The 72,089-nt window shown below is 36.1% G+C and overlaps 2 protein-coding genes and 2 pseudogenes across 6 annotated transcripts in view; 1 reads left to right on the top strand and 3 right to left on the bottom strand.

The window, feature by feature from the left end:
• Positions 1 to 4,033: 4,033 nt before the first annotated feature.
• LOC118606534 lies at positions 4,034 to 4,153 on the bottom strand (annotated as a pseudogene).
• Positions 4,154 to 4,585: 432 nt separating this feature from the next.
• STX7 (syntaxin 7) lies at positions 4,586 to 44,358 on the bottom strand. Of its 5 annotated transcripts, none has more exons than XM_016133644.2 (10): positions 44,254 to 44,358; positions 39,382 to 39,532; positions 19,384 to 19,453; positions 17,733 to 17,826; positions 16,896 to 17,033; positions 15,796 to 15,848; positions 15,159 to 15,255; positions 13,944 to 14,016; positions 10,051 to 10,133; positions 4,586 to 7,377 (listed from the first exon to the last, which is right to left on the bottom strand). In XM_016133644.2, the coding sequence occupies exons 2-10, from the start codon at positions 39,464 to 39,466 to the stop codon at positions 7,285 to 7,287; spliced, it is 786 nt and encodes a 261-aa protein (XP_015989130.1). In that variant the 5' UTR covers positions 39,467 to 39,532; positions 44,254 to 44,358; the 3' UTR covers positions 4,586 to 7,284. The 5 variants fall into 5 exon arrangements, 3 of the variants coding, with proteins under 3 accessions (XP_015989130.1, XP_036077729.1, XP_015989131.1); XM_036221836.1 differs by lacking the exon at positions 4,586 to 7,377 and adding an exon at positions 7,931 to 8,283; XM_016133645.2 differs by lacking the exon at positions 4,586 to 7,377 and adding an exon at positions 8,296 to 8,866.
• Positions 22,535 to 22,655, bottom strand: LOC118605255 (annotated as a pseudogene).
• Positions 44,359 to 66,317: 21,959 nt separating the features above from the next.
• LOC107504447 (trace amine-associated receptor 9) overlaps positions 66,318 to 72,089 on the top strand; it is an 8,323-nt gene continuing 2,551 nt past the window's right edge. The window contains exon 1 of the mRNA XM_016133646.2: positions 66,318 to 66,634. Within this exon, the coding sequence (XP_015989132.2) occupies positions 66,360 to 66,634 (275 nt within the window). The 5' untranslated portion in view covers positions 66,318 to 66,359. The remainder of the gene's footprint in view (positions 66,635 to 72,089) is intronic.

Consider the following 72,089-nt stretch of genomic DNA (forward strand, 5'->3'; position numbering starts at 1 on the left):
CAAATTGGTATATAGGCATGTCTTATTTGATTGTGTTTCACTTTACTGCTCTTCCCAGATACTGTTTTTCAAACTGAAGGTTTGTGACAATCCTGCATCAAGCAAGTCTATTTGGCACCATTTTCAATGTCATTTGCTTGCTTTGTGTCTTTGTGTCACATTTTGGTAATTCTCACAATATTTCTAACCTTTTTATTATTGCTATGTTTGTTATGGTGATCTGTGATCAGTGATCTTTGATGCTACTATTGTAATTGGTTTTGGGCACCATGAACCATGTCCATATAAGATGGTGAGCTTAATTGATAAACGTGTGTGTTCTGACTGCTCCACCAACCGTTCCACTATTTCTCTCCCTCTCTTCAGGCCTCCCTATTCCTTGAGACACAAGAATATTAAAATTAGGTTAATTAAAAACCCTACAATGGCCTCCAAGTGTTCAGGGAAAAGGAGGAGTCATGCATTTCTCACTTTATATCAAAAGCCAGAAATGGTGAAGCTTACTAGGAAGTCATGTGGAAAGCCGGGACAGGCAGAAAGGTAGGTCTTTTGTGCCAGTTAGCCAAGTTGTGAATGCAAATGAAAGGTTCTTGAAGGAAATTAAAAGTTATTACAGTGAACACACAAATGAGAAGAAAATGAAGCAGGCTACTGCTAATATGGAGAAAGTTTCAGTGGTCTAGATAGAAGATCAAACTAGCTACAACATTTCCTTAAATCAAAGCTTAATCCAGAGCAAATCCCTAATTTTGTTCAGTTCTTTGAAGGCTGAGAGGTGAGGAAGCTGCAGAAGAAAAGTTTGAAGCAAGCAGAGGTTAGCTCATGAGGGTTAAGCCATCTCCACAACATAAAAATGCAAGATGTAACAGCAAGCGCTGTTGTAGAAGCAGGAGGGGTCTTTGTGCTGTAATGTTCTGTAAAGAAATGTTCTACATCTTGACTATCAATGTCAATATTGTTGGCTGTGACATTGTACTATATTTTTACAAGACGTTATTACTGGTTGACCTGGGAGAAAGGTACATGAGATCTCTGTATTGTTTCTTACAACTCAATACGAATCTACGCTTATCTCAAAAGTTTCGTGAAAACATGTATTTTACACTTCATAGAGAATGGACTTTTTAAAAATGTCCGTGCCATTCCAAAGGAAAGTGGTCAATTGCTTCCGTTTCGGGCTTGAGGAAAGCTTAATACAACACAGAAGACTTCTAAGTTACTATGAAAAATGTTTGATCGTAGATCAGGAAAAGATAAAGAGACAATAGAGTAGCCTTAATTTAAAACAAATATTCTGTTCAATCCAAGATAGAACGAACTTAAATGATATATGATAGTTTTCTTGCTAAATTTTGGTATATAGCTCATCACAAAATAAGTAATAATTAAATGTTATAATCATAGTACCCTTTGGGAGATTAAAACATTAAATTTGGCACTGAAAAGAGGTCAGATGTGGTCAGGTATATTGAAAATGCCTTTAAATGAACTTAAAATGATCACAGCTCTTAGGTTTCAAAAATAAATATTCTCCACTAAAATATAATTTGGCTTTTTGTTTTTGGAATCATTACTGACGAAGGATCAGCTTTGACCTGAAAGCTTTTCAGGATCAGGTCTTCAGCTAGTCAAGTTACTAAAAGCTTGTATCTTACTCTTGAGTTCAATCTCTAGTTTTTAGAGATGTAAACTGGCCTTTCTTCATCGAGTGACTTCAGGATTTTAGACAGTTGATATAAAACTTTCAAAATTCAGTAGAAACGGAAACTAGTAAGTCTTTGTTGAGACTAAATAACAGCATTTCTCAGTTTTCCACCAATATTAACAGGTTTTAGAGTTAGCAACTACCGTGAAACAGTACTTATAGTAAACACTTAAAAATTTGTACTTTGGGTTTGCCAAAGTGAGAATTAAGGCTCTTTCAAGTTTATTTAAAAACTCAATTCAGTTCTAGCAGACTCTGTCTAAAACAAGTAGGGTTGTTATGCATGCGACAACTGCACAGGAAATCTGGTTTTGCCTTCCCCCACTTACATTTTAAGCAGAAATGCCATCACTACACAAAACCTACAGGAATCCCACTCTGAGTAATTAAGTGACCAACCTCTTAAAAACCTGCCAAAAGCAACAGTGTCCATAAAAATCTATTTAGTGTGGCAGTTATTTAGTTCTATTTCTGCATTTAAAATTAGGATTATTTGGAGAAAAATAAGATATTATACCACTTTCATGTTAACCGATTACCAAAACAAAGGATTAAAATGGACATATTGACACAGTATTCGAATTATGAGAAAATGAGCCATTAAGAGGGCGTTCTTTACTCCCTTCTCATAAAAAAAAAAAGGAAGACAAAAAGAAAAAAAAGTAAAAAGAAAAAAAGAAAATTTCCAGTGGGTTGAAATATAGATTACAAAACTACCCTTAGCTCTTTCCCTTCTTTCCAATGCTCTGCCCTCTATTGGGGGAGCAATAATTTTGCAAAAGTCCTGTAAATGTCATTCCTGACTTCAGGACACCCTAGCTCCGAATCCAGATGCTGTCATCAAAAGAAGGGTTACTTTTTGGAGACATTACATACAGACTGCCTTTCAAATTAGTAGCCACTCATTAGAAAACTACTGATTTTCTAGTTGTCTTTAAGGGAGCAAAGAAAATGAAATTCGGTTACTTGATAAGGAGGGTAATAGGATAAACAGGAAGCCACGCCTTAAGAGTGAATGGTCCCCAAATCTAACTGTCTAGAGTGAGGAATCCCTCCTCACACATTCCTCTTTCCTGCCTCTTTCTTCTCTTACCCATCATTTTCTTTCTTATACCCAACTGCTTTTTACATGCTGAATACCAAAATCTAAGCTCCTGAGGGCCATATTCGTTTGGTTCACTCTTATACCCCGTGTCCCAGAATATAGTAGCCTGGCACAAAAATAAGTGCCAAATTAAGTCAACAAATATCTACTGAGCTAGGGAGGGAGGAAACTGGTAGGTACTGGGGCCCCAGATCATTTGTTTATATAGATTTTGTTCTGGTTGGAAAAATTGACTTGTTTACCATTTAGAAGCAGTGTTTCTATTTTTTTTTTTTTTTCAAAGAACCCCTAATGGAAGAGAAGAAAAATCTGTGAAACATTTTGCTTCGCGTAGTTTGTGCTCTCTGTGCTTTTCAGTGTTTCGTTAATGTGCTGGGCCGTCTGTTGTCACCTCAACACCAGTCTCAACACCACCGTCTCCTTCTGTAGTGGCTTCTGCATTGTAAGGGAGCTAGAAACATTTCCCAGACTTCCCTTTGCTTCCTGGTTCTCAGAGTGGACCAATGAGTATTCCCATAAAATTGGGAAAGTGAAGAAAAGGCAGCCACCCATCCTCAGAGGCTGCTGCAGGTAGAAGTCTGGGCAGGCAGCAGACACTAGCTTCACAGCAGCTTTAAGATCTCTCGCAGGTCACGTGCTTTGGGGCTATCAACACCCAAGGTGGCTAGTGGCAGCTCGAGACCCACCGGCATCAGCACAAGCTGAAGCAGCAGGAGCTTCCAGATGTTTCAAGATGCATAGCCACTCCCAGGCCAGCTCCTGAGATCCATCTTGCTCGTGCTACAGATGCACCTTCCTTCACCTTTCTAATGCTAGTGGAAGCTTCTAAGTTCCTATATTGTAACCCTTTACATTCACATCAAGTGGCTATTCTGACGGAGCACTGAGAAGTGTTCAAGTAGTTTCAATTACCATTAAGGAAAAACAAGTTTTCCTGGTGTCTTCTTAACTCAGTGAATGAGATGGTGCTTCACTCTCTACTAACTTTGAAAAACACAGCTGAAACGAAGAGATGACCCTGAATATTTCATCCTGGCAGTTCTATACTATTTCCTGTGGTACAGTATTTTAGGACACAGTCTTAAATATGTGGAAAAAATGGTTTTACCTTCTTTATGAACTGATTGGATTTTTTTTTTTTTTTCAGGTGAGGCAAGCCTTGGTTGACCTCACAGATTGCAAGGACCTTGTCAGCTTACAGTCCCTTATTTTTTCACTTTTTATGCCTACAACACCTGGTCTTCCTAGGTGGTCTCCCATCCAAGTACTAACCAGGCCCGACCCTGCTTTAGCTACCGAGATCAGACGGGATCGGGCTTCTTCAGAGTGACATGGCCATAGACTAGACAACTGTTAAAGATGTCATGCATTCTGTCAAAAATGTGGTACCAAGTACATGTTCCGGCTCCTGCCGGTGTCAATTTTACTAAGTGTATTTCCTTGCTCAGAGGTCAGGCCGCTCAACTCTTATGGTGGACTGAAGAGGTAAGGGACCCACGGATGTTTTGTTTTTTTTTTTTTAACTGAACATTTTTTTAAAGGAAAGATGCTTGATAACGTTCTTTACCACTAATGAGGAATTTTCATCATATTTAAAAGAACTAAAAATGTCACTGAACTCAGAACTTACCTGAACAACTCTCTTCATCATTTTGAAATTTTATTTTTATTGCAGCAATCTGGTCATGTGTAAAAGTCAGTTTTATCTTTCAAAAAATAAATGCTGAAAAAGTTATTTCTGTGAATCGCCCTTTACTATTAAGATGGACAATAACTTTATTTTCTTTATACAGGTTTTATTTTTTAATATAACATTTTTTCTACATAAAGAAACAAAAAAATTATACCAACTAGAAAAACAATTCTGATTTCCTTGCTAAACTACAGACTTTTTGTGGAACAAGAAGCTTTCAAAAGTCACTTTTTTTCCCTAAAGTTGTCTAAAAAGATTTGTGTTCAAAACACTTGTGTACAAAATTTTACCATCTTTAGCAAAAGCTGTGAAGACCTTGGAGGACCCAGTGGCGACCTATTCAAGGTGTAGGGTTCCCAGGTGATGCAGACGCTGCCGCCAGGCACCGGGTGTGCTCAGCAGGCCTGGCTCCAGGTGCTGCATCCATGGTTTGCTGTCCTAGATCGAGCTCCAACGTGCCCATATCTGTGTATTTTTTTTGGAGTTGGTCCTGTGCCTACTAAAAAGCGAGCTGCATTATGTTGAAATGACATCAGTTATTCTTTTATCATCAATCACTGTGTAAAACCGAAACTTTTCCATAGTCTTGAATGACCCATATGATGGCCAAATACTTCATGCCACAGTCATTCAATTTAAGCAAAGAAGCTGGTTAATCTCAACCTTCATCATTCAAGCATGTCTTTGGAGTACACTAAAATGAACAATATGTGTCATTTGATAAGGAACCTTCTTCAGTCTGAAACTTAGTCTGCCTCGGATTCAGATATGCTGACAGTCATGAAAACAACTCTGATTTTATTTTCCATACTATAAGCTTCACCACTTTTCAAAGGGATTCTAAAGCTAACCTAAAGGAAAACTACGAATTTTAAAAATTTGGCTATTATACTGTTTTTCATTTAATTTTTTTCTAATTAAGCCTACTCTGGGTTCCAAATATTTTGTGTAAATTTCTCCCTTAAAATTAATGATTCTTAAAAGAAGGCAAGCCACTAAAGTTCTTATTTTTAGTCATTGATCTATGTCCCTGTTAAAATATATTATAAATGATTACACTTTAAATAATGGTGCTAAAATCATACCAAAAAAATTAAACACTTTTGCTGTTATTGGGAACTTATCGTAAAATAAATATAGAAGTAAATGCATTTTGTATATAACATTTTAACAAGTACAACTGTGGCAAAAAAATTGAAGTGATTTGTGGAAGCTGTTAGGACCTTCACAGCCATAAGATACTGGTATATCACATGAAACAACACACTTTCCTGCACTCACAAAGAAAAAATATGTTCCAGAAGGAATGATGGGCTTGCACCGACTACAGAACAGGTAGCGATTGTATGAATTCTCCCTGCACCACCCATTTTGTTCACTAAAGCAAGTTGATTCTGGTAAATCCAAAGTCTCAAAATCACTCATGAAGAAGTTTTTTACAGAACCTGTTATGGAAAAAAGTGAGTTTCACTGTGATCCAAAGCAGCTCCCATCTCTCAGTGGCAAACGCCGGTCCCACGGAAGCAGAGCCCTCATGAAACAGAACTATACGGACGCTTTTTAAACTATTTTTATTTTGGTTGCAAATGTACAGTTTACTTAGTTACTTAATATTTTATTTGTTCCCATTTGAAGTCTTACAGCTTGCCATGTAAAACACTGCCTTCATTATCAAACTGCTATATAAGAACATTATAAAATACAAACTATAAACTAAGATAATGATGCTCTTTACAGTATTTAGATTAGTGCATTAAAACAACACTGATTTAAAAAGGCGAGTGAGTTAACTGGCAAACATCCCATTCCTTTTCTAAAATGGTACAAAATGATATGCAAGTCAAATGCTAAATTTTAAGTGCTGGGTGCTGAAAAACAGTAATTGTGGAAAAGTTACTTCCCCAAAATCATTTTGACCCAATGATACAAATATAACTGTTATCCTATAGGACGTAAGGGAAGGTAATTAACTTTCGATTATAATAGCTATGGAAATACACAGTGCAATAACGGGTTGGGATCTTTAGAATTCTAACACATGAGTACTGATTTGTCACATTCTTCCTTCAAATCACATTAAACATTTATAGTGACTACACATTCCCCAGTAAATGTCAGACTTAAACAGAGCCTAAGTAAAAACAATCTATTCTTAGTATTTTACTAGGCAATCTACAGCAAATGCTTAATATATACACATCAGGTAATTATTCACTGATTTCATTCAGAGTAATCTTAAGACCAACAATAAAAGTTAAGTAGATAATTTGTGCTGCTCTGAACCAGAAAAAAAAAGCCAACACAAAAAAAATACATTAGATTTTTTAAGTTAATAGTTCCTCTGCTGGCCCAAATCAATAAACTTTAGTATTTTAATAGCAGTAATACAAATCTGAGTTCATGTGACAGAGAGACAGATGCCATAGAATATATACACCTTTAAATTTGCCAGTTCCAAAAACTAAGTCAACAGGATAAATTATAAATGAAAGACATATATGTGGGCAAAACCCAAACAGTTATTAGACCAAAAAGTATGAAATTTATGCCAGCAGGGATATTTAGAAAAGCTTTTAATATTAGAAAATATCAGATTTAATTCAAAGGAAGCTCCCCACCAAAAAAAAATAAAATAAAATAATAATAATAATAACAACAAAGTATGGGAGCCATCCTTTATGCAAAGGGTTCAAAATAAAATTTTTTAAAAAAGAAAATGATTACAAGAACCTTCTTACATAATTTAGATAATGTAGTGCAACAGTTTTCTCCTTCAAAATCTTAGCCTTTCACTGCCCATATAATTAAACCAATAATTATAGCTCCGATGACAAGGATAGAAATGATGATGCACAGGGTTTTTCTGGATTTGCGCTGCAGATGCAAAAACAAAAAAACATGTTCACAGATGTAGTGGAGCATCTCCATAGCAACTGGAAATAATTTCATTCATTTCTAGAGTCAAATTAATAACAATTTATTGCCCTCAAATTTTGGCTGTATTTCTTTCCTTCTCAAAAATCTCTTCACTACATATGGCACTATTCATTCAAAAAATATTCTTCTTGAGTTAATGGACCCATTCAAGGGATAATTATTAAACTTTTCTTGGTAATTTTTCTGAGGTGTGGTTGGGCTTAAAAAAGAAGATATGGAAAAATAAAAGTTACTGATATAAGCAATAGACTTGAGGTTACCTACGGATGAAAGTCAAGAACAGCTTAAAAGCTTATATGTTCTTAAAAATTTTATCGAAAAGTTGTTCTTCAAATTGCCAGTTATAAAAATAGTCATGGGAATGTAAAGTATAGCACAGAGAATGTAGTCAATGATATTCTAATAACTATGTATGGAGTCCGATGGGTACTAGACTTATTGGGGTGATCACTTCATAACATATATAAATGTCTAATCACTATGCTGTACATCTGAAACTAATATAATATTGAATGTTAACTGTAACTGAAAAATAAATTTTAAAAAATGTTGTTTTTCAAAATAAGTTCTCAAAAAATATCAGCAAGTGTAAATGTGAGGCAATTTTCTCTAAGGTAAATTTATTAGTTTCCAAAATCCTTCTCATTGTTTAACATTAAAAGAAACTGAATTCGAAATCTCAACATATAAATAAAAAGACAAGAGGCAAAAAAATTATAAAACAGTCTTTTAAAATATAAAGGTTAAGGGTTTTGCTCCATTCTTCGCTCATGGCCCAGTTGTCGATTTCTACATCTCTTTAACGGCTTGTGTATCTCACAGCAATGTGCAGGAATCTTTTTTCTTATAGAGTAGAAAAATTTGTAAATTTACTTTGTGTCAACCAGAAGTATCAAAAATATTACAGAAAGATGTTTGACTCTGAAATTACCCTGAAAACCACGAACACTTTCATTATTACACATATTCATCTAATTTCTGAACTAAATACTCCACACGGATTAAATGTGATTTCTTAAAATTTCAATATCATCATGCCTAAACATATCTGCCCCAGACTCCACCTGGTTACCACAGACACATGTGTAACTTGCCTCTATGAACAGTCATGGGTGTTCCACTACAGTGTATCAGTTACCTAGGGCATCCTCCCTGGTGTGGGGTCCTTGGGGTGCTGCAGTGGTAAGAGCACTTATCACCTTCCTTTATGTTCCTCGTTCACCCAACCCACTTAGAAGCACCACAGTTTGTAAAGACTTCCAAGAGGACTACTGGAAAGCTGCTCTCTTCCCAGCACCTGTGCTGCCCGGCCCCTTTCTCATTCCTCCAGGGCCTATGTGGTCAGGTGTCAGGGAGGTCCAATCTGGTCTGGGAAGTGCAGTATGGGAAAATGTGTTCTTTTTCCCTGGGGGGCTGCAGGCTTTCCCTTTCACAAGGAAGAGGAAAAGTAAAACTTTTATACATCTACATCCTCCCAACATCCAAAAGCAAAACGAAATAATACGTAAGCCCCGTTACTAACAGATCCTGCTAAACACTGTATTTGAGCAGTTACAACTGCTGGAGTATACAGATTACTGCGTTTTCAACTATTTATTAGTAACATCTACAGTCTATGACACAGTGACATTAATTCTGCAGCATCACTATCTAAATCACATGCATGAAGACAATAAACACAAGCTACTCCATCAGTGAATACTACTGGCTGTAACTCAGCATTTTCTATATAGTTCATTGTTCTCTATGTATCACTGAATATGCAGTGATTTGTTCAGTAAAAAAAATGACATTGAAACTAAAGGGAACTTTTAAGGTTAGTGAGAAACATGAAAAGCAATTGAAAATATTTAAGATGGTGTAAATCTCAGATATTTTATAAGAAAGTAACAAGGTCTGAGAAAAAAATTATGAACAAAAACAAAAATGGAATTTTAAAAGGGAAGTCAAATGCTAGGGCCGTATTTAGGGGTTTCCAAAGATCCTGGCCTTATCCTTGCTGAACACCAAAGGTCTACATATTGAACAATGTATTACTAGTTCATGGTCCTAATAGTCATATAGTGTTTTACACATACTTTGTATTTAACTCATACACATAAACAACCTATATTAACCTGATCCACTTAAGACATTAGTTCATTCCTGGTGAAAGTCCTGCTGAATGCTGACAGAATACCTAATGGTCAGGGACACTCCAAGTGAATATAATTTCCCCAGGACCTGAGAGCTCTAAGACAAAAATCTTTACCTCTTCACCTATAATGTCATTGACCAAAAAAAGGACGAAAAGGTAGAAGGGAACAGAGGGAAACAGAGAAGGCTATCAAAGGGGGTTTCTAGGTTGGAATGTCACAGTGACACTATAGGCTGTCAGAAAAGTCCAGGCTTCTCCACTGCTCCCCTCAGGGCTCTAAATATTAAACTTCCTATCCCCGTGGGCCACATTCTGGTTCAACTCCAAGAATGATCAGACTAAATCCAGTTTTAAACTGACTGGTTTATGTCTGACCTGTCTTCCATGAGATTTTAACATCTCCAGCCACTTTAAACCTGATTACATACACACACAAAGTCTGAGTTATGACAAAATTCATTAGTTAATATTACCTGATATTCTGCTGCCCTTGACAGTTGCTGGTTTGCTTGCTGAACATTCACCTCTGCATTTTCAACATTGGCTTCTATGCTATCTTTAAGGTAAAACACACATATACAACTGTTAAACATGTATTGATATTACAGTGACAGAGCTGCACAAATCACTAGATTTTGTTCAAGGTAAGAGTAAACATATTACGATATTCAGAAATTAATATCAATATCTGAACTTTTATTTATGCTAAATAGAGACCCAAAAACATCCTTTGCTCTGGGGCTCTCATCAACCTAGTTCTGTGCTGAAACCCGGCCCTCCCTGAGGGCCCATACGGCCTTCCCGAGTGGTGACTGTTCTCCGTCTCACTCTCCTATGGCCCGGAACAAGTGTGGCTTTGCAGCATGAGACCACTGCAGGTTTGAGACACAGTTTCAACTCAGTTTTAAGAGTCTCACTTGGACCCCTTCTCACTGTCTGTTTTGACAGTCTCGACTCTCAGTTTTAACATCCGTGCCACATCCACTCCTCCTTGTTGCAGACATCTATAGATCTCAAGGTCTTTCCTTCTCTTTCCTTGAACGTTTTAGCCCCTGACTCACCAATGTTCTCTTCTATTCCTTTCCTATTAGACATATTGGCCATTTCAGTATCCAATTGCTGACCTTTTAAAACCCTGGCCCCTCAGTTCGTTGAGCATACACTTTTCAAAGACTGCCTGCTACCCTTGTCATTATAACTGTGGCTTCTTTACAATCTCAATTTCAAGCCTCTCTGATCACCATCTGCTCTCTTTATGGTTCTCTAACACCCAGGCTTCACAGATCCTAGAACTTTTTCACTGTCTCTTACACACTTCATGTCCTCACTTCCCTCCTTATCTAGCTTGGATCCCACGGGCACTCATTTATCATCGCTTTCCTGCATTCATCTTCAGCTTCCTTGCCCCTATACTTTAGTTATGATTACACAACAAAACCCAACCTGCCCCATGCAGCTGAATATTGATGCAAAAAAGAATAACCTATGCTGACTTATTTCACTTTAAATTTGTGACTGCCAAGCAAGCCTACCTCATTTCCCTAACTCCTAGAGGTCTATGTCATAATTTTTGCCATATTTTTCCTTTCTCCTTTCTCCTCAAACTTCTCATGCCTCCTCATGCACTGTCATTCTCAGCCAGTGATCTTGATTCTAGATCACTAAGACAAAAGGAACAATCCAGAAGACATTTCCACATTCTCCCTTGACCCTACCCACCCACTACATGCAACAATATATCTGTCTGACTTCTCTTGTGGTTAGGAAGGGACTGTCCATGCTCTCAGCAAGAGCCGACCTCTCCATTTGTGCACTTTATCACATTCCTTGTCACCTAACTCAAAGACCTCAGCCAGTAAGTTGCCTCGCCCTCACTTATCAACCGTATTTCTTTCCCTTAATAATCATCCCCATGAAACCTATAGCTGCCATCTAAAAACAAACCAACCAAAAGCCCTCTCCTTTATTCTACATCCACTGACAGCTATGACTATTCTCTGCTCCATTTTCCAGCTTGAGTCCTTTCAGTTGTCTATACTTGTCATCTCCGGAAGCTCTCCTCCCACTTTTTCTTGAGGCTGCTTTATCATGCTTTTGCCAACGGTTCTCATTCGAGGTTATCTATGCCCCACACACCGTTCTACTCAGCAGTCAAGTCTAAATCCTCACTTTTTTTAACCCGACAGCAGCATCTGAAACAGCTGACCAGCCATCACTCTTGAAGTACTTTCTCTACCTCATTCTAAAACAATATATTAACTTGATTTCCTCTAAATCATTGGCTATTCCTTCTCAGTCACTTTGTTGGTTCTTCCTCAGCTCTCTGGGTTCTAAGTCAGGGGACAATGACTTGTTCTATAAAGGGGCAGAGAGCAAATATTTTAAGTTCTGAAATTCATATGATTTCTATCATAAATACTCAATTCTGCCTCTGTTGTACAAAAGCTGCCATAGATAACACATAAACATATGGATGTAGTTTGCCAACCATGCTAGAAATATTTATAGGACCAAGTGTTAAGTTCTCAGGCCCCTTCTCTTCTCTATCTAGATATATTTCTTAGGTGACTGCACCTAATCTCATGACTTTAGATACCATTTATGTGCAGATGACTACTTTCCTGAACTCCATGTTCAATGCCTATCAAAGCTTCGGTTGGGTTTCAAATGGCACCTCAAACTTAACATATCCAAAAATGATTGATTTATATCTATCCGAACCTGCTCCAGGTACAGATTTCCTCATCTCAGAAAATGGCCACACCATTACTTCTGTGGGCCAGGCCAAAACCTTAGAATTATCCTTGAATTAACTTTCTCATACCCATACCTAGCTAGTCAATAAATATCTTTGGCTCTACATTTTAAAAATATCCAGAATTCCATCACTTCTCACCACTTCGCTGCTTCCATCTGATCCAAGGCAATATAATTGCTTACCTGGATTCCTGTAATAGCCTTTTAAGTGGTCTCTTTGCTTTTGGTCTTGCCCCTTTACAGTCTGTTCTCAACCTAGCAGCCAAAGTGAGTATTAAAACCTAAGTCAGATTATAACACTCCTTTGCTCAAATCCTTCTGTGGCTTCCCATCTATAAATAATGAGGGGAAAAAAAAAAAAAAAAAAAAGGCCCTTACGGTGGCTCAGGATCCCATGAGGGCATCTCCCCTGTGACTTCTGACATCGTCCCCATTCTTCCTCTTCTTCATTTCAACTCAGCAAAGATTTCAGGCATGCTTCTGTCCAAAGCCCTTTATGCTTGCTGCTCCCTCTGCCTGGAGCACTTTCTCTTACTTGCTCCCTTACCGACATGAAGTCTTCACCAAAATGTCACCTATTGGCAAGGCCTCGCCTGACTACGCTATGTATAAGCAACATCCTCCACTGCCACCAGCCCCATCCCCCTACCTTAAACTTATTTCCCTCTAGCGCTTATCGCCATTTACTTACTTTTCTTTCTTTCTTTTTAACTGTCCCTCTCCTTCAGTTAGATTATAAGATCTGTGAAGGTAGGGCCTTTTACTTGTTTAATTTCAGCTGAATCCTCAATGCCTAGATTTCTGCCTGGATACGGCAGGTACTCAATAAATATTTGTTGGATGCAGAAATGGTTTTCAAAATCTTACCTTGTCATCTACTGGGGTGACAGAAAAGGCTAAGAACTGACAAATGACAGTTATATTAAACTATATGTCCAAGTAGTTTCAACTGAACCAAATTCAGAAATCACATTAAACGTAACTTTAGACACAGCCACAGACATCTTCATATTTCAAAATGATAAAAATAATCAGGATCCTGATCAATCCTAATAATTATATGAATTACTACTACATTTAAAACTTAAAGGGAATCTTAGTCACTGCTTTAAAGAATTAAAAAAATAAAATTCTTAGCATCTAAGTACTACGACTAATCTACCAATAAGCTATTAAAATGAATGAGCAAATGGCAGCCCATTCCCTCTAATCCAATAGGTAAGATAGCATGTACAATTATAAATAGTACACATTTCCCAAAAAGTCCTTGTGATGACAATTAAATTGGGGTAAGATGAAAACCAGAGGTCCTGGAAATAAGCTAGAATGATGTTACATGGTGCCTTCCACGAGCTCAGCAGCAGTAAGCCTGAAGAAATTTGAGGCTTCTGAAATAAATGAAACTGATCATTTCAACCACTAAGAGCCAAAAATGAGATCTGTTTTAGATAAAGTCAAAGGTTGATGTTTTGTTGTAGACTGTGCTTTTGATTCCAGAAAGGCCAAAAAGAAGAGGAAGCAGTGATTTTTCCTTGAGAAGTTACCAAAGATAAATTGCATATAGTTTGCTCACACCTCAAAAAATCTAATCAGTAGGGCTTGGGCTTACCTATCACATCTCCTTGCTCATGAATCATCATTCCCAAATTTTTAAATATTTCATTAATATCCATAATATCAGCCTAAGAGAAAAAGACATAATATTATAATCAGAAATTCAGTCCCAATCCACAACAGGGGGGAAAAAAACCCCAAACCACCACACATTAATAGACTTAATACATATATTTTGGAATATCACAAAATTATTTTACCATAAGCAATCCCAAGTAAGTAGACCTTGAATAACAGTAACCAGTTCTCTAAAATAAGTCTGAGGCATTAAAAATATCAAGCAAGGCAGTATGAAAATGAAAGATCTAAATTAGGAAAGGGCTATGGTTACTGAGTTTATTTTATACAATCTGATCGGTTTTATTAGCACAAGCCGTATTCCCTCATAAGGGTATAAAATACTCTTGTTATAATTATTTCTAGTAAAAATGTATTCATCAATTTTATAATTTATAATAATAGAACATTAGGTGTAAATTTAAAGTCTTATATTAATACACTTGAATATGCAATGAAATAGTGATGGATAAAGAAGTTATAAATTTACTTTTCTTCAGTATATTATAACTATTATTTTGCCTGATTAAAGAGTAAAGTTAAACTATTTTATTCAGGAGGCATAGGGCAATTCACATATTCATCCTATGCCTTGGTTTCCTCATCTGTAAAATGGCAATGATAATGACAGAGTTAATCACGTCATAGAGTTTTTATGAGAACTAAAGGAGACAATTGGTAAAGTTTATTATATTACATAGTGTCTGGCACATGGAAGCCCTCAATGAATTGAGGTTATCGTTAGCTATCAGTAGCCCACCTTTTAGGGAATACGTTGGTGCCATAAGAACTAAGGCTTTCTAGCTCTCTGATGTCATAAATACACTAAAGAGAAATAAAATACTTCTAAAGCCCTTGTAGAAATTCTTATTCATGCAGGTGTGATGTGTATCATGCGCCACGGCAGCCGTGCAGACTCGCCGAACATTTTATCTTTAGATTGTTGTTTCTCTCAGTGCTAGGGTGACCTGAGATGACTTACTGGAATTTTTAAAAATTGAGTGGAGAAAAGTATGTTCTCTCATCAAATTCTAAGGAGACTGTTTTTTAAAAAAGAAATTAATTTATATGAGAAACGCCACCAAATTAAGCATCTTGAGGACAAACTCACTCAGAACAGAGCAGCAGCCCAACTCTATAATGTAAAGCTTACTTCGAGTTGCCTAATAGAAGACTCTCTCTCATGAATAAGGTGAAGGTCATCCTCTGTAATTTCGTCATCCTGCACCTGCACTTGAGGTTGAGTTTGGCTAATAAAAATAACAGAATATGGAAAAAAGACTATTAAAATAGGACTTCCTATTTAAAAAATACTTACGAAGTAGAATATTTTTCCTTCAAAGTCAGAGAATTGCTTATAACTACATTCTAAGAATATAACAGAAATATCAGTCAACTTTATTTATGTGTCATTTTACATACTATTTTTTAGCATTATTATTTAATTGAAGCTGTATCAGGTAGCTGCTATTTCTTGTTCGTGGACTTAAACTTCACACAAAGGAATAATCTATATCAAATAACAAGTCAATAATATTTGTTTGGACAAAGTTATTTATAATATACTAATTAAAATATGGAATGTTTTATATATTTATATATTTATATTTTATACTAAGTACTGAATTTGAAAATTTTTCAAATTCATTATTGCTTTTCTATTTATAAGTAATTTAGGATAACAAATGATATAATATATGGAGAGCTTTAATTCTGTTCCAGAGACCATAATGTATAAAATGTATTTTAAAAAGTATCTTTTGATCTGTATAATATTTTATAGTTCTTACCTTTCCCAGGATACAAGATTCCTTTCTTTTGAGCTCTCCTCAGGAAAACCACTCTGAATAATTTAGTAATAGAATAGATTGAGTAGGGGCAAAGGAATAACACATAACACTCACAGTATTCCTTATAATAATCAAGACTGATTTATTTATGCATGTGAATATATGTGTAGACAAAAATATTTTTGTTCTAATATTTTAAGTCAGCTACTTCAAATAATAGTAAAACTATATCTAAGATGACAAGGAAGGTATTCATTAAGCATTCCTAAGAGTCAAATAATAATTTTTTTAGTTAACATGTACATAATCTTGGAACTTATACATTAAAGAACAAGAAAACTTGTGATAGTTTCTAAAGGAATCTGAAATTAGATTAAGTCAAAATTCCACTCTAAATTATCCTTTTCTTTACTTTCTACAGGTTATATTTCTCGAGGTGAATGTTCTTCAATATTTGTATAATATATTCACTCTTTTTAATTTCCACTATTTTTATACAACTCAGGAGTAAAGTGTCCTCTATACTAGCATGAATATAAAGTAACAGCTTTAAGTTCAAGTAAATGTGGGACTATTAGTTCGAACTTGACCTCTAATCACTTCTGACAAACTATTTCTGTATTTTTATAAAATTTATATTTAAAATCTTTTGTCGCATGATATGGACAAAATAACCACAGTAATACAGAATTATATAACTAACATTCTTCTTAAAAACTGAGCAGAAATACCTGAAAATATTCTAATACTAATTCCCAAGATATTCACAGATCTCTATAATTTAAAAAACATGCCAGTGTGGTCTTTTAAGGTAGGGGTCCCCAACCCCCGGGCTGAGGACTGGTACAGGTCAGTGGCCTGTTAGAAACCAGGCCACACAGCAGGAGGTGAACAGCAGGCAAATGAGGAATTCTTAATGTGTATTTGCAACCGCTCCCCAGTGCTAGAGCATACACTGCCTCAGCTCCACTGCAAATCATCAGGCATGAAATTCTCATAGGAGCGCTGGTCCCTGGTGCCAAAAAGGTTGGGGACCGCTGTTTTAAGGGATCCTTAGAGAACATTGTGTTCATTTCTACAATGCCCTTTAAAATACTTACAGATACTCTGGAACCGGCTCTCACTCGAGCAACAAACTCTTTCTCTTTCTCAGCGGCTTGCCTCTGGACCTTTTGAAAGTTTGTCAGTGACGCTGTGAACTCAGCTACTAGGCGATCCTTCTGTATTTTCCTTTGACGCTAGAGAAAAGGGGGATAAAAACCTACTAGAATCAAGCTGTGAAGTTCAATAGAATTTGCAAAAGTTGTTTCACCACTAGCTAGCTCTTTATTTAATTCTGAAATTTTCATTCACACTCCAATTGCAGGGCCTTACTAATTAACTCTCAATAACGTTTTGACAGTATGTTCAAATACTACGTAAATTTACCTTAAGGGAAAAGGTCCATAATGCTGAATTTCTGATCTCATATTTTCACCCTAAAATCTGGGCCATGATTTTGAACTTATTTTAAAGTAGTTTTTTTTTTTTTTTTTTTTTTTTTTTAGGAAAATAAAACCTTATACTCTTGCTTAATTAATAATGTCTACTAAGTCAGCAAGAAAATAAATATGTGCCCGTAGGAAACCTCACATCTTAGAATGAGTGTGCATGCCTCATGAAGTCCGTCCTGGATGGCCAGAAAACAACTACTCAGGAAGCATGCGCTGAGCACTTACTTAATTATGGGTAGGGCAACTGCATGGAAATAATTTTTGCTTTATTGAATCACACAGGATACTACCTGAACAATTAAATATAGTTTTGTGTTCTGTGAGCTAATCTCAAACAGAATTTTCCCCATACTTTCCTTTCTAGCATAACAGTTCAAAGATACTACAATGTACTTGATTTCTTTCACATTCAATACATCAACAATGTGTTTTAAAGCTTAATACCTGTTCACTGGGCACGGTAGGCAGAGATCCAAAATCTTTAATGTACTTATCTGTTTCTTTAGCGAGCTGGTTAGTATACTGCTGCTTCTGTTGCCTAAAGTGAGAAAACAGGCATTATAGCCAAAGAACTATTCTATTTCTTTAAGCTCCAACTCTGTCATTTGAATCAACCTTGATGAATAGTTTTATAAAAATCACTTTTTTATAAACTGACTCCAAATTTTCTCTATGAAAATAAAATTTTCAGGTTCTATTCTTTGATAAATATTGAGCAAATAATAAATGGAAAGTTCCTTACTCATACAGGGGGTAACCAAGCTTCAAGTAATAATTATCAGTAGCCATTATAAAAGAGGTGAATTATATCAGAATCTACATCTATCTTGTTAGCTAGCTTATAAAGTCAAAAGATTTCTAACTAAACTTAACACTAAAAAAAGCTTGTATTAATGAGATGCTTTATAAGTTACAACACTGGTACCTCTCATATTAAATACATATTAGTCCCGTTAAATACATATTAATATGAGATATCATATAAAAGTATGCTTAAATTTAGACACCTGTTATTTTACTAATAAGAATTATAACCTATTTGTACCTATTTACCAAGTACTCTATTTTTAACATGCCTTCTTAAATTTTTAGAAAATGTTATGTAATTAAAATTCTTAAGACGTTAATGACGTCTACGGTAGCTATTAAGCATTATGTATTTCTATTTCACTTTATTTCAATAAATAATGTTTTATTTATTTAGATTTCGGGCATTTTAACCACTCTGGTATCTATATACTACAGAAAAATGTAATACGGATAAATGTACATTCTTTTTTTTCCTTAAGAATGTGAATTATTATTTCTTCCTCTTTTTTCCTTCCACAGGTAGTGCTGTCTGCCTTATGGCTCATTACATACATGTTACTTGTTACATGTTAACAGTGCTGAACTAAGATTTAAAATTCAGGTTCAGAATGATGCTAGGCAAATTATCAAACCTCCAACAGACATATTTTCCTTATGAGCAAAATGAAAATAGTTCTTTTGATCTATTTATCTCACTCCAATTTTATAAGGTTCATTTGAGAAAATGTGTAAACACATTCTATAAAATCTGTAACACCATGAAGAACTAATGCTGCTCTTCTAACAGGGTATTAATTTACAGAAACACATATTATATAACTATTATAACTTTTTTTTTTCTAAACAGAGACTAATGCTTTCTGAAATTCAAGTATGCAGGTTTAAGTTTTGGGGGTGATAGTTTATATTGAATATGTAATGGATCTAAACCAATAAAATATCTGGTCACTGTAGCACTGTAGAGTTGTAGCTATGGGAAGCAAATCACACACACAGAGAAGCGTAGAGTAAAACACCATAAAAAAAAAAAACCTATTTAAAAAGTATAAGAAAGGTAACTAAAGAAATTCTGCTTTGATAGAGTAAGCCAGATCTTCAACAACAACAACAAAAACATGTCTACTACACAGGGAAAATCTTACACAGAAGCTTGGTACAAATAAGGCAGTAGGACCTTATTAATTCGCCACTGTTTTCTCCAGTAAGCATACACTACACGCCATCAAAGAAATGTAACAGTTGTTTTTTCCCATTATTTTTATTTTCTTTTCAATGAAATACTTACAGCTGTTGCCTCAATTCAGGTGAATCTTGAGGTGTTCCAAGTTGATTCAGAGTCCTCTGTATTTCCACAGCTATTATTATGGAAAATAAATATATAATTGTTACGAATGTTATAATGACAGAAATTAATTTTAAGAAATTAATGTACGCAAATAGGTAGATAGAAAAAGATAGAAAAACAAAGATAAATAAAAAAACAGTTGAGAAAAAAGTAATAAATGGTTTATTTGAATCTAATTAGTAACAATGAATTAATTTTCAAGAGAAAATCGTGTGAGGACACTAACATATGAAACTGTCCATAATATTGTAATAACTGTGTATGGTGTCAGATGGGTACTAGATTAATCAGGGTGATCACTTTGTAAGTTATACAAATGTCTAGTCACTCTGTTGTACACCGGAAACCAATACAATATTATATGCCAACTGTAATGGGGAAAAAATCCCATGAAACTGCACTTAACAATGCAAAAGTATTATCTTCTTTGCTATCAGAAGATTTAGCATAATGGCACATGGACTTTCACTTAACTCTACTGGCATAAAAATTGTGAGAAAAATAATTGTAAAAATTACATAATTTATCAGAATATGAAGTAAATGAACTACAGTTAATAAATGAGGGAGGAATAACAGAATTGGAAAAAATTATTTTTCAATTATTTCTGTAATAAGTGATTCAAACTAGGATTATCAAAGGATGCTAAAATCACGGGATATTCATACGACCTCAATTTATCACTACATAGATAACATTAATTTTAAGAGTTAACTTTATCGTAGATAAATCTGTTGCTTAAAACAATCAAATTTTGCACTGCCAATGGTACAAACTGGCACTATTAGTATCCTGACATGATGCAATAAAGTCAGTCACAATATGACCTCTGTATTTTCCTTGCTAAAATATTTAACCTGAATCTAATCATGAGAAAAAATCAGACCAGTTTATATTTTGGGATAATCTACGAAATAACTGGCTTGGACTATTCAAAATGCCAATGTCACAAATGAAAAAAAAACTGAAAGTAGGTGAACTTCCTAAATTAAGAACTGAAAAAAAACCTCAAAATAATAAAACACACGAATGTATGGTACTTGACTGGGTTCTGAATCAGAAAAAAAAAAAAAATGCTACAAAAAAAATTGTGGGGACTATTAGAAGAATCTGAACTTGAAATTTGAGATGCAACTAAAATTAAAAATTGTCAACAATTGGTGAACCCAGGTGAAAGGTACATAAAGAGTTCACTGTACTATACTTTTACTTTTTAGTGGGTTTAAAATACTCAAAATTAAAAGCCAGGGGTTTAAAATTAATGCTAAACTCATAATCCAGAAGTCTATGATCACTGTAATAAGAAAAAGCTCTTCGCATATGGGAGGATCTATAGTTTTATGCAAACATGTACACAAATAAAATCTCAAGTAGAAATAAGTTGAAAATCCATCTCAAAGTAAAGAATTTTCACATTTCCAAGAACTAGAGAAAAATAATCTGATACACCCATTCTTTTCATTTAAAATAAGTGGCTTATTTATATAGCTAAATGCTTTTAGGCACTATTTATTTATGGAATCAAGAGAATAATTGTATTTCAAAACAGGGGATAACTTTTGATCGCTGGTGATGATGTAATGAACACTGCTTTCAAGTTAAAGCTGAACAATATAAATCCTGAAGAACTCATATAGCATAGAGAAACTGCTAAACATTCAGCTAGCTTCAAAGGAATTTCTTTTGCTTTAATTTTGGCAGATTTTTCTTTTGTAGGGTAAAGAATTCTTGTTTGGTGTTTTTAACTTACCAGGGCTTGCAATTAGTTATACATTTCCTTCTGAACCTCAACAGATTTTCTTGGACTACCTTACAGGGGTTTAATGCTTTTATTTTATAAAAAAGTGTGTTGATAAGACAAACTGTAGTATAGGCCTCTTAGGCATTTATCTCATCTCTAGAGCAGGGGTCCCCAAACTCTAGGAACTGGTCTGCTCAGCAGGAGCTGAGCGGTGAACGGCGAACGAGCCAAGCTTCATCTGTCTTTGCAGCTGCTCTCAAGTACTAGCATCACCGCTTCAGCTCCACTTCAGATCATTAGGCATTAGATTTTCATGGAAGCACTGGTCCTTGATGCCAAAAAGGTTGGGGACTGCTGCTTTAGAGGGTTCCTGTTTTTTAAAAATGTCATATTAAGTGATAAAAAAATAAACTGTTCCATAAATTACACCAGGAAAACTCCCTATTTGGGAGTTGGAGAACCTTATTTTACCTCATAGCAAAATAAATCTGTAATACAGATTGAATTTAAATACTAAAAAATTGAATTTAAATACTAAAAAATTGAAACCATTAAACTGTTACACAAAACTATAAAAGTGTATGTATTACATGATCTTATCCAGGATCTTGGAGTGAAGTATAAATTATCTAAGTATGACACCAAACTAAAAAGCATGGAAGAAAATATGACAAGTTGACAAAACAAAATATTTTTAAATTTTTGTTATATGAAAAATCATGTTACAAATATATATATAAATAACATACATATGTGTGTATACATGGGATAAAATATCTGTAGCAAATGATGAGCAAAAGGGTAAATATCTCTAATACAGAAAAAATCCTACAAACTGGTAATAGAAAAATAGCCTGTGCAAAAATAGACAAAAGATATCGACTTGAAATTTACAATAAATAAATATATCAGAAATTCAACTTTATTGAGAATCAACTTGTGCATATCACATTGGTAAAAATCAAGGAAAATAAGTAGGTAAAACTATAATTACAATCAAAAGCCTTAAAATAAAAGGTAGAGACATGCCTAAAAGGAAAAAGGAGCACTATCAATTATGTATGAAGAACTAGAAATAATTGAGAGAAGGTGAGATGAACCAGTACAAAAATGAGCCAAGAACAGAAATATTAGTAATATTCACTAGAAAAATAAAAAGCAAAAAAGGATCAAAAACTATATCAATCCTGGAAAGAATAAATAACTTGAATGTATGAATGCTATATAAAATTGTTCTGCCATTATTTATTTTAATTTTTTTAGGCGAGGCAATCCTTGGTTGACCTCACAGATTACAAGGACCTTGACAGTTTACAATCTCTCTCTCTCTCTTTTTTTTTTAATTTTTTACGCCTACAGCACCTGATCTTCCTAGGTGGTCTCCCATCCAAGATACTAACCAGGCCAGAACCCTGCTTAGCTTCCAAGATCAAACGGGATCAGGCTTGTTCAGGGTGGCATGGCCGCAGACCTGTTGGCCATTAAAAAGAATTAAGCCGAACTACTTTTGATAGGCCAGGTGGGCGCCTAAATCTACCAAGTCTATTTCCCTAGTTTTGTTTGTTTGTTTTTTAACAGATGTACTTGCAGCCTCTGTTTTCATCCTTTCTGCCTGAGTAAGGATTACGAGAGAAGGAAAAGATCACCAGAAGCCCCTGAGGGCTCTGCACTTGAACAGGGCAGTAAACCTAGAGTAACTCTATTTCCTGTCACATAACTCAGAAATGCCACCAAAGACCTGACAAGCTCAGAGTGGTGATGCCTCTCCTATTCCCATTTAATTGGCCTCTCTGGGGCTGGAGGACACAGAAGACAAAACAGTCATGATGACTACCAGAAGCTTATTCAGATGGTGACTCCAAGTGCAATGCTCTTCAAAATGTGCTGTTTACTAGAACAGATCATCACAATCTCTGGCACCTTGTATAAACCTACTGATGTGATAAATACATTTTGCTCTACTCTAAAAAATACAAAACATGAGGAGTTCGCTTTCAATTGGATACAACGGCAGTGAGCTGTAATAGTCTCATCTCGGTTATATACACTATCTCTGTGGTACAAGCTGGTTTTCAAAGACACTGATCATCTCTTGCAGGACACTACACTAGTCCAACACATTGTTTACATATGCTTTTAGGATCTGAAAAGAAGCAGTATGTACTTTTAGGTGCCTTTGAAGGAGGTCAGTACACAAGCAGGTAGAAGATAAATTCCACGAAAATATTAGGCCCTCAGTGGAAAAATTTGGTCCGTTAATCTGTATGGATTATGGATATACTATACTCTGTAAAGTAAGTGATAAATTGTTTTTCTTTGCAGTCTCAATACAAGTAGGGAACAGTGCTTGGTGAGACTTATGCTGCCCCAACCCATTTTAGTGAATGTCCCGAACGGCTGCCAGGTCTGGTTTCGCCTCCCTGAAAGAAAAGGCTATCCAGCCAGTTCAAGTGGTGGTACAAGCAGCTCTACAACTTGGCTTTAGTGACTCAGTTGATTCAATGGTAACTCAAATGCCTGGTTAATATCAGGATCCTATAAAAAACTAGTCTCAAGCCTCAATAGGAAAAAAAACATAGGAGTCCCTTAGAATCATGAAGCAAAATTAAGTTCTCTTTGGCAAACCAATGTTATCCTTTTTAGGAATAGTTTTGGTCTTGCTACAGCACCCTGGATCAAAAGTAAACAACGGTACACTAGGTAACCAAGTGATCTGAGCTGCCCACTGTGCATTAGGTGTTATGTTACTTTGTTAGTATATCTTTTCTCCATTTGTTCTATGTCTGCCAGTCAGCCTGCCCCCCACTCAGACTCCTACAGCAGTTGTTCAATGGGATAATAAACTAGCAATGAAGGAATAAAAATCACGTTGCCTTACCAATGCAGACTTCCCCTTTCTTAGAGTAACATGACTACTGGCTTGCATACACCAATGTGCAGCAACAGCCATCACAAATAAATATGTGACAAGGCACCAACCTTGGGGTTATCAGCCAGCCAACCAGGAGCAAGAAGATGATACTTCTACCTTGGTGGAAGCAGAATTTTATACTCACTAAAATAGTCACCCTAGATTTTATTATGCTTTCTCCACTTTCCTCACCTCAATTCTACCAGCTTCCTAATCTATGTATTAGTCACAATCATGGTATTGCACACAAGAGTTAATATCAGGATACTTTTGAACAAGATATTCACTTTACATAGAGAAAAAAATTAAACAGATCTTCCGAAGCCAATGGGATTCATTGCTCTGCCAGTAATGCATTATCTAGAACCTGAAGGACTTCTAGGATGTTTAACGGCCTACTGAAACTCAGTGATGGTGTCTCCTGGGAGACAATATTTTGGAAAGCTGAAGTGCTGTCCTACAAGATATTTATGCTCTCAAAGAACAACCAACCACTGCAGGCTGCTGTTTCACCCAGAGCTAGAAAGAAAACTTGGATTTGGGAACTAAGAGGTTAAAGTGAAGGGTACATATTACCCATTTGCAAATTTTCTTCCAAACCCAGAGGTGATTTAGAGACACTATTCATATGAGGAATGTCTCCCCTAGTAGAAGCTGAGTTTGCCATCTGCCCATCTGAGGCCTGGACATTGAATGAGGTATTATCAAGGGGAAGTAAGGTTATGCCCATACCAACGTGAGAGGGAGAAGGGTAAATAAATTTTGGATTAGCTGGAGGGAACTAGCTAATACTGGCATCTTTAATCATAAGAGTTGGTATCATATAGCATGTCAGTAGGAGCAATGAGGACCCAGGTTTGAAAGTCTGGGTACTTCAAACAGCCGAGGCTTTGAGCGAAGGAATAAAGAACACGGAATGGCTACTCAAGGAGAAAAGTATTCATACAGGCTGCACCCTTGTTTTCCAGCTGTAGAGCATTAACTATAGACAAAAAAGAGGTTCCTAGGGAGATGACAAACAGGATGGTGATATGGAAAAACTGATTATCGTTCCTAGTTTTTCCAAAATCAGGTTTAATTTCATTATCTAGCCTAGAGCTGTAAATTTATGGGATAGTCAAATTCAATTTTAATTGGCATATGCTCAACTTAAAAAAAAACCTCATGAAACATGAAAATTAAGAAACAAAATTTTTATATAACCATAAACAGTTTCCTAAAAAAAAAAAAAAATTACCTACTACATGATTAAACCAAAATGTGCCACTACAAGAATATAATGAACAAATAATTTTACATTATTAACTATTTAAAATTATTTACATTATTAACTATTTAAAATTATTTACACCATTACTTCTAGAGAGACGGCTTTACAAAATACATTACATTTTTCCTAACATAAAGGGAACACTATTTCCTACAAATCCAAACAAGCTGCACTGTTAATTCCTCAAAATCAACAGATTCCTTTCTGGCTCTTAATAGCTTTACTACTTAATCACTCTGTTCCATGTGGGTCTGCTGCCATCTAGTGGGTTACTTAAAAAATGCTTCATAGCAAAGTAGTTTTTGTCATTAAAGTGTAGGCAATAAAAATAAAATTAAAAAACGACAACAAAAGCTGTAGGCAACAGCTGGTATCAAAGGCTATGGAATGTGACAACCTGTCACACTTCAATCACCAGGAAACGGCGAGGATGCTGTCTGACCAGTGAGAGTGGCGGGCTGCAGGGGCTCTCTGGGCCAGCCCTAACAGGCACACAGAGCGCAAATAACTGTCTCCTACAACTAAGAGCAAAATACAGCTATCTGCTCTTTTAGCACAAAATATCTCTGTTGTTCAACCCCAAATAACTCAGAGTTGTAATAACCAATCGTAGAAAAAATAATGGTTGGCAAAACCCTTGGACACATGATTTTGGGCTTCTGACTCGACCTCATCTGCATCACACTGAGGAAGAAGTAAAGTTTAATATTGACTAGCAAGCAGCTATGGAGCCAGACGGCCTGATTTTGAAACCTGACTTCACTTCTTCCTGGTTGCTGACCTTGGACAATTTACCTAATCTCTCTAAACTATAATTGCTGCAACAGTCAAATGGAGAAAATATCACCTCCTTCTCAGCTCCTTCTCAGTTATCATGAATCTCAACATCTCAACTGAGATGAAGACAAGCACGTGGTACTGGGTATAATAAAAGCTCAATAAATGAGAGCTAAGCGTATGAACTAACTGGCTTATGTTTTTCTCTTCAAAGTCAGAAATGAAAAATATTCTAATTAACATAACTAACTGATGTGAACCATGCTTTAGGAGGGTACTAAAACTTAATTTCTGATATAGTTATGAGAACTGTAGAGATAATGATAAATATCCATCAATGTGAGTTATATCCCATATTTAGGAGGGAAGAATCAGCTACTTGACAGTGATAAGTATCTAGCAGTTAGTTACATAAAAATGGTATCATTGAAACTGAACTAGAAAACACAAGTAAGTATTAAAAGAAACAAACTGTTTTAGATTCAACTCTTTCCTCATCTATCAAATCCTCTGTTTTAAACAGGAATTTGTAGTATTAAAATTGATATACATGAAAACTGGTAACCTGACTATAATTAGAGAATCATTAAGTTCATTACAAAGTACAAAGTGCATAAGATAATGTTGCACGAGAAAAATGCCTATATCAGCTAATTGAAAATTTGTATCAACACGAAAAGATTCTAAGAAAAAAATCACATGAACTTGGTCTATTTCAACATCAAGAAAAAACACAAAAAGTGTATTATAATTCTAAAAAGCATGTCACAAGTGGAGAAATTCCCTAGAGAATGTGAAAGAAAAATAAAATAATTACAGGCTTTTTTTCCCCAAACAGGCTCTCTATCTCATGCTCTGTCTTGTGACCGGAACAGGGAACTTACTTTCTTTGTGAGTAAAAGAACTGACGCAAATTGTGGAGAAGAGAAGGGGTCAGGAGGAAGATGAAGGATCTTCTAAAGGATGAGTCTGGAGTGGAGTAGTGCCTCCAGCGGCCAAGCCCACTGGTGTGTGGTGCTCTCCTTTTCAACACTGGAACCCCTGAAGGCATATCCTGCTAGCACAAAGCCATCTCGAATTTAGAACACTTAATTTTTAAATTTCTTATTGGTTTTCTAACAAGATACTTCAAAGGTAGAAAGGTATACAGGTTAACCGAGTGAATATTTAGGGCATCTTAAAGCTACTGTAGATCAATAAAGGGTTAAATCTGAAGGCATGGTTCTTTAAAATAAAGTACAAAAACAAGTCATTTGATAATCATATGTAAACGACACTTCAGATTTCTAAGATGGGTAGATCAGGGCACGCTCTCTCTTAGCAGATATTCAGCCCTAACATTTTATCACATGGACCTGATCGGTTTACCTGATGAGACTCTAGAATCAGAACTAAATCCCAGGGGAGGACGTGGCCCCTAGAGATTTGTGTAAGCAGCAAACACAAGCAAGGACTTGGTGAAGCAGGCTCAAAACCTGTCTCTGAAAGAAAACTCTTATCCAAGACTCCCTCTTTGCTTCTTAAGTTATATGTTTAAAAGAGATTCTTAGAAACAAAGTTGTATTGTCATTAGCGCCTCTATCCTGTGGTTCTTGAGGGAAATACAAACCAACCTGTGTGAATTATAGAATGTGGAACAGACCTATGCTCTAAGCAAAATTAGGTTTTCAAAAATGTGGGAACAGTACAAAATGACAGAACCACATTTTGTTTCCTCTTCATGGTTGTCTTGTATGTGCCACCTGAAGACCTGTGAGTTTTAAACAGTTTTAACAACTGGATGGCTTATTGTAAAGCATTTTATCATGTTTTCTGAAAACAGTTGTTCTCGGTTTGCTTATGTAGAGTCCTGCTTTACTGTTAGTTTTTATTTATGGCAGAGTGTACAGAATTTGTTTTGTAGGTTTAAAATACAGAATGGTTCTTTAAAAAATAAAAGACTTTCAAAAAGGGGGAGGAGGGAAATAAGGTGAAGTCCCACTCCTTCCAATTCTCCAACCTCCTGGACCCCTTCTTGTCCCACCTCTTGATAAGCTTCTTTCCTGTCAATCACCAGATGGCCCAATAATTCTCCTTTGGCTCCAAAAGCAGCCAGCCGGGTGTTGGCCATGTACCAAAGTTCACCTCCAGTTTACATAGCAGCAATTCCCAAACTATTAGTCTCAGTCCTAATTTCTGATCAGTTCTATTTGCCGAGATATTGCTACTCAGATGTTGCTAGAACACTGAAAATGGATTTCTGCTTCCTAAAGGAACATGGCAGAAATTTATTTCTGAATCTTCCCTCTTCTTTGCTCCTCAGTCACACAGAACACAAAAGAGGGACTCACCAAAATTATTTTCAATAAAATTAAGACAACAAAAAAAAATTCTCCAAAAGCGTACATACAGTCGAAAGCAACAATAATGAGCAGATCCTGAGTGGGAAGCCATATGCGTGCGGTAGGGAATAAGAGAAGTTTGCAGAGGGGAATGGGGAGGGTGGAGGAGGGGCAGAGAGCCAAGATGTCACCAGCAAATATCCAGAAGCAGGCCACTCTGCTAGGGGAGGTAGAAAGGGGAGGCTTGGACCACACTCAGGGGGCCATGGAGTGATGGGGGGACTGGAGAGGAAAGTCCCCCTCCGCCAGGCAGGTTCAGAGAGGCTGAGAGGGAAAGAAATAGTGCCTCAGGACAGGACAGAGAGCATGTCCTTGGGCAGAGAAACCAGGAACTTCCCTCTCCGCCCAGGGCACTCTCCTTCCAGGAGAATCAAACTCATTACACTGAATTACAAAAGAACAGATATAGCAACCACACAAAAGAATATAAAAAAAAAAAAATTATGGGAAAGAGAACAAAGAGAACACAGCAGAAGAAGATAAGGTGAAAATTATAACACAAAACAGCACCACACTCTTTTTTTTTTTTTAATGCTCAATGAGGCCAATTGTAATTTTAAAGGAAGATCACAAAAAAGCCCATAGATGAGATGGCCAGATAACAGGCAAGTGGCAAAGTAGAAACTAGAGGAACTCAGGAAAGAAAGAGAAAGGCACATTTGGGAATGAGATTTTTGAATAAAACAGGTTTTTGAATAATACTAGCAATGCTGTACAACTAAAATCATGGGCGCTGGCTGGGCCATTCTGCCCAGCTCTCCCCCCTCACCCCGGCAGCACAGCAATTTTGGGGGGATTCACAAATAAGCAGGCCTTGGCTGGATTTTTAGCTAGCAGCTTCCACATTCTGCAGCAGGAAAATAACTGCCCACAGGCTAGTGGGGGGGCCCTGATGATGCCTGTGTGCACTCCCCTGGACTTCAAATGGCATAAAGACCAAACTATCCCAGAGAAGTAGGTGGCCACATTCGGCATCCATAATGTGCTACCACAACAATGGTTTCTTCAAATAATGATCATGGTAATGACCCTATCACAAAGACTGGAAAAAAAAAAACAAATGTACTAAGACGTAAAGAACACTATTTCATATGACCTTTAGATTTTTCCAAGTCAATTAAATAGGCAAATTAATTAATAATTGGTTTAATGAAAAGAAAGTCTGTAGTAAATATAAAAAGCAATTACTCTTCCATGAAAAATATTGCTCAGTAATTGGTGAAAAACAACAACAACAACAAAAAGATCAAAGAGATGAAGATAAGCATTGTTGAAACCTCTTCTGCCTGAGGAGCCTTCAACTACGCTAAGCGGGGATCCTTGTTAGTACTCTCAACATGCAGCACGTGCCAGCGAGCCACGGCATGGTCTCACCCTTCTCATGCCTCCCTTTTTCTCTTTCCACTGTTCACAGATCCAGTGACTGTCTTTTCAAGAACTGAAGTCACAAAAAGTAACTGTGTCTTTCCTTTACACCTTCTTTACACACCTTGTTTCTTCTTCATTAAGGTAATTTTACATTGCAGTCAGGACATGAGAGCTTCCCATCTTATTCAACTGTCTTCCTTTCTCCCAGCGTCACGTCTTGGAATAACACTGGCTTTTTCTGAAAATTTCTGTTCTAGCCTTCGTCAACCAATAAATACTTAATAGCCTCTGTTACAAAGCTCTTGAGAAATATAAATATGCATAAAAACATGATTCTCTGCTGTAGATTGCAGACCAGATAAGAAAAAATGTTGGCACTTTGAAAAAAATTCACAAGCCAGCATCTTATCACCAAACAAGTACTAGGAAACTGCTGCCATAAAGTCAAAGGAAAGAAAAATAAACAATTATCCAATAGCTACTAAGTGCTAGGCACACTTACTCCACTTTTTGAAAATAGATAAATGTAGTTTGAATACACTGAGTAAACTATTTGAGGTCATTCATTCCAATTTTATTGAAGGCCAAGTCAAGCCAGGCACTGTTCTTACAGTACAGATGTAGGCACAGCCATACTAATCCCTTTCTCTCAGGGAGCAGACATGTTAGTAGGGAATGCAAAAAAAAAAAAAAATCAATAAATAATTATCATAGGATAACATACTGATAAAAGGCATTATGAAAATAAAACAGGTTCATGGGAAAAAAAATTGAAGAAAACAAAATGACAGGTCTGGGAAGACATCTCCAAGGAAGTGACCCTTGGGCTGAGAACTGAATACCAAGAATCATGTGCAGAACTGAGAAGACGTCTGAAGCAGAAGAGAGCAAGTGCCAAGGCACTGAGGTGAGACGGAGGACAGTTCAAGAAGCAGAAAGAAGATCACTGTGGCTGGAAAGTTGCAGCTGCCAGGGGCAGAGTGGTAGGAGATGACAAGCGGGGGCAGGAATCAGATCCTGGAGGATGTTGTGGGGCACGGTAGGGATTTCCATTCGATTGTAAGTGCCACACGTAGTCACTGTAGTTTTAAGCCGTGGCATGACACGATCTTATTTACAGTTTTAAAAGTTCGCCTTTGCTACTGTGTGGCTACTATTCACCAGCAGGAATGGGAGCAGGGAGAACAATTTGGAGGCTGCAGTCATGCGGAGAAGAAATAGCAGCAGATTGGACCTGAGTGGGAACAGCAAAGATGGAGAAGAAATAGGCAACTTTGGCAAGTAGAACCAATAGGATATGTACTTAGACTGAAAATGGAAAAGTGAAGACAGAGCACTGGGGTTTGGGGTTGGACCCCAGAATAAGAAAGCTCATGTTCAGGGCGAAGCATGTAGATGACGCATATAGGAGCAATGAGTTAAGTTCCCTGAAGCACCCTGGAGCCATAGCTTAAAGTTTTAATTCATAAAACAAAAAGGGCTCACTCACATTTGGTCATTAACAACACTCATGTATGGTTGTGTAGGAGAAGTCACCGGAGAGAAGAAAAAGTTGTCTCTCTGTTAAAATTCCCTTGGTTAAGACATTAATTTCCATACCTATCTCTGTTTAATGTCAACACTTCAGGCATGTAGGAAATCATAACGGAATCAAAACTACTGAAGTTTTTCTCCTCAAGGGGGAAAAAGCAAATATTTTCAGATATGTGACTTTAGAAGTAAGCCTGTCTAACAATCAACAATCAAACAGCATTTTAGGAGGGAGGAAGCGGGGCAAGTAGAGACTGAGAGAGGGGAACAAGGAGGCGGGGAGGGGAAGGAGAAGGGGGAGAGAGGGAGGGAGGGAGGAGAGGGGGGAAGGAGGGAGGAGGGGGGGGAGAGACAGACAGAGAGAGAGAGAGACAGAGAGAGACAGAGACAGAGAATGAATGAATACAAACTAAATAAGCTTTCAACTTCTTTCCTCTATAAATTGCCTTCTCATCTGCCACGGCTCACCAACAGACCACCTCAGAAACAAAATATATCCCCAACCCCTCGGTAAATATGCACAGTTCTAGTAAAGTCATTAACTGCTCAGAACTAGAACTCTTTTTTTCAAGAAAAGCTTGCCCTAGCACCAAAAAAGAGAAGTTGGTATTAGCTTCCCTTTCGTGCACTCATGTGTTGAGGTGCAAAAACAAGTGTCCCCTTCACCAGACTCTAATTAAAAGAATTGCATTCATTCTCATAGGTAACAAAATGGCTCACATTTTTATATAGACTTTGTATTTCATCTCACAGTCCTAAGAACCTTATGGGGACATGACCCAAGTGCTGATCCTTCTTAAAAGACAAGGAGAGAAAACAGAATGGGAACCTAGTTGCAACTCAAGAGAAACCAATATTTTTTTCCAACTTTAAACAAGACTGTGTTGGATTAACATTGAAAAAATGGAACAATGAAGATTCAATATAAACATATTTCAATGACCTTCCCTTAACCTTTATAACATTGGCTAAATTTCACACATTTCATGTCTCCCAGGAAAGTTCTGCCTTCCCAAATCTGGAAAACACACACACCACACACACACACACACACACACACACACACACACACACACACACACACACAGAGTACGTGTGATAAATCACGTATTTTAGCAGAAAACCTCTGAACTTATAAATTCAGATCAGTATACTTTATGTTACCAGTGCATCTATTCTCTTCTTTTTCCAAAGGCTGTTAACCACTCTGTATCTTCCTCTTTCAGATTATTCTTAAAAAAAAAAAAAAAAAGAAAGAAAGAAAGAAAAAAGAAAAAAAAAGGAAAAAAATGAAACAAAAAAACTCAAATTCTAGACTGCTCATTAGCACTGGTGGGAAGACACTATATGTCCATATGGGAAAATTTTACCTCAAGGGTTATGTTTCATGGTCAGCTGTTATCATTTCTATTTATTAATTTCCTTCTATTCATAACTTAATCTGACACCAGATTCCCTTGTGACTGCAACTCTCTCACCTCTTACTACTTAGAAATAATATCTAAGTCTTACTGTAACTCTAGCTAATCTTGTGAATGACTGTTTCTATTATGGGACTTTAAAATCATGCAATATGGGTTCAGATATGGCAACTGGTCTCTTAATAACAAAAAGAATAATTTTACGTATGTTAGAAAAGCTTTCAGGATTCTTTAAAACTCTGGTAAAATTATAGCCTCTGTTAAAGTTGCAAGACCATAATCCAGCCCACAGAAAGTATATACAAGGAACTCATGTCCTAGAAAGTTAAATAGCTTACTCAAGGTCACATTGCTCTTTGGATCTGATTTCAGGAAATACACATGCAGACACAAAGTGTGTGTCTGACTAGAAACTTTTCCTGCGGTCTCACTGATTTTCCTAACTCAGAGATAAGTCTAACCAGAAAATCACAATACAGATCGCAATGAGATACAACTATGAGTAAAATGTAAACGACTGTAAATGCCGAATGTTGGCAAGCATTTGGAGCAATACGAACTCTGATACACTGGCTGGTGGAAGTATAACCTGGTATAACTAATGCAGATAACTGTACAGCTGAATCTTTTATAGTTGAACACGCATATCTTATGACCCAATTCCCAGGTACACACGAGACCAAAGCATGTACAAGAATGTCCAGCGTTGTTTGTAATAGCAAAAAACAAAACACTAAAACAGACACACTCCAAATGTCCATCGACAGTGGAAAGAATCGATGGATTATGGTATGTCTGAATATGGAATACTATACAGTAATGAAAACAAATGACCTACAACTAAAAGCAACGACATGGATGAATTGTACAAACGTAATGAGAGAAAGAAGTCCAATATAAAACATAATACTTGATTCTATTAAAGTTAAAAAACCAGGAAAATCAGTGATGTTAGCAGTTAGGACATTAGTTATCTTTAGAGAACATGGAAGGAGTATAAACATGAGAAGGATTTTAGGGGGCTTGTAATATTCAATTTTACTATACCACATATGTGGTATAGTAACAGATAATTTGCTGTGCTACACACTAATAATTGATGTACTATTCTATATATATATATATATATATGATACATCTACTTTTATAAAAGTTAAAAAACCCATCTCTAATTTATATAATGGATCTCAATATATTTATTCTGTTTCTTTCAAAAACATGAGATCTTTCTGTTTGTCCTGTATGTCCTGAATACCTTTTTCTATATTGTTTGTGCAAAGATGAATGACCCCTGTGAACATATCCTACTCTGGCTTACTTTATGTAACAGGCTCAGCCATTTCAACCCACAAAGGCTTGCTTATCCTTGTACTACTATACATCACTGGTAAGAGTTTATCTCAAAGGAAAGGGTAAATGGGTATATATCCCATTTCCAGATACTGCTAACAAAAATGTTACTTCGGAGCATCTCGATCCAAAGTTTGAGAACTAAATCTAAGCATTTCTTTGATGCATAATGACCTTCTAGACCTGGGATAACAAACAGTTTAATTTACATGCCAACTTCAGTCCACTGGGAATGGCTGCCTGGAGCACTGGGCTGAGAAAGACTGGTTGCCATGTTAGGACAAGTAACAGACACTACTGCCTATGCCAGAGGAAAAGGATGGAGCGCCGGGGGCACAAATGCCTCGCTGACCCTCAAAGAACAGAACACCTCCTCTCATAGGATAAAAACATTTTCTTAATCATTTTAAATACTTCGCAGAGATATCCCTTATAAAGTTCTATTCTTAAAAAAGCTATATTATTTTAACATAATCTATTTCTGTCTGATATATTTTATATTCAAGTATTCATATTTAAATATTTATTATAAATTACCTTACTGTAATACGGTTTAATATTTTACTAGTGAAGCAAATTGATAATGCTATAGATTATTTTTAACAAAAAATTTAAGGGAAAAAAGTTTAAATACATTTTGTTTCATCCATGTCATTCTTTGCTAGTTAAAAAAAATAACCAACTCTGATCCTACTAAATGTTATCTTTGGGTTCCTCCAAGAAACACAAATCTTTTTTATTGCTTTTTTCTTTTTTGGTGCAAACTAAACCATACGACTCCATATTCTGCAAGTTTTCAATGATCTATGTCAAAACTAATACAAGCATAAACTTCCTACTGCCGTGCTTTAGTTGAACAGACACACATACTCTAACTGTAAGGGTATTATTACCTTACTTACAGCATCCTCTCTTTAGGTACCTTTTGTAAAACTAGATAATTTGGACAGACCCAAATTCAAAAGATGCAAATACAGTGTGAAGAGAGAACCTAAATGTGGTGCAAAGTACATTTTATTCGATCATATCCAGTATTATTAGCATTACCAGATGGAAAAAAAAAAAAAAAGTGAACTGAAATTTCACACTTCTGCCTTTTACTTCCATGTGATTTCTTTATACCTCTTATCGGTGACACACATCGGATAGCAGGTTAACTTTTTAATAATAGCTAACTATATCTAAACTTCCCTGTATTCAGACACTGACTCTCAGAATTATAAAAAATACACAGTGAAAACAGGCTTCACTAAATTCAGGACCCCAAATCACAAATGAATACTCAACCTGACATCAACCCTTCTCTAATTCTGAGGCATGTCAACTCTCTCAATTGTCAAAGCTAAAAGTAATCACTTCCTCTTCCCTCCATAAACTTCTGCCAGCCTCTCTTTCCATTCTCTTTCCATTCCAAGCCTTTGCCTCCTATTTTGTTTAAAAACAGTCCATTTAGACAGGAACTCCTCCTTTGCATCCGCCATGCTTACTGTCTACACCACATGACTCTGTACAGTGGATGAAGGTGAACCAGACACTCAAGATCCATTCCCTTTCCCCTCTAGCCTTCATAGACAGTTCTTTTACAATTATACTCCCTAGAATCTCCCTTTCGTAGTGGGAAAATACAAACCGTTCTTTGACCCTCTTTCTACTTCCATGGCGCAGTCTGCCAGTTGCCTACTAAATAATTTGTCCCTTCTCTCTCAATGAAGCAATCTCCACTTTTTAGTGAGCACATTGCTAGGAAGGTAGTAGACTTCCTAGCAGTTAGGTGTAGCCATATGACTATATCTAAATTCTGGTCAATAACAGAAGCAGCGGAGAGCTGGATTCTGGGAACTCTCATTAAATCAAAGCAGTTGGCCCTTCTTCCTCCTTTTCTCCATCTACACTTGGAACATGGATATGAGACAGTGCTTTTCAAACTCACCAGTCTGTCTGATCCAATTCTCTGCTTTTACTTCAGTCTCTCAACAACTTTAGACACAGATGATACCTCACCCTAAGTCTTGAAACACTTTTTATTATTTTTATTTTTTCTGGAAATCCACCATATCCTGATTTCCTTGTTATCTCACTGGTCACTCCTCTGATTCTTTAAGCTGTTTTCTCCCTGCCTTCCTGACCTCAACATTTTTTAATGCTCCGGCTCTCTTCTCTTAACTAAACTCATTTTGTGATTATTTTAGACCTATGGTTTTAAATTCCGTTTATACTCTGATGACATTCAGAACTCCAAATTCATCTATCTAAAACAGATGTTTAAAAGACATCTCAAAATTTACTTCGCCAAAACAAAACTCTTCCCATTTCTCCTCAGCCGTAGTCCTTCCCATCTAAGAACATACTCATCATCATTCGCTTGGTTGCTCAATGCAAAAACCATGGAGTCATCCTGGACTCCTTTCTCTCTCTCTCGATCCATCCACATTCATCAGAGTCCTGCTGGCTCTGCCTCCAACGACATCCATCATTTCCCTCTGTCCCCACTGTTACCATCCCCGGTGCAAGCCAATATTTCCCTCATCAGACTCCTGTGATAGTCAAGGTGTCCTCCTTCTATTTCCCCAAAATCTATTTTATAAGTAGCAGCCTAAGTCATCTTTTCAAAGTGCAGACTTGATTACATCTCTTCCCTACCTCCTAAAATGAAATCTAAACTCCCTATATGGTCTCCAAGGCTCTGGGTGACCTTCTCCGCTACATGTCTGATTTCATTCCTGGCCACTCTTGCTTTAAGTGCTGTTTCGCACTGGATTTTTTTTTTTTTTTTTCCCTAGTTTCTGAGCACACCAAGCTCTGGACTGCTTTCTAAAATGCCAGCTGTGGCCTCCATCTGAACACTCTTTCTCAGTACCTTCTCATTACTGGCCCCTTCTCATCCTTGTTCAGGAGACCATCTAAGCTAAGGCAGCTTCCTCCTAGTCTCCTGCTCTCACATCACTCTCATTTTATTTTCTTCATAGGAAATTACATTGTTCATGAATTTATTTTTTCGTTTTTACCATCTGTGTTCTCCTTATACTGTAAACTACAGGAGACCAGGGCCATGTGAATCTTACTTACTGCTCGATTCTCAGGGTCTAAAACAGCGAATAAAAAAAAAAAGACTACCAAAATTAAAAGTCACAGCCTGAACCATTATTACAGTGTTTAAAACTTAATAATGGACTTGAAATATCTCATCACCACAAGCTGGTCACATATAACAGGGATCACACATCTCCTGAGGTAGGCATTTCCATCCCCGAACAACCTGACTTATTCAAAAGTCCTTATTCCTTCTCAAGCTGACGTCCAACTACTGTAGATTCTACTCATTTGTGGAGGTATTTATAATCATGCAGAATACGCTTCTTATGCTTTACATAAGACAGGGCTTCAAATATCTGAAGGTGGTGATTGTACCTTCTCATGGTTGAAAACTCATCTTAACACGGCTTTCTTTACAAGGCACAGTTGTGGGTATTATCACCACTGTCCCACACACTCCAAGACTGCCCTGAATTGCAATATAGTCACATACTTAACTATCAACTATGTCATGAATATGCAACTTTGGCCCAATTTATCACTTCTTATCTGGCTAAATCAAGTAATCTCTCAGGGAGCATAACCTGATTTAAGTTAACCTCTACCTCCTTTCAGTTCAAGCTCACACACAATCTCCAACCAATGTATCTTTCATACCACTAAGTGCTTATGGCCTCTATAATCTCACTATACCACAGTCACCTCTCCTGCCTCCCAAAGTTCCTGATGGTGTGCAGCTTGAGGATACCTGCACTATTCTTTGGAGGAAGGCCTCCTCGCCTCCTTTCTCACATAAACGTCTTGCTGTACCACACATGTAAATTAAAATTATAAGCTCTCTTAATTTTCACACATAGCCTGAGGCAGGCCAGCATTATTTTTATCCAGTAGCAAGGAAGCCACAAAACGGAGAGGCCATTTTGGCTCTCATTAGAACAAATACGAAGCTGGAAGAACAAAGTGGAGCCAGTGCTGGTAACCCTGGGACAAAATGGAGAGATCCTGGATGTACCCTTTCTACGTCCCTGCTGTGGACAACATGCCACCCCTATACTACTCACTCCCTTGCTCCTCTAAGAATAGCCAAAGAAAACAAAAATTAACTCAAATAAGGGTTATTTTACACAGCTGTGCACAGGGACACTTTTTAGAACCATCTGTAATCTAATCTTACTCCCTTTGCCCCAAAACACACTGAAATCTCATTTAAATATTCACGTAGAGTAACAACTGTTGGGAAGTTAATAATTAGATAAAGAAACACAGCTGGGTCATCTGAAAACATTCCTTAGTTCTACAGTGTATTAGCATTCTGGTAAAGAGAGGAGCCTTAACAAAGTAGGCTGAAGAATAAAATTATACTAACACTCTAAAAGAGTTCAGGAAATGCCCAGAGGGCCAAAATACTGACCGCAAGTTGACTAGAATCATCCAAGTATGTGATTAGCTGTGACTTGGGAACAAAAAGCAAAACAAAACAAAATCTATCAGCTCAATTCTGCTAGTGACTTTTTTTTTTTAATCCTTTTATATATTCTGAGTAATAATTTCTAATAAAATGCCACACTGGATTAGTCTACTAGTATTCTGTCTTTGACACATATAGCAAAGGATGATTTCAGGAGAATCCAGACAGTTATCTTGCATTGTACGTCAGCCTCAATAGATAAAAATGTGCCTCCCTTAGTTCTCCCCTGCTCCTTAATAACGTAGCACATATTTACTCCTTATAAAATTAACCTAAACCATATCCATTTAGATTTTGCTTTTAATAAACATACTTTTATCAAAATTCCTTAAAATCTCGATAGTGCTACCCAGTTCCAAATACATGAGATTTAGTCAAGTCTCATTAACGTCATCTAGAACCGGATAGTTTTAAAGCAAACATAACTATTTACCATTTCAAATCTTTATTTCATTAATGAAATTGTGTGTTATTATGTGCCTGATGCTCTAAAGAAAAATGCAGTTAAGTATCAGCTCTTCTAATATAATTGTCTCTTATACTCATTCTAAAGAGTTCTAGTCTTTTAAAATCTGTTCTTAGAGAAGTTCTCCTCCCCTTCTCAATCACTAGTAGTTGTCCTTTTATAAACCTCCATCAAGTCAGTTAAGAACTGAAAACAGTGAAGTCAATTTAAAACTCAACTCACAACACTGTGTGATCTTCTGGATGTTGGAAGAGATACGCTGGGCCAGCTGGGTGGGGTCGCCAACAATTCCTGGAGTGTAAGACATGGCAGAGTTGCTTATTCACTAATTTCATCAGATGTTGGTGGATTGTGTAGATTTCTAAGCAGTCATCTAAATAACATAAAAGAAAAGTCACATTAATTGTATTTTTAAAGCTATTGGCTTGCATTTTCCACACTGTCAGTTTGGGAGGTTACAAGTCCAAACCTGATTAACCAAATGGGGCTGAAATCTATCTAAGGGGTACAACAAATAGTAAAAATGCTTATGTCAAAACAAACAAACCAACCTGAACTTTAAAAGACAGAGTCGAGTTAAACATGTTAAATGAAATAAGGTTCAAATTGTACGCTCCCTTTAAACTTCTCTGATCTCTCTAAGGAAGCGCTATTAAATTCTTTTTCTGTGTATAATTTTAATTGTTTATATATATTCTCTTTAACCAAACCGTGAACAACTATAAGGCAGGGCCCACATTCCATTTATTTTTCTCCAACATTTAAAATGATTCCTGGGATAAAAACAGTATTTAAATATTTATTAAAAGGAACATAGACTTCAGGCTATGCCCTCAAATTTCATTATTATATCTAATTTAACACACATAGGAATAGCTCAGGAACATATGATTAATGGATCCCTTAATTTTAATGAGAAAGTCAAATTTGAAAAAAGAATGCCCTGTAAAATGCTCATCACAGATACACCTTCCTGACAGCAAGGAGAACAACTCTCATCTTCCAGAAGCCAGCATCTTAGGACAGGAAGCTAGGCTGGGACGCTGCTGGAGGAAGGATGTAAGATGAGAGGTTCTTTTCTTCTCCAACTCACCCATACCGCTGAGTTTGAAAAGAAAGGATGAAAAGGGATTTCCTATGCGTAGGACTGTGCACAACAAAGAATTTCAGCTATTCCTACACTGTCTTTTCACTGAGTATGCAATGAATACTCCAAAACTGTAGGCAGTCGACTTGTAAGCCAGCTCTCTCTGCTACGAGTCTGCCACAGGCCCGCCATTAAAAGAAGCACTTGGAAGCTGTAAGCAAATAAAACAACTAAGATAAAGTCAAGTCTGTCATTCAGAAGAAAGGATAAAGTTAATAATGTAAAACAACAAAATACAAATCAGCAAAAGGTCACGTGCTAGGCAAAAGTGACAGGGACGATGAAAAGGAAACACCACTATTTGTTCTTATCTAGAAAGAATTTAAGAAACAGAAACATAAGGTGTGGATACGTGGTATAACTGGCACTGAAAACAACAAAGGCAAAGGCATGCAGCCCAGGGTGCGCAGACCTAGCACATGTGCCATTTACCAAAGGAAGGGGAAGTTCCTGGCCAACCCTGGGTCAGATGATTCGCGGCTGGGACAAGTGAGAGACAACACAGAAAGAGAGAAGAATGACTTAACATTCATTGCATATCTGTGAAATGAAAAGCATTTCACGAAGACTGTCTAATTTTTGAAGCCTCCCCTTTAAAATAGGTAGTAGCAAATAAACCTTGTTTTAATGATGAGCGAATTCTGTGGCTTATAAAGATTAAGTAACTGGAAATGTAACCCAACCCACCCACCAGGCAGAGGTAAGATCTAATCCCACAGTTTTGGTTCCAAAGCTACTCAGGCTTGGCTACCATGCAAAACTAATGTCACAGAAGAGGGCAGACTCTGGGTGCTAGGTTTAGTTTGAATATGTTGCGATAAAAAACACTGGAGATTTCTGGTTGGCAAGAAGAGGCCCCAAGGAAATATGCATCTTTTTTCTAAGAATCAGTGCTGGCAGAAAGGACAACAGCTAAACTGTTAAAATGGGTAGAAAAGTACTAGTTCTGTGCCTGAAACTGGTGCATCGTGGAATGCACCTGGCCACCCTGGAGTCCCCGGGAGCTTTTAAATGCTCCCCATCCTCCTTCACTGAGCCACAGGTTTAATTTATCTATTCTGGGCCCTCTGGACCTCGCCAGGTCCTAGAGAAAGACTCCAAACTAATTTTATAAAAGGGTAAATTCAAACTTGAACTCAGACAGAGCGGCAGGTATACATTTCCTTCCATGTAGTGCTTGGACTTGGGCCTGCAGCCACCTGAAGTGCCTGGGACCCTGAGAGAAAAAGACCAGACCTGGGGATTCAATGAAACCAACACTATCCCAAGCATCCTATAAAAACATCGGTTGGATCTCCAAATTCTGCATCTTTTTTTTTCTTTTTTTTTTTTAAATAAAGGCTTTAGTGAAATATAATTCACATATACAATTCACCAATTTAAAGTTTACAATCGTATGGTGTTTTAAAATATTCACAAAATTGTGCAACCATCATATCACATTTAGAACACTTCAGCACCCTACTAAAAATGCTCATACCCATTAGCAGTGACTCCCCCTTGCTCTCCAACTTCCCCATCAATAGGCAACCACTAATCAATCTACTTTGTCTTCAAAGATTTGCCTATTCTGTACATTTCATATGAATATAATCATACATGTTCTTTTGTGACTGGCTTCGTTCTCTTGGCAAGTTTTCAAGGTCCATCCATATTGCAGCATGAATTAACACTTCATTCTTTTTATTGCCAAACAATATTCTACTGCATGGACAGAGGCAAATTTTCCTAACTCAATGACATCTTTCTTTTTCCTTTCCCTCTATCAACTAAGTATCTAAAGAAACTGGCTCACAGCCAACACACACACATTGAATGAGGAAATGTTCCTTTTTCTTATTTATGTACTTTCTCAAGGGGCATAAAAAATACACCTATATTTAAAGCAAAAGAAAAAGTCAGTTTTAAGGCATCTTGAAATATTTCATATATTTTTAAAGGTCTTTATATAAACCAAATAATGAGGGGCAGGCAGTCTTATTTTGTAGACTGCTCTATTCTCAGTACATGGCTATATAAAATGTGCTCAAAAATATTTGTGGAATGAATAAATGTACCTATTTCCTAAGAACACACAACCAGTTTGAGTGTAAATATCAGCATTTCTAAGACACCGAATTCCACTGCATTCTTTCATATCCTGAATGTTCCAGGCTTACTGCTGCCTGGAGTGCTTGATGCAATTTCCTATCCCTAGACGCCTCTTCCCATGGTCTCCATGTGACTAGCTCCTTTTTTCCCAGCAAGCTCTCATCACATACTAGAGAAGCCTTCAGAGGCCACTCCTATCTGAAGTGAGATGTTGCCACCCCTGCCACAATCTGTTACCCTAACTTACTGCATCATGTGCTAATCACCATTTAAAATGATCTAGTTAGTACATTGTTCATTATCTATCTTTACCTCTGGAATATAAATATGAGAGAGACAACCTTGTCAGCTGTGGAATTCAGTGTCGGGTGCACAGATGATCCATGAATGTGAGGGTGATTACAGACCTGAGCATTCTCTATACCAACTAGATCAACCATATTCATTGGCTCAGCTCTTCCATCTGTTAAATAATTATATTTTTGGTTTTAGTTCACAATACCAAGGATTATTTTTCACTCTTTCATATACTAAACTTCCAAATTAAATGGACTTACAACAAACTTTACTCAGACTTACTGCGGGTGTTTTATATACTTTTCAATCACCAGCACTTGGCTAAAGTTTGGGATCCTAACCAAAATTAGGTCTGACTTTGTTATCCAGAGATGCAGAAATAAAATATCTGAAGAAAAATGATGTAGATGTTAATGAGTTAACATGGTATCATATTAACTTCTACAGAAACTTTGAAACTAGAGCATAATTCTTAACTAGTCACAAGTTTGAGAGAAACTTCTCAAAGTGGCCTATAAAGCAGAGGCCTGTTCACATCATAAGACACAGTTTATCACAGCTTTCAGTTTATGCCTGGGTGAGGCTCAGGCCACCTGTATAAGAAACATCCATTTCCAATATTACGAAACAGGCATTTCATAATCATTTCCTTTTCTTTCAGATTCTGTGCAAGTTTTAAATTACATATAGTTATAGTCAGACACGCAAGTTTTAAATTATATATAGTTTTAGTCAGAAAACATCGATTGGAATGAAAAAGAAATCAATGTATAGAAGAGCCAAGCAAATGCGAGAAACTTGAGAAAAATAGAGCATTTGACCAGAACAGCAATGTTATATTTTCTTTATGCTTTAATTTAAAGAAAGTAACGACCTAAAAAGAGGGGAGAGGCATCTTGAAATACTTTATGTATTTTTAAAGTTCTTTCTATAAACTCATCAATAACATGTACTGAGAAGATCAAGGAAAGTTAGCGTTATCAAGCCAAATAGAAAATCAACTACAAGGAGCCCCTAAATAAACGTATATGGTTCCTTTACTGTAATAGCCAGATATTTTCAGTTCCTCTATATCCGGGAAGATAACTTTAAAGTGTGTTTTCTAAATCTGAGTTAAAAAAAGGAAGAGGTTGACTCGTGTCCTGCTCAGGGCAGAAGTTGGAGCTGGCCGGAGCAGGTTCCAGGGCCGGTCTCGCCAGGGTGCGCGCAGCCCGCAGGTGCGCCTGGGCGAGCACCGACCCGGACACCCGAGGGTGTTAGCCAAGGGAGGTGGCGGGGCTGCAGGCGTCGGGCTGGCCGGACTGGCCCGGCTGCCTGGCCCGCTGCCCGGCCCCGCCGCCAGTCCGTGCCGTGAACCCGATCCAGGCCAGGGGGCGTGGGGAGCGGCGGGCGCTCTGGGAGCGGGGGAGGGTCCCCACTCCGCCCCCCGAGCGCCTGCCGCAAAACGCAGGGCGGCGGCCACCTGACAACATGTACAAACAAGAAGGCGCCGCAGCCGCCGGGACAACAGGACTCTGGGGCTCCCGGCCAGGCACCCTCCCTCCCCAGGGTCCTCTTACCCGGACCTCCTCAGCTTCCTCCTCCTGCCCCAGATGTGGGCACCCAACGGCTCCAAAACCCCCAGCTACAATTCTCAGCGGATGGGTGGTGGCGTTGGGATAACTACTGCGCATGCCTGCAGCACAGCCCAGGAAGAAGGCGGGGCTCGCTTCCCTCCCATTGGCCGGGGGACTGAGTGACAGCGGCCCTCTCCCGCCCCTTCGATCATTAACTAGGGAATGGGAGATATCACCAAAATTGCAAGGGAGGTATTCTTTGAGGCCTGGTATACAGATGGTGAACGCCTTAGCTTGCTTGCAAAAAGCGTGGAGAGAATGGAAGGCAGTTGTGTTCTTTATAATGCCGGCCTCCTGTCTGTCTTATTTCCTAACCCTTTATACTGCAGTACACCGTATTCACAGCTCCAGTAAAAAATACGAATGCAGATACACAGTCCTCACAGGAACAATGAAGGAATAAGTGAAGAGTCCCTCATTTAGTAGACAAGTTTTCATTGCACGTACAAATCATGCTAAGCATCCTTGAAGGGCAGGGCATATTTTTCACAAGGTTTAAAAGAGCAGAGTAGTCAAATAATAAATATTCAAACATAATGTAATTGTTAGATAAAAATCATGTGTCTTCAGATGAAAGAAATACCTCGCCAAATTAATTAGAAGAAAGATTCCCTTGGCCTTATATTAAGGCAACACTATTTTCTGAAAGGATCATCAGAACATCAAAAGTCCAAACACACTTAGGTGGTGGGAAAAATTTTTTTGAATTGGTACCACCTGAGCAAATTTTAGATTGTTTGCTATTATGCATACATATGCATAAGTACATAAATAAAATCAGTCAGAGATAAAAAATACAAGGATCTCTCAGTTTATCTTTCATTTTTTCCACTTTTAACAGAGAAATAGGAGAAAGGAATATTTTCTATTTCTCTTTTTTTTTTTTTGAAGAAAACTACTGTGAAAGAGTGATAATAAGCAGAAACTTACACTCTCCCTCTGTAAAGAGAGAGCAATAGAGAGAACTGTCATGCCAGCCAAGCAGAAGGCACACATTCCATCTGCAGGGACAGCATTATTCAGCTAGAGACAACTGTACACTTTTAGGAGTATTGGCCCAATATAATCAAATTATCTGCTTTATCAGGATATAATGGAAATTCAGATTTTTAATTTTTAATTTCTTTTTTTAATATTCTTAAATTTCTATAAAACATTCTGTGATTAGACAAAATTTGTCTCAACCTCTGTAATAGGTGATAGTATCAAATATGGAATATTAAAGCTGTAGAAGCCCTCACAGAAAATCAGACTCTACTTTCTCATTTCACAGAGTAAAGAAACGTAAACCCAAAGAAACTATATCAAAATCCCCCAAATCATATGAGCAGCACAGGTCCAGATGAATACTTCCTACCGTATTATTTGTTCAGCAAATATCCATTGAAAACTTGCCATATGACTGGTACTGTGCCAGGCACTTCAGATTCAAGATGAGTACAGTATAGTATTTTCCCTCAAGGAGCTCAAGGAGTGAGACCTTTCCCAGGGTACTGTAAGAAGTGCTATGATAAAGATTTGCACACAGCACAGCTTGGTTGGAGCCCAGGCATGAGGATGACTTACTGTGTGGTGTCAGGGACCGTTCCAGAGCAGGAAATGTTAACAGAATCTTGAAAAATGTGTAAGAATTCACCAGAAACACAAAATGCAAAAGGACATACAGGACAAATGGAAGAGCACATAAAATTTTATAAAATTATAGGAAAGTGCAATTTCAGGCATCACTATATAATTCTATTTAGATGAAGTGTAGTGGGTGGATTAGAAGGACATGAGACAAGAAAGGCAAGTGGAATTTATGTGTAATGGAAAGCCTATATATCATATTAAGTGAGTACTGAGTAGAAGTTAAACTATTAAAGGATTCTAGGTAAGGCTGTCATGTGCTCATAATTCCATGCAATGAAGAAAACATTGGAGGAAATTAAAGGGAAATAACATTGAGACTGGAGTGGGGAAGAAAGAGAGAGAGAGAGAGAGAGAGAGAGAGAGAGAGACACTGATTGCAACCATTAAGAATTTCTCCAATATCAGAGATATTGAAGGACTACATTAAGGCAAATACATTGGAGAAGAAGAAGTGAGGATTGCTTTGAAAAATATTTAAGACTTGGAAATCAATTTGCTATGGAGACCACTCCTACTCTTAGGACACATGAAACCGAGCTGACAGGATGCAGCTGAAAACTGAGATAGCTAATAAAGCAATTGCAGTTTGAGGTTGGAGGTGGTAAAATAGGAAAGAAAAATGGCAATAAGTTTAGCGTTGAACATATTATATTAAATATTCTGGGGAAGCGATATCCAGTTGGAGATGTTCAGTTGCACGGATATTTGAATATGTGAGCTGGAGGTCAGGATAGAGCTCTGGTTGGAGCTATGGGAAGAGATGAGCTCACAAACTCTAAGGATGGGATGTTAGGAACTTGCTGTGTTTAAGAAGGGCAGAGAAAGGAAAATACTGAAAAGGAGTAATCAAAGATATAGGAGGTAAACCAGGAAAAGGTGAACTAGAGAATGAAGGAAAACATTTCCAACAGAGGGCATAGTCTAAGATATTACATGCCACAGAAAATTCAAGTAAATTAAGACCCAAAAATTGTTCACTGGACTTGGGAATTAGGTCTAGTGCACCTTCCAATCTTTCACCTTTGGTAGAACCCTGGAGGGGTAAGCATGATGCTCTGCAGAATAAGAACCTGAGGCTACATAGCCTCTTCACCTTATCCTGCTGGTTTCCGAGTAGGCCCGAATCAAAGCTCAGCTCTCTGAATCCTCCTCCAGGGTTCGTTGCAATTTCTCGCATTTTAAAATATATTATGAGATGATTACTTCCAGATCTTCTGAAAACTAAGAATAATATTTCACTCTTGTATTCAAGTGGAAAATGTGTGTATAGTTTAGGTAACCCTGCAAAATTTAGAGGCACAGAGGACAAATAAATTCCAAAAGAGTTCCTGACATTTATATCATCCCATCTAAGCATCTGCCTGTTCTGTTACTCACTGAAATTCAGCTGAATACGTCAGTAGGACTCAAAAATTCTGCTGATTTAACAAGTTATTATTTCATGTCTTCCCCACAAAATTCTTTACTCTTATGACAGTTACCTGTGTCCAAAGGCTGGTAATTAGGTTTTTCAAAGCTAGTCATGTAGGGGATTTGAGTTTTCTTGGGAAGATTTCAAAGGGCAATCAGAAGTACTTGAGTGAGAATTATATATACATTTGTTGTGTCCTTATAAAATAAATACCAGCAAAATAACCTCTTCCATGTAGGATGTGGAACTCTCCACTGCTGTATCTCCAGTTTGGAGTAGCAATTCTACTGAATGGAAGGAGATAATTCCTTATTCACTTAACAGTCCCTGAACTAAAAGTATTTTTTAAATGACCACCATGTGATCTTATGGGAGAGCCAGAGAAGTAAAAGACACATAAAAGAAAATACAGCAAGATGAAGAATTTATTGATAAATGAATGGTACAGGTTGACCTGTGAATGTTTGCTTTTTTATTTAAAATACATTGGGAAAACCACAGCTACTTTAATAAATCTGTGCTAGATTAAAAGGCAGTTTAAATTAATATCTCACAAATACATGTTGTTTCGTTGTGCCTATTTTTAAGCACCTTCAAGCATTCTGCTTGTTTTCTTTCTAAAACTGCATTGCCTGGTGACAATGCCAAGCGTAGAACAGATGTTGCTCTGATTTTTAAACATAGAGGTAAGAAATAGGTATCCCACAGAAATCTTACATGGACACTTACAGCATGGTGATTGATATGTTCATTTCTAATTTTACCTACTAAATATTGTTGACTTGTGCCCTCTTTTCTCTATCCGTCACTGCGTCTTGATCTACTGCAACAGCCGTCATTGTTATCTCTACCTCCAGTCCTACTCAACTTTTTTATTCTCAAAGCCACCACTGAATATTTGAAGCACTTATCTGAAAACATCACTCCAGGCTTCCTGCAGTCATCCCCGTGGTTGCAACATGCCCCCAAATGTAATCCTTAAAAATGAAAGTGCTTGGGCTGGGTGGGAGTGCTGTAGTGTAGGCTGGGGGAAGGAATCAGAGAAGGGTGCCTGTGGAGAAAGGTCTGGGGAAACCACAGCACGAAACATTCTTGATGATTTGCAGTGCCCATTTGTAAACTGCAGGCTCTGAGAAGTGGTTCAGTAAAGAAACAAGTATAACTTTCTTTAACCCAATATTTTCTGAATGTATTTGACTGTAGAACGTTCTTATATTTAATGGCTATAAAAACCTTCAAAATATGCATTATGGAAAACATTACTTTCAAAATCAAGCACAAGCTCCTTATCATGGCATATAAATAAGGTGATCATATGTCCAGTTCACCTAGGAAAGTCCCAGCTTATGTATATTGTCCTGGGCTTTGGTCTGCTGAGCATCTACTTTCAGAAGTGTCCTAGTACAGAAAGTATATTATATATAAGAACATATGTGATCTGGATCCTGTCTTTCCCTGCATTAAAATTGATGCTTTGAAATATGCTAACTTAAAGAACTTCTCCATCTCTTTCTGCTCTAGCTCTGCAGCCATGCACGAGGGGTTTTCTTACTTCTGTGATTTGCTTATGCAGTTCTCTTCAAAGTAAACTCTTTATTTTGGAATAATTGTAGACTTACAGAAGAATTACAAAGATGGTACAGAGTTCACCCAGATTCTCCTAAATGTCAGCACCTTACATAACATAACCATGGCGCATTTGTCAATAATAAAAAAATTAACATTGGTATAGTAGTATCAACTAAACTATGATTTGATTTGAATTTCACTAGTTCTCCTCTAATGTCCATTTTCTATTCCAGGATCCAATCTAGGATATCATGTTGTATTTATACAGTATGTTTTCTTGATCTTTAACCTGTGATGGTTTCTTTTCTCTCTCTCTCTCTCTCTCTCTCTCTCTCTCTCTCTCTCTCTCTCTCTCTCTCTCTCTCTCGTCACGACCTTGACATTTTTTAAGAGTATTGGTCAGGCATTTTTTAGAATGTCCTTCAATTTAGGTTTGTCTGATGTTTTCACATAATTAGACTGGGTCATAGATTTTTGGAAAGAATACCGTGTAGGTGAAGTGTTCTCATATCATTTCATGGGGTACATGAGATTAGCATGATTTATTGCTGGTGCTGTTAACCTTGATTACTTGGTTAAGGTGATGTCTGTGATTCTTCTTTACTGTGAAGTTACCATTTTCCCATTTCCACAGTATATTCATTAGAAGAGAATCACCAAGTTCAGTCTACGATCAAGAGGAAAATTGAGTTCTACCTCTGGAAAATAAAAAAGAATATTCAAAATTTACGGATATATGTTAAACTAATACCATAATTAATAAATATTTGGAATGGGATACTTTGAGGCCATGAACATATCCTATATTTCCTTAAAGCTTTGCCCATTGATTAACATTTGTTAATATATTTTGCCTACAGCAGTTATTACTGTTCTAAAAATGACTTTCTGGCTCCTTTAAGTCTCTCTCTGGAATATTTGTAATTTCTCCCAAATTCATTTATTTTTTAATCATTTACTTATATCAATATAGGTTTATAGGTATGTATTTTATTCATTAGGTTATAATTAAGTTACCTTTTCATCACAGAGACTTTTCAGGTTGGCTTCTGTGTCCTTTTGAGAGCCGCCCCACCCTCATCCTTTTTAATCTAGCACTTCCTTACTTGTTGGTACAAGGTGCTTGAGGCTTATCTTGTATTTTCCCTGCATGAGCTATAAAATCAGTCATTTTACAATGAATCCATTGTTCCTATGTTTGGGAAATGGTATTTATATACTGAGAGCTGATCTCTAGCCTTCTCATTGCTACTGGGGTGTCAATTGCTTTTATATGTCTCTGTAAACAGAGCTAAGAAATAAATGTGTATATATTAACTCATATATATATATATATACACACACACACATATAATTTTATATGATTTTATATACATATACTCGCCTTCGCATAGATATTTCCAACTGCAATCCAGCTTCACAGGGTTCATTCTGGCCTTCCCTGCTTTGTTATTGTAAACTTCTTTCAATAACAGTGAGGAACTTAGCTTCCATTATCTAATTGAATTATTTATTTGTGCAATACAGTTTCAGAATTGCTAACTCACACTCCTGTGAGAGGAAAACTTTGAGTACAGTGTTTATGGACAATTCCTTTGTCTTTAGACTTATAGTATTAAGTCAAAATGGTGTTTCCCAAAATTACCAAGATCAGCTTTTTCCTCCCACTTCCTTCAGAGATGGTACATGTTTGTATCACAGTTAGATTCAATGGTCACTCTGTCTGTATCTCACCTGGGATTTGCTAAACATACGTACTGATTTATTTTTAAGTTTGAGTAAAGTTCACTCTTTTTGATAAACTATTCTATGGATTTTTTGACAAACGCATAGATGGAGTCATGTATTACTTAGCCCAGTAACATACAGGACAGTACTATCTCCCTAAAAATCTCTTCTCGTGGTAACTTTTGGTCAACTCCTTCCTCAACCCTTGGCAGCCATTTATGTTTTCTGTCCCTTATGGTTTTGCCTTTTCCAGAGTGTCATATAAATTGAATTGTATAATATGTAGCCTTTTGGGCCTGACTTCTTTTATTTTGTGGCATGCATTTAAGACACATCCACATTGTTGTATGAAATCAATAGTTTCTTCTTTTCCTTGGCCAAGTAGTATTTTATTGTTTGGATGTAAAATTGTTTATGTACACATTCACCTATTGGTTGTTTCCATTTTTGAAAATTATGAATAAAGCTTCTACAATTATGTGCATGCAGGTTTTGATAAAATTATATGTTTTCAATTCATTTGAGTGAATATCTAGAAGTGGGATTGTTGGGTCCTATATGTTTAATTTTTAAAACCTGCCAAATTGTTTTCTAAAGTAGCTGTATCAGTTTTCATTCCCAATAGAAATAAATGAGGATTTCTGTTGCTCTAAATTCTTGTCACCATTTGATATTGTTAGATTAAAAAAAATTATTCATTATAATAATCGTGTCATGGCATATCTTGTGGTTTTAATTTTATTTTTATAATGATGTTAAACATCTTTTTATACACTTATTTAAAACCCATTACACCTTCTTTAGTGAAGTGTCTATTCCCATCTTTTGCCCATATTTTGTTACGTTGCTTTCTTATTGTTGAGTGTTGAGTTCTTTATTCTGGTGTTTTATCAAACATGTCATTTGCAAATATTTTTCCCATTTTGTAGCTTGTCTTTTTGTTTTCCTTAAAGAACCTTTTAAAGAACAAAAATTTTTAATTTTGATAAAGTACAATTTGCCAAATTTTTCTGAATCTTCATCACCAAACCCAGTTATACAGACTCTCTCTTGTATTTTCTTCTTAAAGTTTTCTAGTTTTTTATTTAAAATTTAAGTCTACAATCCATTTTGAGTCAGTTTTTGTATAATGTATGAGATATATACTAAAAGGTTTTTTGTGTATGTATATGGATGTCTAATTATTTCAGCATGATTTACAGAAATGACTATTGAATTGAATTGCCTTTGCACTCTTATCAAAAATCAGCTGACAGTTTTTCATGGATCTATTTTTGTTCTCGCTACCTTATGTCATTGACCCATGTGTCTGCTTTTCCATCAACACCATGCTATTTTGGTGACTGAAGCTCTAGAATAAGTTTTTAAATCAGGTATTGTGAGTCTCTTTTTTCCAGAATTGTTTCGGCTATTTCAATTCCTTGGCCTTTCTACTAAATTTTAGAAGTACTTACACAATCTAAAAAATCTTTCTGGAATTTTTGTGGAGTTTCTGTAGAACATTGCATCTATGGAATGCACTGAAAGGAATTAACACCTAAATAGTATTGAGAACTTGCAACTCATAAACACAGTGTATCTCTACATTTATTTAAAGAAAATTTTATTAGTGTTTATAATGTTTATTGTATAGATCCCACACCTACTTGTGTCATGTAATTTTTTATTTGTTTTGGTATTATAATAAATGTATTTTCTTTACTTTTAAAAATAAATTATTTATTTTAATTAGTTTCAAGTATACAGTGCATTGGTTAGACATTTATACAGTTCATAAACCGATCCCCCCAATTGCTCGTTCCCTCCCCTGACCCTCCACCTAGCCATCATATTAATGCTAACTGCGTTCCCTATGCCGTGCTCCCCACCCCTGGGACCAGCCGTCAGCTACTATTTTCTACTTCTTTAACCTTACACCCCATTCTTCTAGCTCCCCAACCCCACACCCCTCTGACCATTACCAACTTGTCCACTATATTTGTGAGTCTGTTTTTGATTAGTTTGTTCTTTTTATTCCTTAGGTTCCACATATAAGTGAAATCATATAGTGTTTACCTTCCTCTGTCTGACTTAAACACCTTCTAGGTCCATCGAAGCAATATCTTTTTCTACCCCTTTCCCTTTAGTCTCTGTGTGTCTTTTAATCTGAAGTTTCTTGTAGGCAGCATGTATAAGGGTCATGTTTTCTTGTCCTTTCGGCCACTCTATCTTTTAGTTGGAGCACTTAATTCTTTTCCTTTAAGGTACTTATTGATAGGAGTGTCGTTGTTACCATTCTTTATTTGTTTTTGATACATGTTTTTTTCTTCTTAAAGAAGTCCCTCCAACATTTTCTGTGATACTGGCTTGGTGGCAATAAATTCTTTAGCTTATTTTTGTTTGGGAAGCTGTTTATCTGTCCTTCAACTCTAAATGACAGCTTTGCTGGATAAATTATTCTTGGTTATATATCCTGAGTCTTCATCAGGTCGAATATTTTTTTGCTAAGCCCTTCTGTCCTGCATAGATTCCTCTGAGAAATCAGCTACCAGTCTTATGGGTGTTTCATTATAGGTAACTATTTGTTTTTCTCTGTACTTAACCTTCGACATTTTAATATGATGTGTCTTGGTGTGGGCCTCTTTGGATCCCTGGTTTTTGGGATTCTCCGAGCTTCCTGGAGTTTTATGTCCATTTCTTTCACCAGGTTAGGGAAGTTTTTTATTATTATTATTTCTTCCAATATCTGTTCAACATCTTGATTTTCTTCAGATATGACAATCAGACAGATGTTTGTACCCTTAATAGTGTCTCATATGCTCTTTAAATTATTTTTATAGTCTTATAATCTTATCTTTTGCCATTCTGATTGAGTGTCTTGGCTTTCCCATCCTCTAGATTGGGTATTTGATTCTTTTCTTTATTCACTTTGTTTATTCCTTTGTTTATTCTATTTAATATACTTCTCATCTCAGGTAATGTGTTCTTCATTTCAGACTGGTTCTCTTTTATAATTTCCATTTCCATTTTTATATTTTTTTATCTCTTTATTGACATTCTCATTGAATTTATCTACATTTCCCAAAAGTTCATCGAGCATCTTTATAACCACTGTTTTGAACTCTGCATCTGTTAGATTGCTTGGACTCCATTATATCTGGATCTCTGTTCTGTTCTCTCATAGAGTTTCTGCTTCTTTGTCTTCCCTTTTTGGGAGCGTTTTCGTGTCTGTTTCTATGTACTAAGCAAAGCTCCTAAGTCTCTTGGTCTTATTAATGTGGATTCTTGAAGGAGGTGTCCAGAGGTTCAGCTGCAGACCAAATTCAGCCCAAGCCTCTACCCCTCCAGGGCCATCTGTTAAGATTCTGCAAGCAATCCACAGATGTTGTACTTGTAGTTGCCTCAAAAGGCCACACCAGAAACCAAGGACAGCTGCCTCCAGTGTGAGTCTAGATGCTGCTCAGCAACGAGCACATGACTCGCTGAGGAGACCTGAATGTGGCTTCGGGGGGCGAGGGGGGTAATAAATGTATTTTTAATTTCAGATTCCACTTTATCTTAACTGATATATACAGATCAGTCACATTTAAGTTATTATTGGTATGTTTTGATTAGAATCTACCATCTTACTAATTGTTGTCTATTTTTTCCATTTTTTCTTTTTTTATTTACTTTTTTTCTTTCTTCCCTGGGTTTAATTCAGGATTTTTAAATGATGCTATTTTATCTCCTCTATTGAATTATTATGCATACTTATTTTATAAATAATTTACACCCCTTTTAAAAATTAATCTGAATTTACCTTCAAGTGATATATTTCTAAAAATATCATAACAGTATATTCCCAAGTCCTCCTATTTCGTGTACTATTGTTGCCATCATTTCACTTTTATGTATGTCACAAAAACAGAATATATTTTTTATTTTTAATATAGTCACCCATCTTTTAAAGCAATTTAAAATGAGAAAAAAAAATTATTTTACCTTCACATATCATATTTCTGAATCTCTTTATTTCTTTGTGTAGATCCAAGTTTATAACATCATATTCCTTTTATCCGAATGAATGTTCTTATCTTGGAGTAAAAAGGCAAGGAAAGCAGAAGCCTTAAAAGAATGATTTGTAGTTATGACACATGGAAGGGAGGATAAGTTTCCTCTACTCATTTAGGTTCAGTATCTGGGGCTATAAATTAAACTAACAAAAGGCAGATTAACAGGATAAAAAAAGGTTTCTTTTACATGCACATAGGAGCCAACAAAAGAAGTAGTTGGCTTATGAAATGATTAGAGATGAAGGTTTACATACCTAAATTAGTAGGGGAAAAGTATTGGGAAGAAAAGCCTTCTTATGGAAAACAACAAATAGCTTATTTTTAGGAAAGGCAAATAGGTTTATAGGAAGACAGACTGGATATAGGAAAGTTTGCAATGTGGAGTAAATTTTATTTGGGTTTTCCCTTCTGGAAGTAGATCTTCTCTGAAGAGGAATTTTAGAGCAACCTAACTTCCCAGAAGTTACGCCCTTTAGTCAAATAAGAAAAGCTTTAGAATGTACTCCCTATCCCCAATCTACTGAATCTCAGATGTCTTCAACTTAAAATAATCTTTATGCCAAAGTGGTATATTTTGGGGTGGTATATTCTGATCCTCTTCACACAAAAATTTATAATTTCTTCATTAAAATCATAAACAAAGTGAAAAAGAATGGTAAATAAAGAGAAAATATCTGTAGGCTCTGATACAAGTGGTTTACATCCTCTTATAATTTATAAGAAAGACAAATCTCACATAGAAAATGCTGTTGATTCCCTAACCAGATTCCCTTAAATTGTCACTATAACCCAACCACAGTTGCTGCATCGGCTAAGAACAAATCACTCCCGCCATCTCTGGAGAGCTGCCTTTGGCCGAAGAGGAGCTGCCCCACCCAGGAGTCAAAGTTCCCTGACCCCACGGACTCAGTCAATGACTGGTTGACATCAACTCCAAGACTTGTGGTGGAACTAACTCTGTAGTGTAACTCCAGCTGAGATCAAGTTCTTAGCTTTTTCTTCTGCTCATCCTACGTTCCTTATCCCCTTTCTCCTCTGAGCATTCTTCCCAACTCCTCTTGTTCTCCACTTCAGCTTCTGTATCTGCAGTGGTCTCCAACCTGTTTGGCACCAGAAACTGGTGCTCCTATGAGAATCTAATGCCTGATGATCTGAGGTGGAGCAGAGGTGGTAATGCTAGAGCTGGGGAGTGGTTGCAACTATAGATAAAGCTTCACTATTAGCCCACCACTCGCCTCCTGCTGTGCAGCCCAGTTCCTAGCAGGCCACCCACCTGTACTGGCCCATGGCCTGGCGGTTGGGGACCCCTGATAGAGAAACCAATCTAAGATACTACACTAAAAAATTAGCAAAAGCTCAGAGTAGACAATTCACAGACATGTTAGTCTTCTAAGTTACATAAAAAATAAAGCCTAGGCAAAACTTTACATACTAATACTTTTTTAATTGAAATACATTTGACATATAACATTGTATAAGTTTAAGGTATACGTGTTGATTAAATACATTTGTATTTTTGCAATATGATTGCCATTGTAGTATTAGATAACAACTCTGTCATGTCAGATATTTATCATTTCTTTTTTCGTGGTGGAAATAATTAAGATCTAGTCTCTTAGCAATGTTGAAATAACTTTGTAGACCCAAGATGGTGTCATTGCTACTGGGTTGCCACATCAATAGACTGAAGCTGAGATAACTTTTGTGCTTCTGTAAATGATCTGCTTGACCAGAAAGGCGGTCTAGCCAGTCAGCAAATCCCCAAATGCCAAACTAACTCTGGGCCTTCTCACCCCAGTGAGGTTGACTATGTAACCCCAGCCAATCAGATATTTTTTGTTTTTCTCTTCCTTGTTCTTTATTCTTTATTCTGCGAAAGCTTCCTGCCTTCTGTCTCATTTTGCTATTCTCTGAGAGGAGACTATCCACTGCATGAAGTATTAAATAAAGTTTATTGGTATCTCCTAAATTGCCTTGTTTAATCATTTTTTAATGGCAAGTTTGATGTTAAACAGCAGTATTGTTGTTTATAGTCACTACACTGTGTGTTTGATCTCCAGGACTTATTTATCTACTAGTTGCAAGTTTGTACTCTTAAACAGCAATCCTATTCCCCTTCCCCCATACAAAAGCTTTATAGTAATCCTAGGGCAGTAAGAGCAAGGTCAAAAAAGATGTGAGGCAGGAAAAGAAGGAAAGCAAAGACAAAGAGGCACATCACTGAGAAAACATGTTTTAGTCACTTAGAACCAATGACTTGAGGCACTTTCCATATAGGCCTGTAGAACCACTGTTCCTCGGAAGAAAACGGCAGGGTGTGAGGGAAAGGGGTAAGGGACAGATATTTGCTTTTGCTTCCTTCTTTGATTCTCATGGATCGAAGTTCACTCCTTGGGGCATTAAGTTCCTCTAAATATTCAGATTGTGTTACCCAAGTTTTCTAGAAAGTCGGATCCAAAACTTAGAACTGTGCTCTGTTGGAGTGGAAAGTGGGATAAGAAGCCCAAGCCTCTGTGGATTGATTTGGTTTGAAACTGTGCACTGGTGCTACCATGGCTCACTCAGGGTGCATGATGGAGACTTCGCAGAAACCCTAAATCATGGTAGAAAGGCTGGGAGACCTGGGACGTTAGACTGTCTCTGGTGGCTGGATCTTATGGAAACAAATGGCTAAAGTCACCTGCAACTAAGCACAGTTGGGGAAGTTTATAAACTGTATGAGAAGGAATCAAAATCACCAATAATCACTCTTGAAAAGCAAACAAAAGTACACTAAAAAAAAAAAAAAGCTAAATAAAACAAGCTGTTTTGTTGTTGTCTTTCTGACTTACCAAATGAAAGACAAATCTGGATTTAATAAGGAAAGACTCCATTTGGAAGTTATTGCAATTGGAGGAAAAGGACTGTTGCAGTGGGGAGAACCCTGTGATCATAAGATCTGTAGAAGTCTCATGAGTTAGTAGTATTTTTCTCTTATAGAAGTGCATAAACAAGACTAGAAAGAATTGAATGTGGGGCCTTGGGATGAATGGATGTGATAAGAAGCCAGTCTCTTGGGGGAGGGAGGCAGCTGAGGAGGGGTTGGCTGCTAGCTGGCTCATGCTGAGACTGGGTCAAAGTTCACACACTTGGGGGAAGGGAAGAATCTTAACCAAGGTTTGGTTAACAAGCATTTTGCTCTGATTGATCAGTGGAGACCAGAAGTTTAGTCAATTGATTATTAGGTAAAGAATATAAATTTGGCCTTGTCTGTCTGGCTTGTCATAGGTAAATGAGTGGAGAGGCGGGGCAATTCCCTCAATCTTATCTATGTCATACAGGGAAGGGTGGTTAGTTGCAATAAGCCATTCCCCAGAACACAAACATGAGGATTTCTTTAACCATCACTATTTTCCAAGATCACAAAGCTTTGGTAAAATTCAGCACTGTTAGACATCCAAGAGACTGACAATATGAGAAAGAATGATAATACACAGTGCCGATGGGGGTAGGTATATGGGAGAATGGATTATACCTTGGAGTGTGGCTCTATAAATTGACACAGCCTTTCCACCAACTTTTAAACGAAATGTACTAACTTTTCAGCCCATCGACCACATCTAAGACATCTATACTGAGTAAATGCTTGGACAAATGTGCTAAAATAATACATATCACAATATTATTTTAAATATCAAATATTTGGGAACAACATAAATATCTATCAATGAGGTTCATTAAGGATATTTACACACACATAGCAACGCGTGTGTAAACAAGGATAACGATGGGGAAGAAGCAGTGTGGTGATTAAGAATGTGCTCTCTAGAGTCAGGTTGCCCGGGTTCAAACCCCAGCTCTAGCACTTATTGGGCAACTCATTCTCTCTGCGTCTCCGTTTTCTCACCCGGGAAATAGGAATGTGTGTACCTTCTAGGCTTGTTGGGGAAATTAAATGAGTTAATACATGATAGCATGTAGTGTCCATACAGTAGTATAAATATGATCGTGTAACTAGTGTTACTAGATTTATATTATTGATATCCAAAGTATCTTCCACATATTAAATGTGAAATCCAATTACAAAATGAAATATGTGTTATGATATCATTTAAAAATATAGAGAGAGAGGAAGGGAGAGGAACTATAATATCTGGAAGAATATACGTGCAGATATTAACTTTTTAACTTTTTATTTTATATAATTTTGGAACGATTTAATTTTTTCTTTTAACAAAATTCATGAGAAAGAAAATAAAACCACCTTCTATTTGAAAATAAATAAAAGATATGTAGATATTCAGGGAATGGGGTGGGAGAGGGATACTTATGGCTTAGGGTTATATTTGGCCCTGGGGTAATAATTCTTTGGTCTTTAAAGTTGATTTTCATAGATTTAATTTATAGTGAGATTACTTTAGAATGTAGTCTTTAAAACTTTTAATGTTGAACTACATTACAGAGCTATAGTAATCAAAACAGCATGGCATTGTCATAAAAAATAGACACATGGATCAGTGGAATAGAATAGAGATCCCAGAAATAAGCTCATGCATTTATAGTCAATTAATTTATGACAAAGGAAATAAAAATATACAATGGGTAATAGACAGTCTATTCAGTAAATGGTGTTGGGGAAACTGGACAGCCACATGCAAATGATTAAACATAAGACCTGAAACCATAAAACTTATAGAAGAAAACACACAAGATAAGCTCTTTGACATCAGTCTTAGGAATGACTTTTTGGATTTGACATCAAAAGTAAAGGCAACAAAAGGAAAAATGAACAAGTGAGACCTCGTCAAACTAAAATACTTCTGTGCACAAAAGAAACCACCAATAAAAAAAAAAATTTAAAAAAACCACAGAGTGAGATAAACTATTTGCAAATCATCATATTTCTAATGAGTGATAAATATCCAAGATATAAAAATCAACTCCATCTTCCCTCATCTTACCTTTATTTGATTCTATTTTCCATGGACCTTACTTGGATTTAACTGAAGTTGCATGATTAATGACAAACCTAACGAAAAATTTCTGTTTGGTAGATTGTTATGACATTATTAATGGCATTCAATGAGGAGTGCAGCTCTTGCTTTAGTGGAAGAATAGCATATTATTCTTCATAAGACATCTTAAGTCACTTTTATGAATAGAACTGTAAAACATTGGGTGGGAGCTGTTACGAGCCAGCGAATGGCATCTTGGGGTCAGTTATTTTACCTATTACAAACACTGTCACTTCTGTAAACTGTAAGCACACTGTCAAGGAAAAGTAAAAGAACCAGAAACAGCCAAACAAATACAAATCCACATGTATATAACTTTTCTTTTTCTTGTATGAATAACTAATTGAAGCGCAGAGAGTTTGGAGACATGTACAGGGTCACAGAAATTAGAAATGTGAATTCTATTTGAACTTACTAATTCACTTCAGAGTTTCTTTGAAGAACTTTCTACAACAAATGCCATCAACCTGGTTCTCCCCAAGGCGCGCCTTTCCTCCCCCTCTCCTTATTCCTGGAAGCACTTCTCCCTCTTTTCAGAGTTTTTATCTCAAAACTCTGTGATTGTTTACTTGGCCTCTCCCAAGCTAGGTTATGAAATTATTCAGGCTAGGGATTGTGGCTTTTATCTGCGTTCTTTGCACCTAGCACAGATGTGGGGCACTAGAAGGAACTTAGCATGTGTGAGTAGAAGGACTGGATTTTGTTTTGCCTCCAAGTTTAGAGCAATTTCCTTTATAACAGTGCTACTTTCCCTGGAGCAGTATTTCTCAAAAAGTGTTCTTGACATGCCAGAATCATTTGGGGTGCTTGACCTAAAAAATCACATTTCAGATTTCACTTCAGTCCTAGAAGTTAAAATTTCTGGGTGTAGGGGCCTGGAAATCTTAAACGAGCACCTCATGTGATTCTAATGAGGACAAAAGTTCAAAAATCTTTATTTGAGCTCTCAGGTTTATGGGGCTCCTTTGGGGTTTCTCATGTTGTTTCTGGGTAGCTTTACATTGACATTCTTCCAATATTGTCCCCAAAGCAGATATGCTTTCAAAGTGCTGTTCCGATGCTTTTTTGGGAGGGTGTCATTTTAAAATACACACTTCCCTTCCAGGCATTTACTTTTTCAACTTTTGTGTTATTTGGTCAGCTCAGTATTATTTGGAATGTCCACTAAGAGGCAGCAGAGTACAGGGAAAATAAGAAGGTTGTTAGAGCACAATGGAAATATTACCTTTGAAATAGCTCCATAATAAAGACATGCCAGGAAATAATGGGTAATATCTCCCAATCCCCTTGGGGCAAAATGCTTTTCTCTACTATTTTAGGAGTCTTATTTTCAAGCATCATATTTTTATTACTGTAAATAAATCATTTGTTCTGACTTTGATAAGTCAAAAAATGGAAATTCTTTAAACTATTGAAGAAATTCATTATATTACTTAAACTATATGAGAGAGAATCTTGTATCAATAATATTTTGGTCAAAAAAAACGAATCATGGGAATTTCAGAACATTTGTTATTTGTAAATTATTCAAAGCTTTATATAATAAATTCAGAATCTTGGACAATTTTATTCAGGTCATAATGAAGAATTGTTAAGTCACTACTTTAGCAGATTCTTCCATGTTTAAGTCATCCGGGTCCGGGTGAAGTTTCAGATTACACATTGCACAGAAGGTGGGACAAACAAATTTACTGTGAGGTGTTTGTTTTTCATGTGACTCAAATGTTCTCCTAAGCACTTCACTGTGTCTCCTTTTCTCAGCCGAAGGATACCAAGAAGCAGTGAAAAAAAGTTGCTTGGGTTCCGCAAAATCCAAGAAAAAGAAAAAGAAGTGGATGGTTATAGTCATATTGTTCTTGAAATGTTTGTACTTTCAGCTGTTTACTGTATTCCTGTTTAGTATATCTTTCGGGTGATTTTAATTTAGTTCTCTGTGTTCAAACTTTTATCTTCTATGCCATCCCTTCTGAATATGACTAATTGGATTGGCAAATTTGTGATGGTTAGCAGATAGATGAACAAATATGACTAACTGGAGTAGTAAGTATGTAGAGATTCCATATCTAGTCAGGTAGGCAGTCAAGACTAAAAAATAACTTAATGGGATAGAGCTGAGTACAAATCCTGGCTGTGTTATTCTAGATAACTGAGGAAATTAATAAAAGGAAAGAAAATGAACAGGATAAATAAACAGGGAAACTAACCCAAAAGGGAACACAAATAATGTGGAGAAGATAAGACATCTTTAAACAATTCTTATTAGTACTCATGGAGAGATTCAAGTGTGAATTGCATAAATAGAACAAGAATGGGCTGCAATAAAAAAGGTTAAATCAGGGAACAAGAGAACGTACTTTGAAATGCAACAATTGACTGCCATGCTTCTGTTAGTTACTGAGTAAGATTCAACAGATAAAACAATTCCTTCACATTAAACGACAATACATTTTGGTTATAATCAAAAAGCAATACCTGAAGGCACTGGAAAATGAACACAACCAAACAGATTTTTCTGGGAAGGATGTGTTTGAAGACCGAAAATGTATAAAAAGGAACTTTCCATTTTTATGGTTTTTAACTTAGGGCCAAGCTTAGCAAGGCACATGGGTTGCTGGGAACTTATGGGTATGCCATCTTTCTGGCCTGGAGAACCAGAAAACTGAATGCAGGGTAACTCTGGTCACCAGGAGAGTGTGGGAATCTTAGAAAGGAAAGGCTAGGTTGGGGGTTCCTGAATTCTGTCTGCCTATAGCTCTGGTTAACGCCTGAAGGACACGGGTGCCAAGCAGATTAAACAGTTTAGATAAAGATAATGGCTCTGATTTAAGAGAAGTTGCTACTCAAGAAATAGAGCTTACTAAGTAAAAAGAGATACAACTAAGGAGAGAAAAGTATGGAATTTGGTGTTAAACAAATGGAAACCAGCCTCAAAAATTCCCTGAGTGGACAAAATCATTCTCGTCACACAAGCAAAGCTTAATTTAGTATATTTTGCAAGACTAACTTGACTTGGGCCTTTCTCATTTATGACTCTAGAAATCATAAGCAAAACTTAAACTGTTTCCAAAATTGATACAAGGTAATTGCTAACCAATTTCCTATCATTTAAGAAAATTCTAGTATTACAACCAATGACTGTGAAAATAAACACTCACTGCCTTCTCACTGTTTAAGCTGTTTTATAACAGTACACCCTGGAGCCTCATTCCGTGTTTTGGTTTGAGTGCTCCGGTTCATAAAACATCATTTGGTGTGTGCACAACAAACTTTTACTAATTACTACTTCAGTGATTCATTAGTTTTACTTCTGCTATTTCTGCACTTTTGACAAGAGTCTCCACAACTTAATACTCATAATGCCCAGAATACAGTCCAAAATTATTTAATGTACAAAGAGCCAGAAAAGTGGGATATATTCTCAAAAAAAAAAAAAAATCAATTGAGACCAACCTTGAGATAACAAACATGAATAAAGAGATAAGGATCTTAAAGCAGTTCCTATAACTATCCTCAAAGATGTAAAACAAAATGTGCTAGTCATAAATGAAACATGGGAAATCTCAGCAGAGAATTAAAAACAATAAATATACCAAATAAAAATTCTAGAACTGACAAAAATATATTTGAAATAAAATATTGCTGAATGAGCTCAGTTAAATGGAAGTTACAGAGAAAATAGTAGTGAAGTTGAAGACAGATCATTAAAAATTATCCGGTATTAGGACCAGACAAGTAAAAAAAAAAAAAAAAAAAAAAAAAAAAAATTATAAAAAAAAGAACATAGCCTCAGGGACTTGCTGGATTTATATATATCCAGTGGTTTAACATAGTATTGTTGCAGTGCTATTAAGAGAGGAGAAAGATTAGAGAGCCGAAAAAAAGTGATAAAATAATAGCTAAATATTTCTCCTAAATGCCACATTTAGGATTTCTAAATTTCTGAAAATCGAGGTTCTGAGTAATTAAGTAACTTATTATACAGGTGACAGAGATACAATTTGAGTATGAGTTTTCCTAAATCTCCGGTCTGTGTTCTTAATTACCTCACTTTCTGCCTTAATAATAGGTGTTCGTTAAATAAACAAATAAAATAAACTTTGAAAAACAAAACAAAATAATCCATAGTATTTTCGGTGCAATGAGTCAACTTTTGCTAGACAAAATCACCTAAATAAAGTTTGTATGATGAAACTAAACTCTTGAAATTAAATCAAAATGCTGATTGGTTTATTTTGTTTTATCCCTTTAATGTAGACCTAATCTGCCCCAAACAGTAACTAGCCACAAATGGCTAATTTAACTTCAATTAATAAAAGTTAAATTAAACTTAAAAATCAGTTTCTAAGTCACACTAACCACATTTCAAATATTTAATAACCACAAGTAGCTAGGAGATATCATATTGAACAGTGCAGATTATAGACTGTTTCACCACAGAAAGTTTTATTAGATAGCTCTGTTCTATACTATTCGTGATTCAAATTAACTGTCTCTTCTTCAAGAGCATTAAATCAGAAAGGACACAAAATCCTGTCTCTTCTGCTCTAAAGCTTCAAAAATGTCCAAGAATGTTATAGGGAATCATTGTTTTAAAGCAAATGTTAAAAAAGAAATGTAACAATATGGACCTGACACTTGGCAAATATTTCCTTCGGCATCCCTCCTCTTAGGGTCCCACTGTGTCCTTGTGCTGGCCTGTGACTGCTCTATGTTCAAGATTATCCAACAAGCATCTGACTTTTCTGCACTTTCTATTATACAATGAATGGCTCTAGTTTCTCATTCACTCAGCCCAATGCTTTATGCTCTGCAGGAATGGATTGTCTACGGGTGTAATGTGATAATAGATATGAAAAATATTCTTCTACATTCCTCCTCACAGTTAAAATACACCCTCCAGATTGCTCTTAAAGATGACACTTTACTGAGAATTTCCAGCATCGTGAAAAGTCAAAAAGAACTTAAACTTTTTATCACATCGTTTTGAGGAGGACAGGTAACATACCTGTGTCTGTGCTCTTTCTAATTAATTATTTATATCAGTAGAAAATAATTCTGTTGCATTGATTAAACTCTATTTCAAACTGTTTTCCTAGACACAAATGTAACAGATAGGGCCAATTCCCATTTTTTAATTTCACTAGAACAATGTTCTTTTTTTGCATCCTCTTTTTCTTTAATTCATGGGGATGATGTTATTGAGATAGAAATATTTTTAACGACTATTCTAATTTGTCAAATGGCCTCAGAGAGAGGAATGGTTAGGGGTGGGGATAATGAAACAGAAAGATATGTAGATATAAGTATATATGCATATGTTCAATGGCTAGCCCTACTTAATATTGGACTGTAATGTTTTGTTTTGTTTTGTTTTTGTAATCTTGACGACTAGTGGGGTAATTAAGACAGGGTTTGGAGATAAGAAGCAAACACTCATTTAAAATATCTAGTTAATTTTAAGTCTCAGGAACCAGAGAATCAATACATCTTTGGGGCAAACTGCTCTTCCCATTTGAGGAAAAATAAGTAGAATAATAACTATAAGTAAACACAAAGCTATTTCTAGGATCCTACACTTTCAACAGAGGCCAGACTTAATGGTATTGACATAAACGGCAATTATAATAGTACAGTCTCTAGCTCAAAAATTAAGATTTAGGTGTAAGGTTGCACTTTTTTAATGGTCAAATGAAGTAAAAACTAATTATTCAGTATTATTTGTTCCCCATTTGAACCTTGGATGACTTAGCATAAATCCATTCTTTTCAGAGGCATGATTAGGCTAGACAACACTCCAGAGTATCCTGGTTGTTACCCACTCTCTGTGGTAGGGTTCACGCTATAGTTTTTGTTTTTTCTTTAAGGATGGGAAGGTGAGGGGCTAAGTGAGCTATTATTTATTTTAATCGATGTTATTCATTTTAGACATCTAAAACTGGCTGTTAGCCCAGAAAATACATACACACAGATTACATTAGTATCAGTCCGATAAGAACTGTCCTCCAATTCATCTTGAGCTATTTAAGCCATGAGTAAATATAAAAGGAAAAATACAAACTCAAAATATACGCAATAAAAGAAATATATTCATCAAATAAGTTTAGCCAGATATTATGAGTAAATGTTTCTTCAGTCTTCACACCCTATACTATAGGGATTTTTGAGGTTATAATTTGAGGAGATGTAATTTATGTCTTCCTTCTTGTCATCACTGCTGAAGTGGTTACTCAGGGGAGATAACTTAGTAAATAAAATTCAACTTTTGGTAGCCTAATTATTTCTCAGACCAGGTGGTTACAGGTGAGATTTCAAAAGGTAAAGTAACACAATAAAGAGATTTTCTAATGATTAGCCAATTCAATAATATACGTAATAATAATATATATCATTGGATTAAGTATATCACCATTTATTTAGTATTAAATTTGACTACAATTTTAATGGCTTTCTGAAATAGGTTCCCACTCTAAATATATTAAAAACTTAGGAATAAATGCTTATTGGGAAGACCAAATGGTTATAGTTAATACGAAAAAAAAAAAAGGTAGGGAAATTATTAACTTTTATTTTAACTAGAGATATTTTCTCTTCCAGAAGCATTTCAAATCGCCATCTCCTTCTTGCTTTAAATTGCTGAAATAGGAATTCTGAGAACTTTAAAACAATTCAAACAAGAAGGCAATGGTGAACGATTTCTCCCAAGCTGAAGCTGTGGAGCTTTGCTATGAGAACGTGAATGGATCCTGTGTTAAAACTCCTTACTCACCAGGACCTCGAGCCATTCTGTATGCAATCCTCGGTTTGGGGGCAGTACTAGCTGTGTTTGGGAACTTACTGGTCATGATTGCTATCCTGCACTTCAAACAGCTGCACACACCTACAAATTTTCTAATCGCCTCCCTGGCCTGTGCTGACTTCTTGGTGGGAGTGACCGTGATGCCCTTCAGTACAGTGAGGTCTGTGGAAAGCTGCTGGTATTTTGGGGAGAGTTACTGTAAATTTCATACGTGTTTTGATACTTCCTTCTGTTTTGCTTCTTTATTTCATTTATGCTGTATCTCTATTGACAGATATATTGCTGTTACTGATCCTTTGACCTATCCAACCAAGTTTACTGTCTCTGTGTCAGGAATATGCATTGTTCTCTCTTGGTTCTTTTCTGTCACATACAGTTTTTCTATTTTTTACACTGGGGCCAATGAAGAAGGAATTGAGGAACTAGTAGTTGCTCTTACCTGTGTGGGAGGCTGCCAGGCTCCATTGAATCAAAATTGGGTTTTACTTTGTTTTCTCCTCTTCTTTGTACCCACAGTTGCCATGGTGTTTATATATGGTAAGATATTTTTGGTGGCTAAATATCAGGTTAGGAAGATAGAAAGTACAGCCAACCAAGCTCAGTCCTCCTCAGAGAGTTACAAGGAAAGAGTAGCAAAGAGAGAGAGAAAAGCTGCTAAAACACTGGGTATTGCTATGGCAGCATTTCTTGTCTCTTGGTTACCATACATTATTGATGCTGTGATTGATGCTTATATGAATTTCATAACTCCTCCTTATGTTTATGAGATTTTAGTGTGGTGTGTTTATTATAATTCAGCTATGAATCCCTTGATATATGCTTTCTTTTACCCATGGTTTCGGAAGGCAATAAAACTTATTGTAAGTGGCAAAGTCTTAAGGAGTGATTCATCAACGATTAACTTATTTTCTGAGGAACCAGATACAGATTAACTAGATTACTGAAGAGTCTTCCAAACTAACTGGAATTAAGTTCAAGTGCAAAATTAAACATTTGAATCTAGAGAGATAAGTATAATCATTTGCCAAGTAGGCAGATTTTACATTCAACAGTTAGTTTGTTCTAAAGCATTTGTCATCTTCATGTATTTTGGCACCATTTTTTAGGATTTAGTGATAAATCAATAAAATTTGCTAACCACTTCCTATTTTTATGTTTTCTAATTTTTACAATAATTTTAATACTTTCTCTGACTTCCCTACTTGTTTCTTCAAATAATTTGAAACTTTGCAGTTTCTCCTAAATTTATTACCAATATTCAGTTGTCTAAAATCCATAGAGGGAAAAAAAAAGCTCCTGCCTAACTTCTAAGTTATAGTCTTTGGAGACGAAATCTTTAAAGTATATTTTGTTTGGAAATTAAAATAAGGTTATAAATTCTTGAAACCTCTTTAAATCTAAAACGACTTTATAGAAAGCTAGAATGTGGAACTTCCTAATAATTGGATTGTCTGAAAAACACCGGAACTCTTGTGCTTTCTAAACCCTGACAACACTTCTCTCCATTTTAGAAAGACTATGTTCACAAGAATATGTATAGTGATTATGTGATTATACACTATACCTTACTTTTGAAGAACATAGTTTATTATGGCAAATAAGCATGTCAACAAAAAACTGGCTTCTGTACTTTTTAAAAGTAATTTGAAGCAAAATAATTTTATAAAAAAGCTAATTCAAATTAACATTTTTTTTTACTTTTGAGTTTTTTCTTTGTACTAGACACAACATTGAAAATATAAAGATGAGTGACCCAAATATAATCAAGGATTATTTCAAAATAGCAAATAACCAAATTGATGTTGTATTTTTCTTATCTGATAAAATTTCTTAGTTACATAAATTTTAATTAAAAATATATGTTAAAAATATATAGGCTCACAGATTTATTAAGGATTCTACTGCTATCAACACAAAATTAACACTTGGGGTTTATGCCATTTTTGTTAACCCAAGCTACCAGGCACGATTGCTGAAGCCCTAACACTTTTCACCCCTGCAACCTGAGGAATTAATCCTTTGCTGTTTCTACTTCTCTGTCTTTCTGGCTCCTTATTAAAATCCTACAGTTAGTGCTTTTGATTGAATGAGGCTTCACTTGGTTATGTTCTCATGCATAAGAGGCGAGTAAAAAAATATATATATATATATATGTTGATATGTTGGGTGTTCTGAAATAAAGTAAAACTTAAAAAAAAAAATAATAATAGAGTGATTTGCCCTTTAAAGTCTTTGAATCACAGCCTTAAATCTTTGTTTAGGTAGCTGATTTTCACAGACTATTCTATAATACACTTGTTTTATGAAATGAAGAGATAACTAAGTAAATAGAGCTAGATAAACATTACATATTTATAAATGAAACAGTTTAGAAGTACTTTATACAAGATTAAGCTGTTTCGTACTTGTCTGTTAATGCTTTTCAAATAGAGCTGACAGTATTTAGGAGAAAAAAAAATTAAAGATAAAAGAGGGTCAAAGGAATATGAAAGTCTTCATAGAAGAATACTTTGTGATTCAGACCATATGTGAAAAAACAGGTCTACTGACCATCTTTCAAATGATCACAGTTGAGGTCTCATGCTCTCACTCCTTAAGAAGAACTCAAAGTGTGTGTACCTTTGGTGGTGAGTCAGTATGTTGATTGCACAGAAATATGTTTCTTTCCTCAATTGCAAGTGTAAACTTATACTGACACTCATAAATAATAATAAAAAAAAACTATTTGTAGGAACTTAAAGGTATATACTATTTTGTTCACTTAGATTATATTTTATATAGAATATAATAGTTGAACTGATCGCAGTAATAAATACTGTTCTGTGATATTTTTAAACACTATTAACATCAGTAAGTGGGAAATACACTTCAAATTTAACTGTTCTTGTTTATTTTTCTATTCTTCTAGTAACTGTTCATAAAATCTTTTGATTAAAAAAAAAAAACACTTGAGTATTTTCCCCCAAATGAACTAGATCATTAAATACCTCTTTTCTCTTTTATGTCTCATTTATTTATACAAATAAACTATTAACTTCTTAGCCATATGCATATGAAATTGCTGTAGGGCTATATTTAGAACAAAACACACTGAAGATGGAAATAGGTCCTCTGCAAGAATGTTTGCAATGTAAAATCTGACCTTTAAATGGTGTTGAGCTTAACCTCTTAATCCTGTTGAGTTTTGCTTCCCAAATTATCTGCTTCAGCCAATGGAGGGTTGCAGAACTATTGCAAAAAAACAATAAATCCACTTATGCCCTAGGCTGTCCCCTGCATAGATACTATGTCTTTTATATATATGTACTATTATTACATATTTATTTTGTATTAATATACTACAAATCTACTTAAAATCATTACTGAATTAATAATAGTTTTTGTTCACATGCATCTTTCTCAATCAGTTGATATGAAAAGTACAACTGTTACATTATGTGGAGTTTTATGTATATATATATATATATATTTAAATATTAAAATAAAGTATTCAAATAGAGAAAGGTACAGAACAATTGCTATAATTTGCCTCAGTGTTGGGATTAGAGCAACTTTAGCATTTAGTGGCTGAGCTGTAAGTAATCCATCAATAACAAATTATAAAAACAGACTAGACCATCATCCTTTTAGAGAACTACAAATGTAACTGAATATGGCTATAACAGCATTTATTCATTACTGATGTAATTGATGGTTACTTCAACTTTATGAGTGCCCCATGTGTTTACCATCTTGTAAGATGCCATGTATATTTTTCTTCACCTATGATGCCTTTGACTTATATTTTTACTCTTCATTTTTGATACATTACAACCAACTTAATACCAGTCTTAAAGAATGATTTTTCAGCATTGTATCTGTATTCAAAAAAGGTAGAAATATATAGGTAATATTAATTTAAAAATCAAATTAATTTGAAGTGAATGTTAAAGAAAATATGCCCTTGATACACAGGAAATGTATTCTGATTACTATATTTTAAAACTAAGTCTGTTGCAGTACATGAGCAATAATTTTTATATGTTTTCAGCCTTTAGACAGTTGTTTCTAAACTTTAGATAACAAGTAGTTTGATATTTACTAATAGTACTAAATTCTTATGTACTTTTTATTCGCTGGTAATTGTTCACATAATTTCAATACTTAGTGTAAGGACTTGCACTTAGTCTCTAAAGATACTTTTTAAGAACATAAATGATTAATTCTTTATTTCCCTTTTATGGTCTATTAGTTTTTTACATTAAAAAAAAATCTGCTTTCTTTTTCTTCATTTGGTTTTCTAAAATAGAAAATTTTCAATAATCAAAGTTTGGGGAAAATTCAGCTTTAGCCTATTGATAAGTTTTGTCTAATCCTGTCACTAAATACATAATTTTATATTTAATCAGAAAAAACTGCTGGAGAATTTAAACTTCTATTATACTGAGTAACCTTACTTTTCCCCCTCCAATTCTTTGCTCTGAACGTGAAGGACCTGTATACATTGACTTTTAACATCAAAACTGGGTTTGTGACAAATTCATTATTTGTTGTTAAAAAAAGAATGATAGATTTGGATAAATATTGAATTTTCCAGCTAAACTTTTAGAAGTCAACTATTACTATTGGAGTCTATCATATAGTTAGATTTTTTTCCTCTCCCTTCCTAAAGCATTTCTTCTATTAACTATTTAATTATTTATTAAGCTTTATGGAGAATATCCTCATGCTTTGTGGTTTTTGAATCATTTTTCCAGGTTGTTTCTCTGGTCTCTAGTAATTTTAGCTAGTACTTATGTCATACTGGAAGGGTGAGAAGAATATTATGATTGCATAAGATACACTTATCATTACAGACTTCTAATTTTGTTTTCGCTTTTCTTCAGCATGTTAAAACAGATAAACTCTTTTATTTTTCCCAGCTCCAACATTAATTTATGCTGAAATTGTCTTTTGTATTTTGAGAAATACTTTGATATTCTAAAAAAACATGTGGGAATACATGAGAGCACTGTAAATATCAAACATACACCTTCTTTTATCCACAAAAGCTTATACACTATCAGAGTCCAGAGTGAGGTTGTAAATCCAGGCTATCTGGGTTTGAATCCCATCTCTGCCAACTACTGGCTTCTACCTTGATTAAGTCACTTATCCTTTGTACATTTTAGTTGCTTAGCTATACAGTGGAAATTATAATGTAATGTTCTCATTTAATTCAGCCGATGGTCTAGCATCTCATATTATTGGTAGGAAAGGATGCAGAGCAAACAGGTCGATTATAGCCAGTGGTGCTAGGGAGCTCTTAAAAGATGGTAGAAAGTAGACACAAGGCAGGTGGGGGACTCCCGAGTGGATTTTGCCTGCCTCATAAATTTAACCAAGATGAGTCATAAACATATATTGTCTTATCTTTAAAGTGATCTATCCTGCTTAGTTTAGCATTGTCCTTAGAAACTGGTTAAATATTGTCCTTTGGCATTAGATACAGTTGAGTCCTTATCTTTGTGACTGTTACTCGTGTATATGTGTGAACAGAATATAATATAAATGTCAGCTCCTATGTAATGCCTGGGAAGAGAGCCTAAACCTTTTCATTTCTGAAAAATGATGTTTGCTTTTCTGACTGGCGTATC

Source organism: Rousettus aegyptiacus, unplaced genomic scaffold, assembly GCF_014176215.1.
Source record: "Rousettus aegyptiacus isolate mRouAeg1 unplaced genomic scaffold, mRouAeg1.p scaffold_m13_p_1, whole genome shotgun sequence".
NCBI classification, from domain to species: Eukaryota; Metazoa; Chordata; class Mammalia; order Chiroptera; family Pteropodidae; genus Rousettus; species Rousettus aegyptiacus.

Coding starts and splice junctions, on each gene's coding strand:
- STX7 (XM_016133644.2), bottom strand. CDS start 39,466: ATGTCTTACACTCCAGGAATTGTTGGCGACCCCACCCAGCTGGCCCAG. Junction 17,827..19,383: donor CCTGAATTGAGGCAACAGCT/GTAAGTATTTCA, acceptor TTCTCACTTTAG/GCAACAGAAGCAGCAGTATA. Junction 7,378..10,050: donor CAAGGGCAGCAGAATATCAG/GTAATATTAACT, acceptor TTGCATCTGCAG/CGCAAATCCAGAAAAACCCT.